General features: G+C 39.2%; 1 protein-coding gene across 2 annotated transcripts; it reads left to right on the top strand.

The window, feature by feature from the left end:
* Positions 1-2,654: 2,654 nt before the first annotated feature.
* On the top strand, positions 2,655-36,576 carry SLC25A36 (solute carrier family 25 member 36). 2 transcript variants are annotated; one of them, XM_030028058.2, is made up of 7 exons: positions 2,655-2,832; positions 13,173-13,343; positions 18,011-18,088; positions 20,837-20,937; positions 28,746-28,812; positions 31,343-31,632; positions 32,367-36,576. In XM_030028058.2, the coding sequence occupies exons 1-7, from the start codon at positions 2,792-2,794 to the stop codon at positions 32,558-32,560; spliced, it is 942 nt and encodes a 313-aa protein (XP_029883918.1). In that variant the 5' UTR covers positions 2,655-2,791; the 3' UTR covers positions 32,561-36,576. The 2 variants fall into 2 exon arrangements, with proteins under 2 accessions (XP_029883918.1, XP_040982487.1); XM_041126553.1 differs by lacking the exon at positions 2,655-2,832 and adding an exon at positions 3,606-3,704.
* The last annotated feature ends 19,600 nt before the right edge of the window (positions 36,577-56,176 follow it).

Here is a 56,176-nt window from a genome sequence, read left to right on the forward strand (position 1 = left end):
ATGGAGAATAGAAAAAAAAGTATTCTTAAAGACAGTTCTCAAGAAATGCTGCAAATCATTTTGAATCAGAGTGCTTCAGACTCCTAATAAAAATTGAAAATATTTCAGTTCAGGCCTTTTAAATGTTTCAATGGAATATCTAAAGTTTCTATAAAAAGATATTTTTTTTTAAATTACAAAGCTTCTAATAATATAAATACAATATTTCAATAGCTCTACTTATTCTTACTATTCAATAAGCATTCATAAAAATCATCACATCACATTTTTTCATTTGTCACAGTGCAAGCCATAAGTGTCAGATCAAGTTAGTAGCTCCCTGATTAGGAGGTCCCCTACACAGAGACAGAATAAAGCAGAGTCTTTGTCTGGTATTTAATATTCTTTTGAGTTTACCGGGACATGTGCTCACTGGATGGCATCACATGGCCTGCAGAAAACACATCTTCTGTTCCCTCTTAAGCTCCTGAGGGAACTGGAAAAAATTTGGACTCATGACCTCAAACAAAGTATTTGGCATATGACCCTTTATCTTTCATGCAGCATTTAATAAAATCACTGGTAGAGTTTTCCAGTGCGCTCAGAATCATTTATCTGTTTTAATTAACCTGACTATATTTACTCTTTCCCATGTGACACCTTGTGCCAAGCTGCACATGATCCTTTCTCACTTTTTGAATCTTAAGTTTAACATGTCTTATGTACATATACTACAGACTTCTGAAAGTCTTGCCTGGCTTTCTATTTTGGAACAATTCTCACTCATTTGTTCACTAGTTTCAACTACATGCTGTGTGGAGTAGCAATGCAGAACACCCTGCAAAATCATTGTCCTACTTTTACTTGTTTCAGTTCAATGTAACCACTTTTTCCCCCAGCACCTCCACATCTCGCATTTCTCCAACCCTTCTCCCACCCAACCTCCCCCTCAACTCCCACCACTCTTGCAAAATTTCGTATTACATTTCTAGCTTACTTGTGTCTTCCACATCAGCTCATCTTCTCAGAAGAGGCTTTCTTGTTTTAAGAAATGACTGCTTCAAAATGCATGCTTGTTTTATTAATACAGAGAATAAAAACTGTTGTGCTATTATGAAATAGCTCCTTATATTTTGGAAGAATTTTGTATTTATTACGTGGACATTCATGACAATTTAACTAGTCACTTATTTGTTTTTAGGTGCTTGGATTTTCAAAACATTGACTTGGACAAGGTTTATACATGTGATGTTAAGAATTTTCTTGCGTTGCAGTATTTATTTTCCCTTACCCACCTATTTTTGAAAAAACACAAGACAAAAGTCATCCAGTGAGTCATGATACTCACATCAGAAACACTCCCAAGGAGTTAACGTTTGGGTGCCTCTTTGGGTAGATGCATGGCTTCAGTGGCTGAGTGTGAGAAATGCACTCACACTGAATTTCATGAATTTTACAAGTTTATTATAGAACAAAGGCAAACAGCGCTGGGCGCATGGTCAAAACCAGAGGCGCGCCGGTTATACCCAAACTCGCCTTTTTATACACTGTGTTCGTGGCGTTTCCAAGGGGTTATTTTAATATTTCAGGTATCTATTAACATAACTCCACCCCACACCACCCCTACTTGTGTGTGTCTCTTGTGGTTCGGAAGGGCCTTCGGGGATCTGCAAGGGATGAAGTCGGTAGTCTTCCTCTGGCTGCACTTTTCACGCTGTCATTTTCCTCCAGTCGCACTTTTCAGTATTTTCACATTAAACTTCTATTTTTCCTTTGTTCTTCTCATATCTTTCATGTCAAATAATCTTTGACCCCCAAAATGCTGTTCTCATGCTAACAAATCACTCCTTATCTTCTTACTTGTGTTCTCAGTTTCACTCGTCCTTGAGTCCATATGTCTGTTTTTCTGTGTTTTCACAAATCTATCTACACATCCTTTAATTACTTGAGTTACAGGAGGTCTTATCAGAAGAAACTATATATTCTGCTTGTGCCCGTTTATTGCCTACAAACTATAAAATACAATTGATGTCTGGAATATATCAACTACATATTTTCCGCGTTAAGGCCTAATTCAGTGGCAGTGAGGCAAACATCCTTTTGGGACATAGCTTATGCAGTAGTCCAGCAAATTTCAGCGTTCTTGTTTTGCGAAAGCCAATATACATTTCACGCTGAGGATATGACCTACAATGCAAAAACTAAGGCCGCTGCACGCCTTGCTGGCGCCACTGCTTTCGGGCGCTGAAGGGCCGGGGTCGTTTTTCACGTCCCTCTTTCCCTGTTTTCCGCAGCTGCTGCACGTGACCTTCCCTGAGGGCCAGCCCGCGCCTCAGGAGGGGAGCCCGCGGCCGTGGCGGGCTGTGGGCCCGCCGGAGGGGAAGGAAAAAGGAGCGGAGACCCCCAAAAGAGGCGCTTACAGCAGGGACCCCGCAGGGCCCGGCCCCTTACAGCCACCCCACGCGCGCCCAGCCGCCGCCTCGAGACAGCCGCTAACGGCCTCCGCGCTCAGCTTATGAGGCGGAGCGCGGCGGTGACGTCGCACCCCTCCAGCCAATGGCGGACTCTGCTTACCTCGGGGGGGGGGGGCCCTCGTTGCATATTCATGAGGAAGGCCCCCACGCCCAGCGGCTGCTGCAGCGGCTCCGAGCGGGAGGCGGAGCGAGGCCGCCTGCCTGCCCCCCCCCCCCCCCGCAGGAAGCCGCGCGGCCACGGTGCGTATTTATGCTGAGCCCTGCAAGGAGCGGCTCGGTCGAGCGCGGGGCGGAAGCGCCCGGCAGCCCTCCCTCCCGCCCGGGCGCAGGCGACGAGAATGAGCCAGAGAGATACCCTGGTGCATCTCTTCGCCGGCGGGTAGGTGAAGCCGCCGTCCGGCTGGGGAGCGGGCGCGGTACCGATCCTGGTCCTTCCGCGCTGGCTGTCAGGTGGGGCCGGCCGCCCACCCTCCCCTTCCTCACAGGCTCCGCCGCCCCAACAGAGCGGGACGTGTGGTGGGCGCCGCCCTGCGCCCCATCCCCCGGAAATGGCTCCTGCGGGGTTTTCCCGGACCCCCTCCCAGCGGCTGTGGGGCTCCTGCCCCGCTGCTGAGCCCGCCGGCCCCGGCCTGGCGTAGGAGGTGGGCGGGCGCGCTGGTGCGGCGGCCGGGGGCTCGGCCGCGGCCTGGAGCGGCTGCCCGGTGGCGTCGCGGGGGCCCCGCGGGGGGGGCGGGAGCGCTGCGCAGGCGCCCCCGGAGCGCTGCGGGGCGCTGCCGCCCCTCCTCTGTGCCTGGCGGGGGGGGGGTCCCCGCCGTGGGGAGGGGGCCGCAGAGGCGGGGGGCGGTAGGCCGCGCCGAGGCGCTCCCAGCGCGCCGCTTCCCGGCCGGCGCCCTGAGGCCGTTCCCGGGCCTGCCCCGGGCCGGTTGCGCGCGTTTGGGCCCAGGCCTGTGCGGGGCTCCGGCCGCCCGGGCAGGCGGCACTGGCCCTCGCTGGGAGCCTGGGCGCGCCGCCGGCGTGTGGTGCCTGCCAGGCCCGGCCCCCGGTGTTGCGTTTTGTCACGGGGAACGTGCGGGTGGTTGGTGGGCCCTTGGGGGAAGCGGGGTTGAAGGTTTCCCCTAAAAAATAACCCCTTTCCTCTGATCGCCATTCCAGGAGTTTGTCCGTTATCTGGCGTTTCCACGGAGAAACACGCTGAGCCCCCTCTGCGTGGGCTCCCCCACTGCATTGGAGAGGCTGCCCAAACATGCCGCCGTGCGTGTTGCTTGAATGCATTTCAACGCTCTGGTGTGTACTGCTTTTAGGTGTGGGGCTTGACGTGGTCATGCAGCTTTCTGCCCACGAAGAAGAAAACGGAGGGACGAATATAGCTAGACGTGAAGATGTGGCCCATGTAGCCTTGGTTAGGTTTGAGGTAACTCTTGTTCTGTTGCAGGTGTTAGTCTCTCTTCATCTTTTTAAGCCTTGTAATGCTCGGGATGTATGCGGTTACACAGCCTGTGGCCCCTCCAGGGATAGAGTGGGAGGAGCACCTAGCTTAAAAGAGAAAGTTGGAGATCCTGTTTGGCTGGGTGGTGAGCATGGCTGTGCCAAAGTGGGAGAAGTGGCAGAGTGAGAACATGCTTTGCATCCCATGAGAGAGCTTGAAGCTTAGATTTCCATTTGTGTTCCTTCTTGACAAAATTAATTCACTGCCTCTGGACTGAGGTGTTTGAGGTGGAAGAATAATACAGTGTTTCCTTTGAGCAGGTCTGGGTGAGTTTGCAGTGTTACGCACCTGACTTAGAGTTTATGTGGGTGCTTCTTCACCCCCCTAATTTTTGGCACTCTGTTTAAGAGGAGAGTGATTGTGCAGCTGGAGGCCCAAGATGTAGTAGTGTGTACTCTTCCTTCAGACTTCACATCCTTGTAAACGTTCAGAAAAGCAGTAGGAGGAGTGCTGCCTTATTGTAGTGCTTTAACTCGATAGCTCTGCACAGGGGAGTTTACTGTGCAGAATCATGTGTAATGGTAGAGAAGGTTTATAAACTTGAAACTTAAGACTGGATGAAGATTGCTCAGCTCAACTTGTTCATTCCTATTTTTTGCAGAGAAGTCTGGTCTACAGTTAGCTGCTGGCCAGTTGGGTCAAGGGTTATACTGTGAGGAAAAGGCTGAATGACGTTCCCTCATGTGCCAGCCACACGTTTCCTATAACCTTAGTTCAGCAAAGCTATTGGTGTATATTTGTCACATTTAGCAGTAAAGTTATTTAGGGTCATCTCAAGACTTCTTTGTGAGCATGGTGAACTACAGATCACCTGAGTGATCTTTAATCTTCAGTGAAACTTTAAGAAAAAGGAAGGAAGCTTTTTCCTGTAGTTTTCACTAGAGACTATATGGAAATAACAGGACTATCTCGATCTGCTGGCCTTTTTTTGTAATGTCTAAGTTCAGTCTTCAATTTCTGCTTTCTGTAATGAAATTGTAACTGATGACATTGCTGTTTTAGTAAAGTAGGTGGGGCCATCCTGGGGTTTTTTGTAGCTGCCTAGGTTGTTTCATGACCAATTCAACAACTGTCTGCAATGCTTCTGGGCCATTACAGGTTTATGTTGGAAGTTAGTTTTATATTTATAATAATTTTTTCCCCTCATTCCTTTTTTTCTATCTCTGCATCCTTATCCCTTTCCAACAGGTTTGATAGACTCTTAGCAGTGCTGGCCACTGGGGCAGTGATGGTGAGGGAATTACTCAGCAGTTACTACTTGCTTTGTTTTTTCTAAAGTAATTCTTAGTCAAGTAGTTCCATTTTTAAGAATCCCATCTGTGTTTAATAACTGCATGTTAATTGTAAATACAACCAATATTTTGTCACAGAAATACTAAGTCTAAGTCTAAAAAGAAACAATTTAGTACTCATTTTGGAATAGCTTTAATGTAGTTTCTCGCACCATCACTGAATTCAAGTGGTGCATTTTTTTTCTAGAAAAGAAAGCTCATTGAATGATTTTGCTGGATTAGTTCATGCATTAGCCAATATAACAGCAAAGTACTACTTCATTTACATGAAACCCCTCCCTGCACATACTACTTGGACTTCCTTGACTTTTTGTAAATAGGATATTCTCTGAAGTTCTATATGTAAAAATAACAGCAGTTGCATTTAGAAGCAGAAAATGCATAGCATGAGAAGAGCATCACACTTACAGGAAATGAGGTAGAAAAAGAAAGAATTCCTTTTTAATAAAAAAAAAAAGTTACTAACTTTTAAGAACACATTCCTTAAAGTAAAGTAGTTTTAACTGATAGAATTTGTAAGCAATTGGTTCTATGCAGTATCTTTGCTGTCCTAAGCGTAGTTTTCTAGGCTGTATTCAAAACTGCCACTGTGCACTCTATACTGAAGAGTAAGTGCAGAGAGCATACCTGAATGGATTGATAGTGTACCTGGAGTTTAGTTTCATGCTGTGACACATTTGAAATCACTTACTTAGCTCATATTTTGTCATGATACCCCTATTTGTTAGGTTCTCTTTCCACAAACCATAGTTACCACAGCTCCATTTGCTAGTAGTATCTTGTCCTTGTGGGAGCAGGATCTAGCTGGACACCTGTAGTGTTGGATCATGATACAAAATTGTGTTTCAGGTGAAACTCTTGGGGGTTTTTTTGGTTTTGTTTTTTTTTTTTTTTCTTCTGAGCTACTTGGTTGCATTGCTCAGGACTCCTCTGTTTCAGGAATCAAGCTGTAGATTTTTTTGCATATCTTCTGTTATTCCATCTCCTACTCAAATAGCAGCTGTTGTCACTGTAGACAGCATGTTGGTAGTATAAACTTGGGTGCTTTTATTCCAAACCAAGAAGAAATCAATTGAACATTCTGCATCCTTAAATTACAAAGTCTTGTGATTGAAATGTAGACTTTAGATGAACATTTTAGTTCAAGTATGTAAATTACACACTTACATGCTTTTCTAGTTAATGGACTGCTTAAAACAACAAAAAAGTAATAGAAAGACCTTAATGTTTTGCTTTATAGGGAAGATTAATATGTTGTGGGCATACCTGCTTGCAATCATAATTGGTACATTGAATGAAAATTCAGGTGTTGGCTACAAAAATAATTTCTAGGTTTTCATGATTTATTCTTCATTTCTAGAAAGCTTATGACAGTAATTCTGTACCATACAAACTTCCATTAGGGCATGGGAACTTGCCTGGGCTTTGGTCCCTCAGCAGAGGAGGGACTGTTTTGGGTTAGGAGATGGACAGCTGCTTTTCTGAGTTCATGGTTGGACGGTCTCAGGTTTACTTCTTAATTCTTTCTGTACTCTTGGTGTTTCTTGCAGAAAGTTGGCTGTTCTCTAATATGTGAAGGAGTCCAGGGGAGAGTCTCTTGTTTCTTTGTCCTGATTATAGAACTGTCTCAAACTGATCTGTAACGTAAATCACTCTGACAGAGGTTCTTAGCAAATCCCTGCAGTGGCTGAAATAGTTCAGATTCAGAAAATATATGTAAGATAAATGTTTGAATTCTTCAGAAAGATTGGATACTGTTGAAATGTATGAAGTAAAGGTGAAAGACCCTTGGATTTTTTTGATTTAAGAAGATATTAATGAATAATGTAGCAGGTAGTTGGGTGACAGGGACTTTTTTTACTCGTTTTCAGAAAATAGCCACTTGAGCCATAACTGAGCTGCCAAGCTCTTGGACTCCCCTCTACCCTAAAATACATTCCTGCCATAACCCTGGATGTCTTTCAGAATGAGTTCTTCCTGTTGTAAGGCATAGAAGAAGGTTAGTTTCCATTCCAAACTTCAGGTTATTTTTGTGTTCAGATACTCTTCTATGCAGAATAAGACAGTGTTTGTTTAAAGCACTGAGTAGCTTGGGTTTTGCTCCACGAGGTTACCAAATTGCATGAAAACTGCTGTCAGTACTTGAGAAACTGTGAAGCTGGTGTGTTCCTCATATTTCCTTCTAGATGACTGATGTTTTCAGCTGTTTTTACTTAACACAAATGTTGTTGTAAATATTTATTTACCCTGGTTCTTAATAGAAGCTACATGGTACATGTTGATGATTGTTTTGGACAATGGGACCCAGTGATGCTTGTTCCCCTTGTGGTGTTTTTCCTGTTTTCACTTGTGCTGACATACAGAAATCTACATCAGGGGAATTTTATTTTTATGCTGTTAATTAGAAATAGCAAGTTTGATTAGTATTTTTAGTTTAAGGATGTTAGCTTAATTTACGCTTCCTAAGTTTTGGCAACAAACCCATAATTGGTGAATAAGGGGTTTAGGGCTTTCTGGTGGCCAGTACTCGTAGTCATCATATTAATGCTAAAGATGGAAAGGTGTATAATGTACAAGTTTAGCAGTGTAATAACAGGAGAACCCTGAAAATTCAGGATTAATGAGACACATTCTTGCTATTTCTGAAAGTTGTACTTGCTAAAGCCCTTAAATGCCCTCAAAAGAGGGATATGGTAAACTTCATATCCGAACTTGTAACTTCATCTGTTGATATGGAAGTTACTCATGTGTTAGAAGACAGCTTTATGAAATTTTTGATACATTTGGCACCTGAATTTGCAGTAAGTGATGAAGAGATTAGAAGGAGTTCTGTTTGGGTTGGGTTTTGTTTCTTTTGACAGAATTTTGAGCTCAATTTTCTTGCTGTTTCTCTTGGCAGCCAGTATTTGCATGGAACTTTCATTTTCATACAGGAAAGAGAAACAGCTGGTAAAATACATGAATGAATGAATGTAGACCCAAGATAACAGGGTCAAGGGTTATCTTTGAGTCTTTGAGGCTGTGGTTACAAATACTGTGAAAGGTGAATCTGAGGCTAGCGCTATGTGGCCTCATCTTTTATTTTTATAAATTACATAATTATCTGAAGGAATAAAAAAAATTCTTCCACTGACAGTTTCAATGCTAGGTCAGCTGATGCCAGTTTTGGGAATATTAATGTGCTTTGGTGCATTTATAGACAGTCCAGTGGCTGAAGTTGAGACTCTAACCCATGCTGGAGCTGTCTTTGCTTTTACTCACAGGGATGTAAGGTAACAGTAGAAGATAGTCAACTACTCTGGACAAAGGCAGTGATTCCTTAGCAGATACCCTCAACTTGTAATAACAGAAGAAGGCTTTCTTGTTCAACCATCTCTGGAAATAGACCCTGGGATTTGAATGCCAAACAGGATTAGGTTTTTGAAGCATGTGCATATTTCTTTCCTTGCAGTGTCTCACAAATAATACGGGTTTATCTGGAGAAAATAGTTGTCAATAGTGTGTCTGTGTTGCTAGCAGAGTTTAAAGGCCAAATAGTTCCAGGTTTGTTTCTATTAATCTGGTAAGGTGATGGATTTCTAAATGCATGTTAGGGATCAAATTAAATGTTTGTTGTTTTTTTTAATGGGTGCTCTCTGGAATAAGCTGCAGTTTAGGAGAGCATTGCCATCTTCCTATATTCTTCTGTCCGACAGATGTCAAAGGGACAACTGTTCTTAGTTTTGCTGTTGTTTTAAGTTTGTCACAATCCTGCAAGTTAGACAATAACTGCTTGTCTCTGTATCTGTTTCACTGAGTGCAATGTCTCCTGTGCCGCCTTGTACAGTTTAAGCTACAGATTTAATTCTCTGACTTGACTGTGTTAATAGTAGTGGGATTTTAATCTTCCTTTTTTACCTGTGTATTTATTTTTGTGGATTTACCTACTGAACTTTGCTCTTCTGCCCTTCAGATTACTTGGGACCTACAGGTGGATTCTCATGCCCTTGTATGATGTGGTGTTTCTGATGAAAGTCAGCTTTGCAAGTTTTTCTTATACTTACTTGGCAAAGCTGAAAAATGCTTGTAGTAAACATTGATTAGAGGCAAATGTCAGATTTAGGATAGGTAAGATGAGCAAGTGGTCTTCTGAACAGCATTCATTAGAAACTGCTGTAAATGTTCAGACAGACGAGTGTCTCGGGTTTTGCCCTTCTTCCAATTTATACTCTGTCAGCAGGAGTGTATTTGCTTACCTACTTGTTCTCACAAGTCACAGTTGGAGCCTAGTATATGACTGGGGATGCTGAAGCCCAGTGTGGTTTTAGGTAGTAGAAATTTCTTAAGTAGTTTACAAAATCCCACCTATGTTACTGAGGAGAAGAAATCTAATGATTTTCTAACTCTTAAAAAATATTTTTTGAAACTGTGCTACTGCCTAATTGTCTTAAACCACAAACTAAAAAAAACTCCCCTTAATTTGAGCTGGTGAGGAGGGTAGCAGGAAGGGTGGCAGCAGTCTAGAACACTTTTGCTAAGCTGGAGCTGGTGACTGGCTGTTAATGGCCTGCCAGGACTTGGAGCACAAAGAAGTAGCTGTTTCTTTCACAGTATTTCTAGTGTGTTAAATAAACAAGGCCGGAAATATTTCTAAGTAAAATACACTGTCATTGATGCTGGTGACAGAAGAGCTGGCATGCTGCTTAGAAGTTGCTTATTTGTACAGGGTGCATAGTTATTGAATTCATTTAGTGGTTCAGTTCAAACTCAGTGGATCTTGTGACTACTGAGCAGGGTCTGTTTCCTCAACATTTGGGGACTTTCTTCCACTCTTTAATTCCAGATGCTTTCTTTATTATATGGAGCTTTTTGAGGGCTGGGAGAGTAAGGTATTACATTTTGACAGAAGTAGAAATTGGGGATTTTGCAAAGACTTGTTTGTAAGCAATACAGAACCACATAGCACTATAAAACTCTTCTGCTTTCCTCACTTATAAGTAGCAATTTGAGATCTTGAAGATAGGGGACAGAGGAGAATTTTAATCCAAACTATCAATAGTTAGCAGCAGACATTCAGAATATTCTCAGGTTCAGTTGAGACATCTTAAACTGTTTAAAGAAGAAGAAAAAAAAAAACCAACAAAAAAACCAAAACAACCACCCAACAACACAACAGTAAGAAACTGCCAAGAGCTGATTATTTGAAATGACTTGAATGACAGAATGTGGTGCAGGTAAAGGATGCACAGTTCTTAAAGGGAGGCAGGTGATCTGCTACTTCCTTATGATGCATGTAAAAATAGTGCTGGCTGCTGTTACATCAGCTGGTTATCACTGAACAGTGCTTGATGTAGGCAGACTTAAAAAGAACGAGCATTGAGTAGCTGTATGTCTGCCCTCTTCCCTAGTAGTCTAGTAATCCATTGCTGAATGAAGTATTTCTAACCCATCCACAGTGAATGTCTGACAGCAGTGTTGTTGCAGTCAGGCATCCCTTGTGGTGATTTGGGTGTGGTGCAGGGGAGCATGCAGGATACAAGCTCCAGGTCAGTGTTAATCTTCAACTTTGGAAAGTTTTTCCAGTGTGATGTAGCTGTGGAGCCAGTAGTGTTAAAGGTTCAAAATTCCAAGCCCTGTTGAAGAATGCAGCCCAGGTTTTTTCCTCCTCCTTTCTTCCCCCTTCCATAGTATTTATCTCATTAATATAAACCATACCACGTGCTTTCTCTTGCGATTACTGTTGCTTGAAAACAAGTCCTCATGTGACCTGTCCAAAATCAAATGCAGAAAGATCTTAAAGGGAGTAGGCTTGAGGGGATCAGAAACAGAGGGCTTGCAAGAAAGGAAATAAACTCTAAAGCTGAATTGCTATATTGCCTGCACAGTCACATTACCATACAGCAGTATCTGCTCTTGAACTGCAGGAAGCACAGTAACTTGCTGACTGTCTTGAAGATGCTCAAGCTCTAAAGCTCCATGTCAAGTTCGTTTTCAGGGCTGGCCTACCTGTGGTTCTCATGCATTCATATCATGAACCTTAACATGTTACAGGCTCCTACTGCTTCCAATGCTGGCTAAAATAAATATTAGTGCATCTAGTCTGTCTCTTCATGCAACTCTTATTTTAAAAAGTCTATTTATAGCTTACCATTAGAAGAGTAAACATGCTACTCTAAAAGCAGTATCAGTCTGTTACTGCATGTGTGCAGTGCACACCAGAAGACCGTCTTCCGTCTGCTGTGAGAACATGTTTTTCCAGACTGACAAAGAAACTTGATTTCTTTCCTCAGTTAAAACTTGGAAGAGAGTAGACTTCAGTCTAATGTTGGAGTTAGGGGTGGGACAAGATGCCATTAGGCTTAGTAATAGGATACCTCTAGGTCACTAGGTTTAAATGGAACATTAAGTGAACATCATCAAACATTATCCTACTTTGCAGGTGTTTGGTATTGTCAGTTCAATTCAGACAAACAGGTTAGTTTTTTTATGATGCAGTGCTGTGCTGACAACTACCATTATTTCTGGTGTTCTCTGCGGTAGAAGAGTGAACAGACTAAAAACTCCCTTCCGATGAAAGCTTATAGGAGATCTTGAGTCTTAGCTATTATTCCTAATTTGTACTGAAAACTCTCCTTTGCATTTTGGAAGACATTATTTAAAAAATACTACTAAACAAGTCTTACAGGTTTTTAAAGGTTTCAGGGGTGTTTGAGCCTCTCATGTTACAACAAAACAGCTGGTAACTATCTTGTCAGAATCAAACACTAGTTATTGCATCAGAGAAGTGAATGCTGGGCCCTTTGAATTTAGTACCAATTGTATTTGTGTGTTAGTGGGTTTCAGACTGAGTTGTTAATAGCATTAATTAACACCCTAATTTAAATCTAGGTTTGGTTTTTTTGGTGTTTGTTCTTCTTTTTTTTTTAAAGGGGCATATAGTGTCTTGGTCATAGTTTTAAGAAGGGTATTTTGCAAAGTTAAGAATACTGATCTCAGAAAAGGTTCAAGGGAAGCACTTTTTTTGTAATGGTAATGTCAAGGAATTTGGGGTTGTCTTTGGAATCAATTTGTGGATTTGATATTTTTTGCTCAGAGGCTGTATATGATCGTAGTTAAACAGATAAGAGTGTAGATATTAAGTGGATTATGAACAAGCACCAGAAGAATCCTCTGAGCAGAGATGCTAAAAGGTGGTGTGTTCTTGGCTTTGTCCTGCTCTAGCAGAATGGGAGTAACTCCAGTGTCAGCACAAGTTATGCACAGCTTGCCTTGGCTTGCTCACAGAAACGAGTGGCAGACTGAAGCAAAATCTGCTAGTCTTCACCTGGTTAGCCACTTAAAGCTCTTTTGTCTTCCCAGGTTCTACTCTACAGTATTCTGTACTCAGAATCTAGTCTGTCTTGCTGTAATGGGCAGAACTCAGGAAACACTCGGAATTGTTGCTTTCATGGTACAATACCCAAAATACAAATGGAGTTCTGAAGATGTCTTCATAAGTATTTTAATTTTATTAAATTGCCACACCGCAGGTTTTACATGTAGCCCTGTGTGCATAGTGCATAAATCTTTTCTACCCTTAAGGATTTTTGGCACCTTGTTTGTGGTCAGGAGCGCACTAAACATTCAAAAAGTTAAAATTTACCATAAGAAGTTAAACATTTCAGATACTGAGCTGATTTCCAGAACTGATTTGAACAGCATGTACTGAAGACTGTACACCTTTGCTACTTTGGGAAACTATATTTTTGTCTGTTTAAATTTTTTCTCCCAAGTTGTGGGGTTAAACTGATTTAACAGTTTGCTTGCCTTAAAAGGCAAATAACTGCAGCATTGTCACACATGTTCCAGTTGTTTCTTCACCTTTTGCAATTTGACTGTGTTGAGTATAATGTTAATTATATGTGAATGTATCCTTCAGTTTCTTTGCAGTTAAGAATGTGATGATCCTATTTCTTTTTGCAGATGTGGAGGTACTGTTGGTGCAATTCTGACATGCCCACTGGAAGTTGTGAAAACACGATTGCAGTCCTCCTCTGTGACTCTCTACATCTCTGAAGTCCATCTCAATGCTGTGAATGGTGCTAGCATCAATCGAGTAACTAGAATTTCTCCTGGACCTCTCCATTGTTTGAAGTGAGTGCACATGTTACCAGGTTTTTCATTCATTTGGGGGAGGGCGGAAGAGAGGTGTGTTGGATGAATCTGTATGAAGGATTCAGGCTCTTATGTCTGTCATGATGCTACCATGAAATGACTTCCTATATTTTGCCTTTTAACTGTAATTAAGTTTTACATTCCACTTTTCCAAATGTCCTTCATACTTGAGTTTGTACCTTGAATTAGCCAGAGCATGTATACTCTGCACAATTCACAGCTCCAAACTGCGTCCACAAAACTCACTTGGAGCACTCTAACACTTAAGTGCCAGACTCTATTTTCATCCTAAAAAAGTGTTAGTATAAGACTCTTTAAACTGTTTAGTGTCCAAATTGTAGATGTTGCTGAATATGGAGGCAAGAAGCCCTATGAAAATTAACTCAGTTTCTGTTAGTCTCTCTCAACTTTCACCACTCCATACCCTTCCTACCTTTTGGTATCTTCTGTTGGATGTGTGACTAGTAACACTTTTTTAGAGCTAGTAAGAGATAGGTAAGGCCAGATTTTGCCATGATCTGGGATGTTTTGACTGTGTAGTCCCCATTCAGTGAGGTGCTGCCTTTCCTCTCCTTGCCACCAGTGCTTGTGATGTTCAGTAGCCAGCAGGAAAGTTGTATGGCCACAGTTAGACTGCTAGTAAAGACCACAGGCAGGGTTCACTTCACTCTGGGAGACTCAAGCTAGCCAGTTACGGGGAGGCACTTTCAGTATTTGGGTATGAGTGGGGTTTTCCTCCAGAAAGAGCCTGCTACTGCTTCTTGCATTAGAAAGAATTTGATAAGACTCAGACCAGCTATCTTCTATCCCCACTTAATCAGTGAGAAGTAGTTTGTAGAGAGCCCCTTCTGGCAGTTGCAGTGTAGGATTTAGGCTTAATCTGGTTAGTGGATAGGATTTGCGTAAATGGAGGTTGTACCCAAATAGCTCCTTGAATGGAATATAGTTCTTACTGTGGAAGTTCTGATTCAGAGCCTTTTTACATATAAGAGTTTGATGGGTGAACGTGTTTGGAACAGGTATGTGGGAAGGAAGGGCTCAGACTGTGACAAGGAAGGAGACCTCCATCCAAAACACTTGCCTTATTGGCTTCTCTTGATGGAAGTTGAGTGCTTCAGCTTCTTCCCTGAATGTTAGGTTATGAATTTATCTTCTGTTTAGAAATGTATCTGAATGAATACCAGGATGAACAGATGTGTTTCACGCCCCTCTGCTAGAAGCCTGCTATGCTTTAAACCCATCCCTAAAACCTAAAATAACTTGGTCTTCTCAGGAAGCAAATTCAGACTGAGGTAGAGGGTAGTCCATGATGAACCTCATTGGTAGGGCTTGTTTGGTTTTGTTTTTTTTAAATCTGCTTCTTAGACCTGTTGTTTGTTTATCTGTGATACAAGAATGTGTATCTTCTGCTGCTTTTGTTCTTTGCTTAGAGGTGTTTTCTTCCAGGTTAGTATCAAACAACTGAGATGCCAAGTAACTTTTCTGGGTTTCAAGGTCTTTAAATACAGTAAATATAAAAAAATCCCGAATGACATGGCAATGGATTGTGACAATAAAAATATGTAGGTGTAGGACATAATCATTCTTGGTTAAGGGACTAGGGCTGTTTAATGGGGAAATCAAACTGGATCCCTCTTGTCACTCTCATGCTTTTACTGTCACTTGATATTTTCTGACTCGTAGGTGTCAGGGTTTGGTTGTCTCTTCTCATATCAAACCCAGTGCAGTGTTCCAAGGGTTACAATACTCAGTCTAAAAGCAGGGTGAATCAGGCAAATGATGGCAGAATTTCAGTTAACTGACAGTTGTGAAATCACTTCTGCATCTTAAGCATCAACAGAGGTGATTTCAAAGGCATCTCTGTAAGGAAACAAACTCAGAACTGGGGTACAGGTGACTGCATTCTCTGGCAACAAAAGCGAATTCCCTTATTCTTAAATATCTGTGGTGTATATCATATTGCAAATGCCTCTCATAACTATCTTGTTGAGTTTAAACCTGAGGTCTTGATGATGGAAATCTGACTGGCCTCCCAATGCAGGCTTCCCCATGTGACATAAGCAGGTCAGCTAAGGCCATGTGGAGCATTTGTGTTGCTTTTCCAACCATGGATTTGCCATTTAGTGCTTTCAATAAACAGTGCAGGCACTGGGATCTGCTCTTCAATGCAAAAAGTTTGTGTCTTATTTTCAGTGTAGGCTCTGGAACTCCTGCAGCTGGTGTCAGTGAATGCACAAGAGCATCAGTAACTACCACCATTATAATCCTGTCTGCTGCAACTTTTCTGTAACTCTTTGTTGCTCTGTCAAGTCTTGGGACACTGTAGATCCAGAAGAAACAAATAGACCTGATACACTTCACTCCTAAGTTTCTCTTAAGACACTGAGGTTCCTGCTGCTTTGTATACATGCATGTGTTATATGTGCAACACACGATGTTGTGGTGGTAGTGATTTTTAACCCATGTTTGAAGTGGATGCAGATCATGTTAATTGTGTTCAGCTTTGCTGTAATCTGACGCTGTGCCCATGCTGAGCTCTGGAATATGGTAAGACTTTTTAATAATTTCTTCTGTAAGTGTTAGAAATGCTTTTAGGATGAGACATGTCTAAGTAATTTGTGTTTCCAAAGTGCTTTTGAGTATGTGTTCAATACTCCAATTATTGCTGTGGAGCAATGCTACCCACATAGTGAAATCATATCTAATTGTTATGGACGCAAAGCTAAGATGTTGCTGGACACGTTATATGCCAGCATTCCTAAATAGTGATGGTAGCTGTGCAAAACCACCATTTTATTTTTGCTTACTGGAAAAAAAATGCAAACTTCCCGTTTGATTTAGCAGCAGAACTGTGGTGAATCAGCTGCTGGAAATCAGAATAGGTTTGGAATCTCCTTCAGTGCTATAGATGGTGTTTGTGTGTTTGGATAGTAAATTCCAAACAAAATAACCATTTATACAAGGGTAGTTTGCTTTGAGTAACTGACTTGTTAACCTGTGTGTTTCTCTGAAGAAGAAATATACAGAACAATTTGTATGTATTGGCTGGTGTTTCTAAATCAATAAGCACAGTGTTCTGTTCTGCAACATCTAGTGAAGTAGTTAATTCTTAACTTTAAATCTGCTTCTGAAGCAATTGCTAGAGCAATTTGCAGTGATGGGATGCATAGTCCTTGTTTCTCCTCCCATGTCCTACCATACTTTTTAAAATACCATGTCTGATTAGCATCTAGATTGTTGGACAGATTGATTTTACTAAAACTGAATATTTATTAGTGGATATCCTCTTACTGTGCCAGTGTACCTTGCTGCATAATGCTTTTCCACTCTTTCTAAAAACCACAGTTACATGGGATAGGTATTCCAAACACTTAAGTGCTAGTAGTGCCTCTTTTTGAGGTCTCAATTCACTGCTCATATCCCTGTGTTTCTCTGTAAATCCCACAGAGATGGAAGGTGACACCCCCCTGCCACCCAAGGAGTCTTTCCAGAGTTGTGTTTATAGTGGACCTGTTACCACAAGATGTTAGGGCTGTGCTGTGGCTGTGACTCTTTGCACAGATTACACTCCTTTTTCAGTTAATCTCAAACTTAAGTGAGTTACCTTGCGTGGGAAGGTAAGGATTGTCTTTTCTAGAATGAGTTGAAGAGGAGAAGCCACTGGCTCCACAGCCCAGCAGCAGTGCTTGGGTAGGAGCACACAGGCAACACTTCAGAACTGGTATCCCTGCCAGCCTCAAGGAAGGGCAACTTTCTCCCATTGGAGGTTTCCATTTCCTTTTACTGTAGGCAAAATAATCACTGTATCATACAAAAATAATAAAGCTGAGAATGGGTTCCTAGTTGAATGCTTAGTGAATTTAAATCATTTATGGGGATGGGGAAGGCAGGACTTTGTATCTGAAAGGCTGCTTTCCTCTAACTCCTGGCTGTAACTTCATGTAGCATACTGTTAGGAGTCTTGTAGAATCAAAGCAGGGTAGCACATGCAAAGCCATGTTGCAGTGTCTGTCATTTTAAGAAGAGTAGATAATAGGTTGTGAAAGATGTCCCTGGCTGGGCATGATAAGCAGTAGAGCTAACATCTTCCTGAGCTGCTCTCAGAAGGCATACAACTTGCTGTAACTGAACTTTCATAAGTCTCTCTCCTCTCTTCCTCTCTTGTCCTTCACCCCCTGTCCCTCCCACCTAAAAAAGTTTCCAAACATTGGGAGCTAAAGGATGATGAAAGGAATGTAGAATAGAATCAAATATTTTTGTCACCTGAACAATCTACAACCTACAGGAATGTGAACATTTGCATGCTTAGTATTTTCTCCCTGATAAAAGGACACTTTCTTTAACTTCATAATGACAGATAACTCCATGTATGTATGTGTTTCTATCTTTGAGGAAAGTCTGTACTGACATCATAAGGCTTTACTTCTGCATTTAGTTCCTGGATTCCTACGGCATGTCAAGCAATAATAGAATTTTATTTTATGCTGATTCTAGGAAATGACTAATCTTTTGTGGTCAGGATTGCATTGTCAGTTATTGTGCAAGTTTTACACAGAGTAAAGCTTAAAATGATGTAGTTATGATAGTCAGTGCATTCCTTCATTTTGATGTGAATGTTATAGTATTGTCACTTTTTTGTTTTCTAGGATGATCTTGCAAAAGGAAGGTCCTCGTTCTCTGTTTAGAGGGCTGGGTCCTAATTTAGTAGGCGTTGCTCCTTCCAGGTAAGTGCAAACATGTATGGTAAATGAAATAATTTTGATGAAACTTAGGTTGCTGTACATTAAGGGATTTAAGGTTCATTTGAAGTGAATTTTGCATCTGCAGCTGTTAATACTTAATAGCGAATAACCTTTGGTTCCTGGGGTAATATAGTTGTCTAAGAAATTGAGCCACTTGTGTATGCCACAGCTCCAGTCCCACATCACTGCACCAACTGTCTCAGCACTTACTATCCTATATACTACTATAATGTTTACTATTGTGTACTATCCCTTATGCAGAGCTATGTCCAGTTAAGAAGGAAGATGCTTAAGTGAGTTGCTTATATAAACAGGAAGTTTGTACCTTTGAAAATACAAAGGTAGATTTAGCTGTCAGTTAATCCCATCTTTTTCAGGAAGCAGTTGTGTGATTGTAGCCTCAAAGCACTGGATCTTTTTTCCTGAATTCTGATGAAACAGACTACTGTCCCCTTGCAGTAGGAAGCCTGTTCTGAAACTTCAAAAAGGGCAAGACTTGGTAGGATGACACACTTACCAGTTGTCCCAGAGAAAGCAGATCCAGCAGTGGGCTGGACTCCAAAGGGTACTGGGGCAGTGTCAGAGAGTGCAGTGGACAAGGATGTAAATTTGATCTAATTGGCAGTGGTATTGCTGCTGTCAGTTGCTCTGCATCAGCACAAGTGCTCTAGCTATTCGGCTGGTGCTGGCAGTCAGAGCGAGGTGCAGATTATGCCAGAGTTTCAACTGATCCTTACATACAAGTGTTAGCCTAAGTTCAGTCCAAAAATAGGAGAATATATAAGGAAGAGTATGGAAACAAAGCTGTGTAAGACTAATAACTACTTAATTCTGGATGAAGCTGTGGTTGTTTTCTGGCCCGTTTTTACTCTATTCTGTTTGAGAAGAGTCTTTATGCAGAGGGAATGTATTCCACAAAGGTTTTATTCTTGCCTTGACTTAGTGCCCTGCTTTCCTTTTTTTTTTTTTCTTTCATTTTGGTCTGAAGAGGAGACATTCCTGTCTCCTGGACACCCAGCTGGAAAGTATCTTAACTTTTCTAGTTTAAGGTCTTTAGATGCTTCTGGAAAATTTTATTAGATTGGGCTTTCCATTCAGCATTGATCTATCTTCTATGTAGATCTGAAAGATGAGGTGTTCTGTAGATCCTCTGCATGAATAAGAGAAAAACATAATTCAGGAATTGGACTACTGTTATTTTAGCACATTTTTTTAAAGAATTAGGAATACCTGGGGTATTTTCTGATCACTAACTTAGCATTGTTATTTGGAGAAGCTGAAGTAAGTCCAGTAGCTTTCTTTGTCTTGACATGTGTGGAGGAGTATCAGCACTTCCTAATCTGAAGAGCCTGTACTTTTGTTTGATGGTCCAGTCTGGTCTGAATGTTCAACATTGCTGTTAAAAAAGTAATATCAATTTTAATACAGCAATGGATTCCATTTTATGTGTGACTATCCTCAATGGAAAGTATCCTCAATTGTAAGTCAATTTTATGTTACATTTTCTAATTCCCTTCCCTTCTTCCCCCAGGTGAAATACTTTGCTTGTTCCCCACCCCCAGATGTCAACTTGATAAAATGTGTGAAGTCTTATAAATAAGCACATCCTCATTCCCCCTGAGCAGACTCTGTCTTCATCCAGTACTTCATTTCAATTAAGCATTAGCTAAGTGGATTTAACAGCAGCTCTTTGTTTAAACAAGCTGTAGAGAAGTGTGTTTCATAACACATCCAGTATACTTAACTGAGTTCAGATTCTGTTTTAGAAGTTACACCCATGAAGCAAGCACTTCATCTTTTTTGTAATAAAGAAAAACATGTTTGCACAGCTAATGAGGTTAATGTTCTGTTCCTGAAAACGTGCATGTTCATTTTTTTCTCTTGTAGAGGGGTGTCTAAGTCTAAAAAAAAAAACTGAGCTACAACCTTAAATGTGAGTTTTAGATATGCTTAAAGTAAGTTTCTTAGCTTTAATGAGTGAAAACAAGCATTTTCCATAATATATTGCATTGGCATGCTGACTTTTATGTCTAGCTTTGTTTTGATACCATCCCAGTCTTGACTGTAGTACAAGTTTTCAAATTTTTTTGTAGTTCATTCAAAGAAAAAAAATCTGTGTCTATTCTAAATACAGAACTAAAGAAACAAAATGTGGATCCCAGCTTCGCAGCTGTTCTAGCATTTAAAATATAAATACTTGTAGTTATAAGTTATTAATACTGACATCTTAAATGCTAGAATAATATTATAAATATTTAAGTCTGCTGTTTGTTTTTTTAAAAAGATACATACTTGCTAGTTCTCTTGAAATTGTAATGCTGTTGAAATGAGTTTAGGTCAATTAGAACAAATTTGATCTGTTAAAGAAATAGAGAATACTGTAACTTCAGTTCTCAGTTCAGCAGTAATTTGCTTCTGAGGCTAAACTTCCTAGAGTCACAAAAATCACTGCCATATTTCTAATTATCTATCTTTCTCCTCACTAGTTATTAATTGGAGCTGTTGTGGAAGAAAAAAGTTGTAAAGTATGATATTTTTTTTTGTTGTTGTTGTTCTTTTCCATTCCTAGAATAGTCCCACTACTTTGCAAGAGTTACTCCTTGAGTAGTTTTTTACTGAGGAAGTAAGACTTGAACCAAGATCCTCTTAAGTTAGTGAAGTTAATGGCACTGCTCATAAGGGTATCAACACAGAAAATGTAACATAACTTGGATTTTGTTCTAATTTTAGAGCGATATATTTTGCTGCTTACTCAAACTGCAAGGAAAAGTTGAACAGTATTTTCAATCCAGATTCTACCCAGGTACACATGATTTCAGCTGGTGTGGCAGGTAAGGATCTGTAACTTTTTAGCTTAATTCTAGAGTCATATCTACACATGAGAGGTGGCAATAAATGTGGAAAAACAAAACCAAAACAGAAAATGTTCAGTGGTTGAATGATCTTTTTTTTGTAGTGGTTACCTTCTTTGGCTTCTCATTAAACAAGCAATCTGGAGAATATGTGCATAAAACTTTGCACTTACTGTTAATAAAGATCTTTGTGTGTGCGTGAATAGTCTTTTCTAGGAAAACTTGCATGCCTGCTTTTTCAATTGTAAATTTGTGAAATGTAAAATGAATACTTTCAAAACAGTAACTTTTTGCTCTGCAAGCTATAAACATCGTTTGCACTGAACTCTGGTTTAATGCTTTTTAATGTGTTTTTTTTACCATTACTTTCTGTTACAGCTTTGTATATCTGACTTATTTTTGTCTTTTTTAAATATACCTACAGGTATTTGTATAAATTATATGTAACAGTCTCTCTTCCTTTGTTCAATACCAGTCTGTGTGAAGTTTGCTCTACCACTAAAGTGATGTAGAAGAGCGGATTTCCATATTTTTCATATATTTTCATCTCTGGAAATAAATTCCTATTTTGAATCGGCAGTGTAACTTTGGTATATTTTAGCAGCTACCAATATTTGTTGCTTGATTTGTATGTTCTGTGCTTTGGGATCATTAACAAGGAGAGTTAAAGGCAACTGAGCTGAGTTATGGTCATGGACTTGTACTGGGGAAATCAAAACTTGGGCTGGCAACACTTTACCTATTGTTGCCTGTGTCCTTCCTACACAAAAACTAATTTTAAAAAGTTTGTTTTTCTGTATAGGTCATAGACACTTCACAGATGAATTCTGACAATTTTATGGTAGCCTGTTGAGGTTTCTAATTCCTGTCAAATTTTACAACCAGTGCATATAATGTGAATACTAGCAATCTGGAATGGACTACCAAAGGTGATGTCAGAATAGTGAATAGGATTGGTTTTCTATTTAATACTTGCTAATAATCGATACAAAGGAATTGTTACATAGCATAGAAAATTTAAGTGATATTAGCTTTATACTTAAATGACACACTAATGCTCATCTCTAGCGCATGAGAAATGCGATGGCAGTTTTTAATCTCCTTAGAGATCTACGGAGAGCTGTCTTATCTTAAATGGGCAAAATAAAGTTCAGATGATGCAGTATTTTTTTTATCACCTGGAAATGCGTGTTTTGTTTGTAGGTGAACAGCATGGGATGGAAGGGGATTTCATGAAAAGTTCATCCTGATCAGTCAGTTAATCCAGGAAAAATGAATTGTCTTCAGCTCTTTGTCAAGGGGATAAAATGTGTCTTTAAATATGTGGTGGGGTGTGTGTGTGTGAAGTATAGGCAATAGAAACAAGTCTATCCTCAGTTGAAGACAAGTAGTGTAACTCATGCAGTGCTGCAGACAAACCAAGGTTCAGAGTGTTCCTTATCTTTGGAAGTTACTGCCTTCATTCTGTAATGAAAAGAACATTTATGGAGATGTGCTGTAGTGACTTTTCCCAAGCGCTTGCAGACACAGACCATAGTTTGTCAAGGAGTTCTGTATCTGCTTAGCTTGCTTCCCTTCAGAAGGTTGCTATTTATGCATTTGTACTTAGGACTGCAGGAGACTGGGGTAAATGGACTTGAGCCTTAATTGCTGTTCACCTTTTTTACATTTGTATACAAGTTTTAATATTGAACAACTTCTGTGGTTGTTATCTTTCTCACACTTACCTAGGTCTGCAGTTGTATTTCTAAACCATATAGCCAATGAAACTGAATGCCTAGTGCAGGTTCAACACTACAGGTCAAGCCTTTTTTCTTTCTTGAAATGTCTTGGCATTGTATACTACAGACATTCTTTGGAAGACCTTTAAAAGAAGGTTCTTTGACAAACAATTTCTTGATATTCAGTACTGGTGGTATTCTGATTTATATGAAAAGGACTGTAGTTAAAATTAACAGTGCTTTCTTGGGAACGTGCTAACCTTGTTTTTGTAATTCTAATAGATTTCAGAAAATGCACTTAAACCAGCTATTAACAGTTTTACCTGCAAGGTTTGTATTGCTGTATGATGCAAATCAGCTTAAGGAAATGGCAAAATAACAGGGACAAGATTGAATGTGAGCTCTTAATTGGTTGACTTAAACAGGTTAACACAGAAGATCACTGTAATATTTGCTTTGGAACTTAAGATTTCAAAATTGACCAGGTGGATAAACACTTCTAACAATTAGCAAAAAATAATAAGTATTGGTTTTTTCTTTTGCAGCTGCCATTGGTTTCAGTAAGGAATTGAGTAACTCAGTCTTAAATGAGGAGTGTTGTTTGTTTTTTTTTTTTATATGACCTCTCTGTTACATAAAGGCTTCTAATACCTAATGAGCATGAGGTGGTGTTTGCACTTATAAAACTTTTCCTGTAGGTTGCAAAATACAATAATGATGCAAAAATACAATTTTAAAAAAAAATCTGTAACTGTTTTATGAAAGTACTGTAAGTAATTAACTTTAGTCAACTTTAAATACTGTTTAGTTGTCTCATGTTAATACATAAGTATCTCAGGCTAGACTGATGTCATTGTTAAATAAGGATTGTTTTATGCACATGGCATTTTTGGGTGTGAGAAGCTGAGGTATGGTATTTTAAGCATTTTTTGTTTTAGGCCTGATTCTTCCTTCTCAAGATAAAACATACATTTTTTATTTTTATTAAGATTCTTTTAGTGAGTCTGTTTTATCCCAAGGAGGATGAATTGTGCTACATATTAGTAACTGATGCCTTATGCAATTAGAAATGAATGTTTTTCTCTTGCTGTGTGCTAGCTTCCAGCATATAATTCACGTCACCTTCATACCTAAAATATCTGTGTATTGACATGAAGTACTTGGCGATCTTTTTTTTTTTGCTTACTACTTGGCATATCACATGGTTCTCTTTTTGCAAACTTGGACAGTGAATATATATGAAGCATTAGAGCTTTTGCTTGTGTGAAGATAGTTTATCTCTGTAAATTTCAAAGTTAGGCTAAATTCTCAGATTCACTATAAACTCTGTCTTCTCATTGTGCTTACTCAACCTCTTTTGTCACAGAGAATAAAAACTGAATGAGATACTTGATTCCTATATGGCTTTCTGATTTGCCTTTTTAAAGATTCATAGCCTCATTCAGACAACATGGTTGAAATCTGCAAAACAGCTTTGCCTTGTATGCTACTGCTGTTCTTTCTAGAACTCTACTGGCAAACCAACCCAAATATAGATTTTATTAAAAAAAAAAAAATTGGGACCACTTTGTTACTTCCAGAGATACCATACTTTTGTAACTTTTTAGTAGTATGTACGCAGTTACTTAATACCAAATAAAATGCGTATTTAGTTTATTGATTACTGATATTAGAAAGTTTGATTTCATAAGGCATCTATCTTGCTTTTTCAGTCGTAAGACAAGGCTAGCTTTTTTGAATGATATTTTGGAGGGAGTGGGGAGGGAGGAGGGTTTACTTGTACATTTGATATATAGGTAAGTATTTGGAGAGATAAAATTGAACTGCTGCAAATGAGCAGAAATTTCAGTACTCAGTGCATTTTACACAACTATTTTAGTATCTGTGGCCTGTTCTGATTATTTTTTCTTTCTTTTTTTCCTAAACTTTTACCTGAAGACAGTTAGATCTCACAATAACTAATTCACAAATCCTTCCAATGGGATTCAATTTGTACACATGTGTCTGATGAGGTCACTGCTTGTTGTTATGATACAGAAAAGCCTGTGTCTATTTTAGGCATTTACTGTACATTTCTCCCGTGAAAAGAGTGAGATCGTGTCATCTCATGCTCCCCATCCGCAGGTCACTTCCTGCAGAAATATGGACTAACTTAAACCTCGTGAGTACTGAACTGAGCGTCTCTTGCAGCCTCTAGTGTAAGAACCACACATTGGGTTTGTAATATCTATTAAATAAACAAAATAAGGGGAATTCACTTTCATTATCTTGAACTCAGATGATGTGCATTGTGCAAAGACATCACTTCTCCTTAACTCTGTTAAGAGTTATTTTTTCTGTGCAGTTCAGGGAAAGGTGGAAAATACCTTTCACTGATAGCTGCTACTTTACTTAGCTCTGGCTAGTTGAAAGTCCCTACTGGGTTAAACAAGGCCTCTTGGGTTTTTTTTTCCAGTATCCCAGAGCTGCCTTTAAAATGCTGCAGCTGATACTCTGTGTTGTCACATTATTTCAAAGACCTCTTTTCTTTTTCTTTTTTAATATGTATATAATCTCCTTTCTGTCTCTTTCTGTTTTCTCTTTTGGTTTGTTTTTATTTTACTACTTTGGATTTTTAATTCAGCATTCCATATTCACATGCGTCTTTTATCAATTACATTGGCTTATAGATTAAAAAAAACCAAAAACAACCCCCTAACCTTTGAAATATGATGCATAATAGGAATACCTGGGATCTTACCTGTCAGTAGCTGGTATAGCTGAAAAAGTAGATTGAGGTAATTCTTTCCATCTGCAACCGGGATATGATTTCATAGAAAATAAAACCTAGGAAAGTACAGAAGTTTCTGGTATTGCCAAATTGATCTACACTTCTAATGAATCTGGAATCATTCTTGAGGATACAACACATTATAATGCTTTACAATGCTTATCAAAGTTCACTGAGACTTCGAAAAAGAAAAAAAGAAAAAGGAAACAATTGATAGAGCTTCATAGTAGTTGTTGAAAGCCCCCTACCTTTATTTTTTTAACAAGTACTTTTGCTACAGATTTTCTGTATTTAAAAACAAAAGGTTATCTTACCAAAGATTCCAAATGCTATATTTCATATTTTGGAGTGCTTTCCTTGGTGTCAGCATCACTCAACTCTTAATTTATTTTTCTTCTTCCACCAACTGTATTTACTACATTACCTATAAGAATTGAGCTGTAGTTGTTTCATCTTGAAACCTGAATTACGGAAGGCTCTTTGATTTGAAAGCTTTGGTTCAGTTTTAAACTGAAAGAGGGTAGATTTACATTAGATATTAGGAAGAAATTCCTCTACTGTGGGGTTGGTGAGACAATGGAACAGGTTGCCCAGAGAAGTTGTGGATGCCTCATCCCTGGAAGTGTTCAAGGCCAGGTTGAATGGGGCTTTGAGCAACGTGGTCTAGTGGAAGATGTCCCTGCCCATGGGAGGGGGCTTGGAGCTAGATGATCTTTAAGGTCCCTTCCAACCTAGACCATTCTGTGATTCTATGAACTGTCATGCAATTTAGGCTTATGATAGCCCTAGGGAAAAAAACTGGCTATGCTGCTAAGCGTCTGACCCTACTGTTATGGGTGCTATGCTTAATGTTCAGAGCAACCCAGGGAGTACAAGTTTGGACAGAGTAGGCTGTGTCCTGTGCCAACCACCCTTCACTGGCAATTTCCAATATACTCTTCCCAGCCTGCCTCGAAGTATCAGGCTGCTGCTGTGGGTGAATACAGTCACTACTGCCACTCAGACACTGCCTCTGATCTCACCTAGGTGTTTCCTGTTCTAGATCTAGGATCTACAGAGACTGGGTCTTTGGGGTTGAATAGGAAGGAGAAAGGGCTGAGTGGATAATGCTCTAACATACAGTCTAGCAGTAACAAAATTCCAAAGCATGCAACTTAAATAGGAGCACAAAAGATTTTTTTGGTCTTGTTCAGTTACAATTAAGAACTAATTTTGTTTTTTAGACAGAAGTCTTTCCTGGAAAATGTGTTGGTAGGGGAAGTTAGTAATTTTTCCCCACCTTATTTCAAAGCTTTTGTTGCAGTCCTGTGCATTCCTAGTGCCCTTCACTGCACTACAGATGTGGAAAGATTCTCATTTGAAGTAAAAGAAAATTAAAGCTTTCTTAGTGCTAGTATAAAGAAGTAAAAAATGCAAGAACAATGTTTCCATTCAGTCTAGTTCAGCCCAGGGTCAAGTGCTGTTGGAATCAGTGGAGTTCCTATGGCATTAAGTGACAGATCAGAAGGGCTCTGGCTAGTTGACCTACAGAACCTTTTTTGCAGATGCAGTATGTTTTAAAAACATCCCATGCCTTGTTATGGCAGAGTAGTTCCCTGATGCTTTGAGTTTTTACGTAATTATTTACCTACAAGAAATGCAGATATAAAACACTTTTGGCTTATTAGGATTTCACCCCGTTGTATGAAGGGCTGTATATGTACCCAGACAGAGAAGAACATGAGTAATGTGTCAGAAAAAAAGCCAACCCCAAACCTTTAGTACCTACCCCAGGAAGTTACTCAGTTAAGAGGTTTGAGTCAGTTTAAAAATCTATTTAATTAAAAGATTAAACTGAAGTCTCTAACATGTTTTTTTTATTTTGGTACAGAAATATAGCTAAATCTTAGTAGCTGCTAAACCTTGTAGTTTGTCTTAAACTGTAACTGAAACTCATACTGACCTATTTAAGATTTGGGGGTGGGGATAGAAGAAACCTTAAAACAGTTAAGATCCCCTGGCATTTCTCTGAGAATTGCAGTCATTTGTGTGCAATGTAAACCTAGATTGTGATTGAACAGAAGTAACATGTATGCAAGCAGTTCTGCTAAATATATATACATAAGCTGTTAATGATCTCGATAAACAAGCTAATCGATAGCCTGTTTGTTGTATAAGTATCGTGCACCAAATATGCACTGAACAAGGTAACTCTTTGTTGCTTTCCCACAGCCCCAGTCCATTCCCTTGCAGGAGGGCAGCATGTCTTTGTAGTAATATACAAGTGGTGTGTGTCACTTAGAAAGCAAGTGTCTAAATTTATCATCTCTTGCCTGGCCATGTTCCAGCTCTTCCCTTTTTCTCTTCTCTCCTGCAGACATGACACCTCATTAATGGTGCATGTGTGGTTTTACAACTCTAGATAGTTTTTTTTATTTTACTTTTTTTCAGAGCTGCCTTTCACTCTGCTCTTTTCCTCTCCACAGTTGTGCAGAAGTAAGAGTGATTCTTACTTCTTTTTTTTTTTTTTTTAGATTTGTTTCCTTTTCTCTTTTTCTTCCTTTTCTTTTTCTTTAGTGGACTGAAAATCAAAGCTTTAACCCTTAGCCCTTATGCAAGCCTGAAGAGTTGCTGTCTGTCTGGGTAGTTAGAAGTCATACTGTTTACTTTAACAATTTAAACACTCATGCTTGTAAAAGTATTCCTAGGCCAACCAACAATCTCTGCTTTGAATACTAAATAAAACATTAGCACTCAGATTTAACTGTTCTTTATAGTTCAGTATTAAAAGGTCTCTTAACTTACAGTAATACATACCTTTTAACTGCACCAAAAGTAGTATTTATTCAGTCTGCATGCTTTTAAACTCGGATTGTATTTCAGGTAGCAAATTAAATTGACACAATGTTTTATACTATCTCAAATTGCTACAGCTGTATCTGCAGTGCATTGTTATTGACATGTTTGCTAAATTGGCTAGTATTAGTCTAGCTAGCTTTGCTGTTCTGTAGTGTCAAAACAGGGTTGGTATGATTAGATAGGCAGAGAAATGTACACAATTTGGCTTATTTTAAATGGGGTGTCTCTTGCTAAGAATTAAATTTATTCAATATTAATGTAAAATTAAAAAATAAGCTAAATGTTTATTGGCTGTATGGATTCATAAAATATCAGTAAAGGGCCACAGTGGGTACTTTCTAAAAATCAGTATAGTCCGAGTTTTTGCATCCACTATACCTTACTGTGTGCATTTCAAACTTAGATGCAGTTGCTCCTGTGATACTATCACATCTAACTTTTCTTTTTAAATATTTTAGGTTTTACTGCGATCACAACAACTAATCCCATTTGGCTAGTAAAGACACGATTACAGCTTGATGCAAGGTATAGTGACAATGGGAAATATCACTGCTGTGATAAGATTTCACTTAAATGTTGTGAATCTGTTCAGCATCCCAGAATGGAATGATTCTTTAAATATCTAACATCTCAAATTAGAAAGTTGATGCTGATCTGTCTACAAGTTACACTATCACTTTTCTCTATTTTAATCTCTGTGTTCTGAGGCATGCTTGAGGCACTAAAGTAGACTGGCCAGCAGATTTGGAATTAATTACAAGGTTAACAGTCTCATTAAAATAATTTTCTACCAACCATATGCTTGTATTTTCCTTCAGTAATACATTCTCTTTGGTTTTGGCTGTTGAACTAAACATTCCTGAAATAAGATTTTTTTGGGTTTTTTTTACATAAAATGAGCGCTAGCCTATAAATAGAGGAAGACTGCTTTCATGAATCAGAACACAGGAATTGACCTAATGGGGAATAGTCAATACAGGTTGTTTGGACTACAGAATCGATTACAGAAACTGTTTATTGTTACAAAACTTGTAATGAAGTAGAATTTTATGCAAATAGGGAGTAAGAAAGACCTTTATATTCCTGTCTATTTAAAACTGTAGGGAGAGACTGATATGGTGCAAGTGCCTCAATGCAACTGTCTTGTTTGCTTTGTAGGCTTTCTTACTGAAAACTTAGACTGCAATAGAATGGCTTTCTTCAGCCATCCTATATACATTAATGAGCCACATATTCCTATTTTGGAGATCTGTTGGACTTTATGTATTAAGTGCACATTAGCATTTTTCCTCTTAGCAGGCATATTGTCAGCTGCAAGGTGACCATAGTAAATATATCCAAGAACTAGTTTTACTATGAAATCTTTTGTGATGCTATCATATGATTGGGGTGATAATTCCATGACTAATTCCAGGGGGTTCTTGGTCCTATGTGCAACATGTTGGCATCTTGTGCCTCTGCTTGTTTTTTACTGATTAATAAGTTAAATTGCTTAAACTATAGGGCTTTAAGGATATTAGGGAAAATTATGATTTTCCTGTGTACATTATTTCTGTACATTATTCATGTGGGATACCTAAAGAAGGATCTTCCAACTTTGTGTAAGACACTGCAATTACATAGGCTAGTCTAGCACATAACTGCATTCTTGTCTCTTCTAATTCAGTTTTTATTAGAGGCATAAAAAACACTTGGCCTGTGGGATTATCCTGGCCTGATCTTGTTTCTGTTGAAGTTCTCAAATACCTCTGATCCCAGTAAGAGCTGGTGAAGGCATGTGTTTTGTCTCCAAAGTGAAATTGCTTTGGCCTTCAAGACAATGTCGTGCATCTTGGGCATCAGAAGAACAAACTCTTACAGTAGTCTGCCAGGGCACCTGTCCAGGTGTACCAGGGACATATGGAGACTGAGATGCCCCTGGAGCTATAGCTGTAGGTCCAGCTGCTCTTCTCACCAGTTGTTCTTTGACTCTTTTCTGTTGCCTGTCAGCAAATCAGTGCCAGCCCCCCAGTTTTCTGCAGCATCTGCCACCTAGCTTGCTCACGATCTGATTTGCATCTATGTGTGCCCACTCTTTCGTAATTGTGCTTGGTACCTTGTTTCGTTGCTGTCTGACATTGCAGTTCAAACCATCAGGACTTAAATTCTGCCAGAGTGATGCCTCATACTACTTACGTAATAGCTGCTGCCACTGTCTTGCTTTGACAGTATGTATGTGAGTTACCATTACTTCTTACAAGGTTATTTGCTGTTTTATTCTGTGACTTGCTTGCTCAGGAGACATCTGCTGGCAGAATCCATGTGCTTCAAGTGCCTCCACTCGCTGCTGCAATGAAGCATATTTTATGCAGTGTTGTAATGGTTTTGCATAGCTGTATGTGGTATGCTAAGTATTTCAGTATGCACAATTCAGTAAGCAAGCTAAAAATAGGAATAAGATTTTATTTACCAAATACTGCTTGATACAGTCATGTCTAATGAGCATTTTCCTTGACATCCACAGTAGCTTAATTGAATCAAATAATAGCTACCTGTGTTGTATTGGTTGGTATGCTCCCTATGCTCCCTTTCATATGCTAGTTGTTTGCTGATAGCTGTGATGCTGCAAGGCCTGCTGTAATTATCATGCTATGGAGCTGTTTGAGGCAAAATTGAGGGGAAATCCACTGTCGAGATGAAGAAAATGAGCGTTTTGTTCATGAGTCACTGACATTGACAGCTCATTTGGGAGTCTGTTTTCAAGCAATTTAGTTCTTTTTTCTGTAAGACTTGGGGAGGCTTATAGCTGTTCAACTTGCGATGTGATACTTTTTCTTTAGTCACCATATGAAGTTTGGCTTGGATTCAGTATAATGCTTTACCTGTGTTTAGTGCTGAAGGCCTTTGAGACTTTTACTTCAAGTTCTATGTGTTCTTAAATGTATCTGAATTGGAGCCCCTCAGCATCAGTGTGAGATATTCCCTAAGTCCTCTTGTCACTCAAGCAAAACTGTTTAATTATTTTCCAGTCTCAAGTTGCACCAGCTTCATGTCTCTCTTGTTCTCTCCTTTTTAGGAATCGTGGAGAAAAGCGAATGAGTGCTTTTGAATGTGTCCAAAAAGTTTATCGATCAGATGGTATTAAAGGCTTTTACAGAGGAATGTCAGCATCCTATGCAGGCATATCTGAGACTGTTATTCATTTTGTTATTTATGAGAGTATTAAGAGAAAACTACTGGAGTATAAGACTGCTTCTGCCATGGACAATGAGGATGAATCAGCAAAAGAAGCTTCGGACTTTGTTGGCATGATGATGGCTGCTGCCACTTCCAAAACTTGTGCAACATCAATAGCATATCCCCATGGTAAGTGGGGCATGTACAGCTGAGAACCTGAATCAAATTGATCAAAGGGGAGTCTTTTCAGTGATATTTGTAGCAGACTTTGGCTCACTAGCTCAAGAACTATTTCTTTGTCAAACTTTTCACATCAGATTCAGCGAGTCAACATAAGTATAGTATTCAGAAATGGAAGTATTTTTGAGTAGATATCTAGCATGGCGTCTTCTTAGGCAATGCTTATTTTTCCAAAAGATTTGCCAGGGCATAGCCTAAAGTACTTAAGGAGAAGGTCCTTTTTCACTTGGAATCTCTCTATATACTCAGCAATTTCACATAACTTGCCAGCAAGTTCTTGTCCCTCTTCTAGGAACACAGGCTGTCTAGTTTGGTTTTCAGTTGCACTCAATTTTCCTACAAAGTAGTTGTGTATACATTAAGTTTGTTAATGGATTGACTACTTCATTAGTGGCAATTTCCAAGCTAAAACATAAGCCCAAACAAGAGTTCTCTTCTGGATTTTAACTAAACAAATAAACTTTTCTTACTTAGTTAGATATCTAATACTGCCAAAAAACTAACTTGTTTTCCTCTTGCACATACATGGTTTGCAACTTCCTCCTCCTTTTTTAAAGAGTTCTTTTAATATTGAGAACTTGGGGAGTGGGAAAGATTTCATTTTAGTGTAAAATCACTAATTGGTTTCTGGGAAAGATAATGAGAAGCGGTGAACATAACTGCATGTGGTTTTCTTTGTACAGAGGTTGTACGAACAAGACTAAGAGAAGAGGGAACAAAATACAGATCTTTCTTCCAGACGCTATCTTTGCTTGTGCGAGAAGAAGGGTATGGATCCCTCTACCGAGGTTTAACTACGCACCTGATCAGACAGATTCCAAACACGGCTATCATGATGTCAACCTATGAAGTGGTAGTCTACTTGCTTGATGGATAGCAGTGTGATAAGGCTTCCTAGAAGAAGGTGGAAGATGGAAAGACTGGAGTGGACCACTGAATGTCAATTCAAAGGAAAGTTGTATCAGGAACATGCAGCTATGGACAAAACAGAAGGTTGATTGTGGGCAACTATGAATAATTTTGCTGCCTTATTGTGTGGTCTCTTGGCAATGTGACAACTGGGAACTTCCCCTTAGGGAATGCCTTTATACATCTTTGAATTCAAAATTGTTACTTTTTTTATCTGTTAATCTAGACAAGGCCATTCAGTCATCTTCAGAGACCTGATGGGTGAGGGAGGGGCCATAAAATATATTCTTGGGCAGCCTTATTCACTTTCCTTAGTAATTGCTCTCAACTACATCCTTTTTGTTCTGTTTTACTGCACAGTAACCTGTTGGAAGAGTGGAGAAGACAGTACTTTCATACCTTTCCATACCTGAAACTTCCATTCAGTTACTCTGAAGATACATAAAGAGACTGAGGTAGCAGTCAGTGTGTAAAGTTTTCCATGTTGCTACCTCAAGATAAAATATGGCACAGGGACCCAGAACAGCATAATTTCTTCACTACAGAAGGTGATACTTGCTTTTGGGTTTTTTTCTGTTTTAAGTTTGAGCAGTGTTGTAGGTTAGTGAGAGAGGATCTGATTGGTGAACTCTTCAGGTTATCAATCTGTTAACATTGGTGTATGTGGATTTCTAGTTCTGCTGCATCATCCTTTTCTGGAACTTCCTTAAGTAAGAGACACCTATGAAGTGTTCTCCTATATCATCAGTTTTCCTTGCCAGCCTGTCAGGTCACTCACACAGCTAAAAGAATTTGCTGAATGCTATTTCATAGCCCTTTTAAGGATTCTTAATGTGATGAGAAATCTCAACTAGTCCAGCCTACCATTTGTGAATACAGGATTCAATCAAATGGTTTCATGCTACCTAAGAATGAGCTGTATTATCCTAAAATGTCTGGCAAATCCTGACTTGAATTATTAGTATCTATATGGGAATACAGGGGGAGAACACATATCACCGTGGCTAAGGCGACCAGAAAGCAGAAAACAGTTGACATTGTGGTAGATCTTTTCAGTGCAGACAGCCTCTGTGCAGAATGATGGAGAAAATTGTAATTGAGATTTTCTTGTTAGCATTTCCCTTGATAATTGCTGTGTCACTTCTTCCAACTTGAGCCTGTATACTGAACTGCAGCTGACAGTATAGCCTTGTCCTCCAAATTGTCTGAATATTCAGGCATTGTTTTGTTCTATAAGCCAATTGCAAAACAATGCTTTGCATTCAGCAGTGAGGCTTAGCTAGTTTATTCTGTCATAATTTACAGGGTTTTCCAAAATCATATAGCTGGAGTGTCAAAATCAGAAGCTTAATGTTCCAAGAACTTGTACAGCTTTCCAAACATGTATCTTTTATCTGCACCTTGAGTACTTCTCAGTCTGTGTCCATGATCCTTATGAGGAAGGTGATCATTATAAGTTGGGGGCAATAGCTTTCTGCATATAAATGCTGCTGCACTGGTGTGGACAGAACTGTGCTATCAACTCTTCCAGTGTGGTACTTCAGTACACTTAAACTGTGCATTGTGTGCAATGGCTTTATTTTATGAATGACTCCTTATGCACTTTGTGGCCTTCTTATGGGTTATAACTTTTCTTCTTACTGGTTATCTGTAGTCAAACTGTGTTCAAACCATGCACTTCGGTTTTAAACAAAGCATGTGGTTTGATCTCCATGTAAGCTGTGCAGGATAAAACATTTTATGCTGTAGATCCATAGTATCTCTGTTGCAGAACAATCAGTCTGGGTTTTTTTCATTTGCTTTCCTTTATTTTGACCCTTGTCATGTTTTCCACACAGTGTCAAAGTATTTGAATATTTCATTTAATTCTCTGTACTAATTGCTCATCCTTCTAAAAGCCACCTATAATATGTACAGTGACCTTGCAGTGGAGGCTTAGCTGCATTGACTTCCTTCTCCTTGGAAAACGTTATCTTACCTTTTAGGGACAGATAGCGTGGTCTGTGATGTGACCAAAGGTGAACTTGATAGTTTAGAAGTGAGGGGAGTGCTTAAATGTGTGTTCTAAAGTGGTCTTTTTCTAGTGATCTCTCTAGGAAAGGTCTGGAGTAATCATGACTCTGACCTAAGTCTTGCTGTGATGCCATTGTTGAGATAACTAAGTGCAGGAATAGCTACTTGCTGTAATTTTTGTTGTGTAGAAAGTGGATTACTCTTCAGGCTATCCAGATTATTCAGGCATAGGCAAAATTTAAATTGGCGAAGACAATATTCAGCTTTGGAGTTCATGAATACAGTTAACACTTGGATTAGTGTAGGCTTCATGAGAGTTACTCTCCTCTTGTTTATTGGATATGTTCTCCCTTGGTTACATGTTCATCTCCCATTAATTCACCGGGTACCATGTGTGTGCCTTGTCTGGGTGAGAACAGACCCCCTGGAGTTAAGTAGAAAAAATGTTAACAAGGATAATTGAATATGGGAGACAATAGCTAAAAATAGACAATCAGCTTATTATTCTACCTTTTTAAGGGGTGTTTTAAGCAATGTTTTAAACTTCAGGGGTGATCTTTTTGGCTTGCTTTACATAACAAAACATAAACCCAAAGTTTCTTGGGATTTTTGTTATTTTTAAACTACCAGTACATACAAAGTTACCTCTGAAGTATTTCCCAAAGATATTTGAATTATTTATATAGTTTTCTTGATATTTATTATAAAAACTCAAAAGGAGTAAGAAGATGCTACATTCATTAATGTCTTTAACTACAGAACTGAAAGGAGTGCATTTAAACTTTCTTATAACTTAGATGGGCATCTTGATTTGAATGTAGTTTATTTATGTCACACTTTTCTGTGCTAGAGGAAAAGGTCTTGGACTTCAATTAGTTTACTCATATTTCCCTTGCCTAGATGAAACTTAAATGTTATTACAAGCTGTTAATTTTGACTCGGTTACCAGTTAACAGATTTGGGAAATGCTGTAAGACTGCAGTTTCCTAAACCAGTCAAAAGATGGCACTGGAGCATGTGTTCATTAGAGGTAAAAGAAGCTCCTCTGCCAGGGCCTGCCTAGCTCGGTGTTACAGTGCACTGGTTGTCACTGAGTGTCTGTGGCGTACTGGGGGGATGTGGCAAGGTGGCCCGAGTTTGGAAGGCCATAAAAAAAATAATTTCAGTGAATGCAGTCACATTTCTCAGCCCCTCTATTATCCATTCAGTCCCTGTAAAGCTGTGTGAAAACAGGTGAGTTGTGGTATGTTGCAGAGGGCTGAGCCCAGCCTTTAAACTGACTGATAGATCTGCTGTTTCTGTCTGAATTTCTGATCTGCTAGCGTATGTTGTTTTAAGTAGATTTACGCTAGGGATTTATGGAGTTTTTTGGTTATGTTAATTGTAACTGAAACATCAACCTGTCCACTTGTATATTGACATTGCACCTGCCTAGTTCGCTGTTTACATAATACACTCCATATATTCCTTTCTGATTGAGATGTTTGTTAGTGACAGTTTCTGCTATTCTGTTTTTGTTCTTATAGTGACATTTGTAACATTCCTCAGACTGTAGCATTTTAAAATAATGCTTCCAGAGACAAAAGATTGGAGAGCCTTTATAAATGTTGCTTCCTGTTTAAACTGTTTAAATTTGGAAAACAGGCTGGACACTGAAGTGTGCCTGGGTAAATGTACTACTTTTTTCAACTTTCTGTTAAGACTCAGTTATGTAAGTTTTCAGTTCTTCTATTTAAGAGAGTCTGCCTACCGTGCATATGTGAACATAATTATGCCCTTGGAGTCATAGCTAAACACTCACAAAGGACAGTTTGAGAATACTTCAGTGCTCATGTGAGGTTTGCTATTATTCTTGCATACATGTAGTTGGCTGTAAACTATGTGCATTTATTCTGTATTTATATCGTTAACTTTTTTGTTTGGATTGCTTTAAACTTCAAAGCGAATTAAAATTATGTGCTTCTGTTCAAATGTTGCCTTTTGTGCTAAACTGTACACTATTTTTAACCTTTTAATTTTTCTATTATTGATAAATAGCAGCACCTGGACAGTTGTGATTAAAAATGAGCAATTTGTTAGGAGATTCCAGTGAATCATTTTATCTGGTGCCATTTTATAGTAGCAGAAAATAATGTATCTGTATTATAGCTATAATATGTTCTTTTTGGAGGAGTTAGTGGATGGCTCAAGTTGAATGTGTTCTTGCAGTTGGATTTGAATGCTGTTACCTCTGCAGAGCTAAGTGTTAACTGTCTGTCAACTGAGATTCAGTAAATAGTGATCAGAAAACTCATGTCCAATTAAAGTGCCAGCTAGCACAAACCACTGCTGACAAAAATTAAGGGCAGTAATTCCTTAATGTTCAGACTTAATTGCATGTGCAGTTACAACCAAGTCCTTGAATCTGTAACATTATTAGATATCGCTTCTCTTTACAGTGGGCATTTGATCTGAAGTCTGTCCTCAGAACTTCCTCGGAAATCATTCTGCAAATGTATATGTAGGTTTTGGTTGGTGATTGCATGCTGTGTCCGGTCCGTCCCCCCCCCCCCCCCCCCCGTGTGTTCTGGAACTGAATCCTTTGCAGCCTTTAATATGGAGCCAGGCTTGATGTCTCTGATTTGACTCTTTCAGCTGTTCAGAACTATTCAAAACTTGTGTTAAAACAGCACATCAGTGATAACTTTTTTCCTTTCTTTTTGTAGGCGTTAATGTGAATTGATGTACCTTGCTCTGCTTCTGAGACTTTCTAGCTTCCAGGTCAGCCAGGCTTAGAGGTGATCAGTCTTCTGGAATCAGTACAGGCAACCAGCATGCTTATCCCTGATGCATGTGAAATTATGCTTCTAACTGGCTTAATTGTAATTGTCTGTAATTAATCTTTCACTTTAACTCTCCTAAAGAGGCACATTGGCAGGGCAGAGCTCAAGTTAAATGTTTGGGGATGCTTTGACATTCGTGCTGCTTTACAACCCCTTCTGCTGGAGGGGTTGTATTAAGCTAGCCCTGGACAAAACGCATGTATATAAAATGAAGGTGTACTTAAAGTCCTGATTGAGTTATGACATTAATGCAGTCTGACTTAGATGCAACCTAAAAGCATGTGAGGTTTAACAGTGGTCTCTTTCACAAAAGAAACCCCTTGAATTTGATAATGCACTTAACACTAAAATAAAAAGGTACTTCCAAAGACAAATACTCCTCATCATCTATGCGCCATTGCCAGCCAGTGTGCTTTGTGCTGACTCAGAACATCATTATCTTGCACAGCTTCTGTCAAAGGCAGGAGATGCCAGGATAGGAATCTAGTTCTCATGAGCAAATTGATGCAAACAAAATGGTGTATTGAACTGTGGAAGATATATTGGAGAGGAGGAGCTTCTGGTTTTGTAGATGGAATATTTCAAGGGATGCTCTTAAGACTGGTTGCACTCATGCAGAGATACTTGTTAATGATATAATTGTGTGAAGTTAACTAGAAGCTCTCAAAGACAAGCTCCAGATGGTGAAACTTAGTGCTAATTCTGGGTAGATTTCTACCCAAGAGAGTGTTTCCTCCCTTAACTGTGGCTGTTTAGAAGTTGGTAGCTTTTCCTAGTCCTGCTCCTGCAGCAGACACTTGGGATGGGACTGAGGATGTAAATGTTGACATGGTCTGGAGCATAAACAAAACTCAAAGCAGTCTGTTCTGAGACTTGATCATTTGTCCAAAATTCTAAAAACGGATATGCAATGTTCAAGTGTGACAGAAGATATTTTAAGGATTCTGTTAATTTAGGACTGTCGCTATATAATTAGAGACTAGATAATGTAGAACCAGTATTTAAAATGGAAAACAATTAAATGAGGAAACTACAGGCTCATGTGTCTGTAGCAAGAAGAGCTCTAAGTACATCCCTCTTCTGCAAAGTATGTTATAGATATAGAGGTAACTGGACAGTAAGCAAGAGTTGATGTTAAAATAAGCTGATAATTATTTGTGATCATCTGTATTTTTAGATGAAGTAAAGGCAGGAGATCCAATCCATATGGTTTTTGGTGGAACTATGTGATGTGGAGCCATAAAGGAAATCTCTAGATTATTCCAACATGCGTAAGGTCTTAGCTAAAGAGAAAGTGTTTTGGAATGGGAACTGTTGGATTGGTGGCTAATACTACAAGTACTCAATCACCTCTGAAGATGACTTTTGCAAGAACTGGTCTTGGTATTGTATTTAGTATGTCTGTCAATTGTTTTGGCAGAAAGACTTGGGCTACATTAGTGTGATTTGTGAATGACCAATTTGAAACAATTTGCAGTACACTAAGTTTTGAATATGATTTAAAAAAAAATTGCTTTGACCAGCAAGGTAAGATTAAATAACAGTGCAAAATGCATATTCAATCAGTTACAAAATACTAATGAGATTTTTTGCTATAAGTCAGGAGTGTCACTTCCTCAGTTGGAATGGAGAGAAGAAAAAGACTGCAGGTATAGTCTGTCCAACAATGATCACTGTTACTCACCTATTAAAAAAAAAAAAAAATTAACAGTTCCAGGATGCTAAAGGGAAGCACAAACAGCACTGTATGTGCAAATCTTGAGCTGACCTAACTTGGGGTATGTGCACAGCTCTGGTTCATCACAGCTATGAAAAAGAGAAGGTTCTAAAAAATGATCAGGGAAAGAAGTGTGTCTCTCTTGTCAGAGCATAAAACTGTAGCTTAACCTGATAGAATCTGAAAAGGGATATAGCGGTTTTACATAAGAAAAAACACAGAAGTACTATGGGTGAAAGTATTAAGATACAAGACTTGATGCTACAAAATGAAAAAGTATTTGCCGGCTGTTATTACATCTAGCCTGAATGTAAGAAAGCTTTTAATGATCAATGCAGAAGTCTTAGTGGTGAGAACAGGAAGGAAGAAGGCACTTCAGAATGCCTGAACAGCATGTGAAAGGGATGCCATGATCTGGTGGCCTGGGATAGCAGAGACCTAAATGATCTCTTCTGTGTGTTTAATGGGGATTAGGCCCTCTGTTTATGATGGAGTTAATCACCCTGTGCTTGGGGGGCGGGGGGTGGTGTGGCTTGTTTCAGCAGGATTTATAGAAAAGATGAACTAGGGCTCATCTTATTTTCTTTTTTTGTTTGTTTTTCCCCTCTCTCCTTCTTCCTTAAAATCAGCCAAATCCCAAGAACTTGTCTTTCCAACATCCCTCTTCATACATATATCTTTAAGCAGTTTATCACTTTAACTGAACAGTATCATATATTTTGTTGCTGAGCTGAATTTTTCCTGGTCTTCTGCCACATGTTGCTTTTCTGCAAGTGTTACATATTTGTCAGTGTCTGAGGAATGACACTGTTGTATGCTAAGATGTTAGGAAAGAATACATTACTCCCTCACGGAGCATGCAAGGAGTTGAGGAGATTCCTAGTGTAAATCTACTTCATTTGACCTAAACTGGGACTGAAGTTTGCCAATTCTTATGCTAATGTGAATAATTTTATCCTTGTTTGTTACTTTGTTCCTGCTACATCTAGTTGTATTGGTTCCTGGTCCCTACTGCAGTTTAATGAGTTCCTATGGTATGTTCCAAACTAATCAGTTAAATACAAATCACCTTCTGTTTCTCTTAATATTGATTACTGTTTTGACTTAGGATAAATGTTACAGGGAACATCCTTCTGGGCCGGTTCAACTTAATGTGTTCCTGTTGCATACAGTTGTTTTCCTCTAGTTTTCTAGGGAAAGGATTTTGTAGATTTAAAATGGATTGTGATAATGAACATGCCACATCCTCTTTAGAAACAGCCATCTCACGTCCATGAGGTCCAGCAAGACTCCCATGAAATCATTCTGTGCTCATTCAGGTTAGGCTTTGGCTAAAAGTAAAATGAGGGAGTATTGCAGCAACAGGTACAGAAGGAAAATCCAGCACTTCCAAGGTGACATCTAACTTGGCCTGTATGCAGTCTGTATATGTAGTGAGGGCAAGTTTCTCCATTAAGCAAGGATTTGGGAATATTGAATGGGGGGGAGGGGGGGGGGGGGCGGGGTGAGTGGAGGTGTAAAGGTTTCAAGGGAACTTATTGGTGAGAAGCTGTACTTTCCACGTTACAGATTAAGAATTTCTCTGGAAAGCATAAGAATCTGGAAGTTAGACACATCTGAGTTAGATCAAGAGTAAGTAGTGTCTTTGCCTTAACAAGAAGAAACATGTAAAAATAGACTGGAAGGAATGAGAAGGCAGTGTGATTGGGTTTATTTTCAATATTGTTTTCATGATCTAAGGTTAGATGTGTAACTATTTTAAAAGTAATTGAAAAAGTGGTCCCCTGTGCCAGCAGTTCCCAGGTAATGGAATAAAGCTTTCCAAGTACAGCTTTGCAGAATTTTTATCCCAATTTAGCTGTGCCAGATTCTTCCAGTGAGAAGATAATAGTATGAATACTTTTCAAGGCCGCATCTGGCTTTAGGCTGTCTCTGGTGCCTCATCTCCAGAAGAATGTCCAATAGAAATGTATCTGTGGACTCAGATTGCCTTCCTCTAAAGACAGAAGACCAGGTCTCATAGGGCTGTTCAATATTCACTCAGGGTAGACTGGCTAAAATGAGTATCAGTGAGAGCCTTGTGGATACAGATACTGAAGGGAGAGCACACCTCTTGAGAGAAAATTCTCCCTGTTTTTTCTACTTTATCCTTTGGATAGAAAAAGGAAGTGAATGCCAGAAAAAGAACAACTCTGTTCTTACTAAGAAACCCCTAGTAAGTGTGAATATCTTCCCAGAAGTGGGACATTCTGCAAGGAATTCTGTGGGATGTTGGAATGGATTTCCCTAGGCATTCCCTGTTTTCAGCCATATCCAGGAGCAGGGTCTTCAGAAGAAGGGGAAGAAATTGCAGTTTCCTTCCTCATACTCTGGAAATAGCTGAAGACATATATCTTGTTATTACTCCTTTCACTGCCCACAAATACTGTTTACTACAGAAAATTCTTACTGATGTGCAAATAACCTTTTTTTTTTTCTGCTGGCTGCTAAAGGCAGGCAAGCAGAATTTGTTGCTAAGCTGGCAAATTTTCATTATAGTTCTCAGGTGCTTTCATTCTGTCATTCCTTGAGGTATTTGTTTTCCTTATGTGTCTTCTGAAATGTGGCTATCTGTAAAAGTTTACAGAGTTCATATTATCTTGCTCTGCCACTACAAATGTTTCCTGGCCTTTGCAGTGCTTGAATGACTTGCAAGTTGCTTTGGGGAGCTCCAGCTGGATTTGGGCTGGATATGTTTAAAGACTTGGGAATATGGTTTGAATTAATTGAAACAAGAATGATCTATTATCATTGACACATTTTTCCCGAAGAGACTAGTTGAGGGAAAATACTGAAAAATGACAACCATCTAGCTATACTTGTAGGGTGGTCCAATATTATTCCCTAAATCATACAGGCAGTAGACAAAGAATTAAAGCACCTTTTTTTGCAATACTAAAAAAAAAAAATCATAAAACCAATATAAAAAATATTGACCTTTCCCCATTAGAGAGAAGAATATCTGCCCTAGTCCCTTACTGTTATAAACCAAGGGGACTGTTGCCAAAACTTTATAGCTTGGATGTAAATGGAATATTACCTCTTGAGCAACAGCAGCTTAGAGCTGTTAAACCCACACATACAGAAATGCCTTAACCACACAGGGGTGTGAAGCAGTTTGAGCTTTCAGTTCCTCATTGCTCAGTTCAGCTAGAACTATACATCCTTCTCATCACCTTCTTTCCCAGGGTAAAAAATTGTTTCTTTATGGCAGGGCAGGAACACTGGAGTGGTCCTCAGACACAATAGGATATTTCTGTGGGACAGCATTCTGATAATTCTCAGGATCTGAGTTTTTTACTTGGGCTGTCACTTATCTCACCCTTCCACCCTCCCTGAAAAGGTGTGCAGAATTAATTTGGGAGGGATGGGATTTTTAGAGGTGACAGACATGAAAAGATACTGAAAGATAAGTCAAGTAGGAGGGTTTTGGCTTGCTGGAAAAGACCGAAAGACATAACCACCCCCCCTTCCCAAATATCTCAGAGATAAATCTTTGAGAAACAGAGCTTTATTCCTCCCTAGCTATGACAAGACACCTCTCATTATTCAAATGGAGAGTTGGCAACATGTGGTGGCAGTATCTGCCAGGCTTTCTGTTCCTTCCTAAAGATGAAACAACATTGGGATTCAGTGCTGTAAATCCCTTCCTAAAGGATACAGGCAAAGAGACAATATGTGGAGAAAACAGGGAGTTGCTGTGGTTTTGAACTGCTTATTTGAGTCCTTGGGATGAATGAGGCTTTGAACTGAAATCTCTACTCAGTGTTACATACTATATGCAACTTACTCGGTTATTGCAGTCTTTCTAGTTTGCATGTTCTGGGGAATGAGTAGAGGAACTTTCCTATTATCTGGTTTCTCTTCAGCCTTGTGTCCAAATACAACTTTGAAGGGAGATGGAATAAAGCTGCAGCAATTCTTAGGCCTGTTTGTGCACTCAGTGTTGCCCCTCTGCTCAAGCCAGATACAAAAGTAAGTTGGAGAAGGGGGTGGGTTTAAACTGTTAACAAGGAACAAAGAAACTGCCTAGCTCTCCTCCTGATTTGACTTTGCATCTATTTACTAGATGCTTATTTCCTTGTGTGTGGATGGATATACACTTTTTCTTTGAGTTGCAGACTTCTGTTGTTAAAATGGATGGAGAAAGCAAGATTATCTGCCTAAGTACATCAGTTTTTCTACAAGAAAACTAAAGTCAGCATTGCAAAAAAAGTTTCTAAGAGCAACATCCTGAGCTGACAGACTAAACGGCATTCTTGGGATTGAGCAAGAAGCCTGGTAGTCTCTGCTAAAGGTGGGGTAAAAGCAGAGTGTCAGCAGTCACCCTGAAAAAAATGAGGCGGGCTATATGTAAGAGAAGGCTGAATGATTTTCATACTGAACCTGGCTAATTCACTCTCCTACATGAAATTAAGACCAAGAAAAAAGGAAAGAAAATTGAGGTATTAGTGAAGCTTTGCGTAAAGAAAAACGAACTATCTCCCAGCTCACTCCAGAGCAGGGAATAGCCTAACAGTAGTGTTTTCGAAGTGGCTTATTATGCCTAAGTAGGTTTAGGGATGAAGTTGTGTGTTGTTTATTTGGAAGTCAAAGAGCAAACTTGCACTGAAATGAGAATATTGCTGTATGCAGTAGACCCTAGCATGTAGACCAGAGCTTTTTCACATGCAGAGTGTCAATATTAGCTGTCTACTGGAGTGTTTGGATGAAGGCAACACTGAACAGACTGATTAATGTTGCAGTTTTTCTTGAGCTGTGATGGATGATTGCATTCAGGCTTCAGCATGTAACAAACTTGGAGCATTTTTTTACCAAAAACTACTTGGTGATACTGCAGCATAATGTGAAGACACAGCATTAAGTCCTCATGGTACCATGTCTTTTTCATGGAATACTGCAAATGAGAAACTTGAGTCACGCTCTTCTTCTCCCCATGTCTGAAGTTGCCTGTACTATATCAAAATGTTAGATTAAATTGCAGCTTCTAATGCTTGATTTAAGAAGAATCCTTTCTTTTTATATCAAAATGAAGAGTTTGGTTAATTTAGCTTTGTGTAATTTGCATGCCCAGATTCCCTTGTACTTGATGGAACAAGGCGCAGAAGATGGAGGAGCCTTGCCTTGCTATTCTGATACCTTTGGAAAGAGCTTGTTTCTCAAAGGAGCATGTCAGCCTTAAGTAACTTGGAAACTGGAGAGCTTCCTTTGTAGCATAAGCATTGAAGCTGAGAAATTTCCAGGCATTACAGACCAGAGAGAAGGTAGTTATACAAAAGTATAAGCCTTTGTAGTTGATGGATTTCAGATGGCTAAATGCCCAGTGCTGTAACCAAAGCTGAAACCTTACTGACAAACACTGTTGTGAAAAATCTTATGTACTCTACAAGTTGTTGCTATCAGCACATCATTCAACATGAGTAGAAAGTACCATAACAGTGCAGTTGTGCAAAACCGGAGATACCTCCTTATGATGCAGCACAGGTAAAATCTACAGTTAACCCCCCTTCTACTTAATCTTAAAATTTAAGAATTGAAGAGGACCTATCTGGATGTGATGCTATAGACTAAATATAGCACTATATAGACTGTGCTATATAGACTAAAAAGCACTTGGGTGTATAAAGTGAGACTTAAACACTTAGTTTTGCCAAAGACCCCTTGCTGCTTCATCTTGAAGGTAGATGAACTGCTGAAATTCTCAAGCATTTTATTTTGCCAAACATCTGGAAATTATTCTCTGCTTATATCCACAAGTGCCTTAGTGGGACAGGAACATGCAGCTCAGTCCTGAGCTCAACTGAGATCCTGAAACTTACCATTCCTTTTTTCATGTTCCGTAAGGAGCTTGGCCTGGAAATAGCAGTCATCCCTTGCATTTTATTTCATACCTGCTTTCCTTACTGATAGGGCTGGTGTCATTCTACTTGAGTGGGGTTGGTTTTTTTTCTTTACAAAAATAAAATAAGTGTAAGAGTGCTTATAGAAGACAGAAGAGACCTAGATTCAAATTCCTTCTCTGTCTAGAAGCTTGTTGCCTTTCAAAAGTGTGTGACAGGCTGTTCCTGGTTCAGAGGAACCTTTCCTGCTTCTCTTTCCAGCAAGCATCACAGCTGTAAAGAATTCAGGAAACTTGGAGAAAAGAAAGGAGGGAGAGACAGGTATTATGCTGGCTGGTTCTAGCCTCTTTTCTCAAGTCACTGGCAAAAATAGAGAACAAAACAAAATCATGGCTTTGCTCCCAAAGAGTGATTTGTCTTTTGCCATGAAGTTTCTTCCTTCTTATGCACGCTTTTTGACTTCCCTTCTCAAAAGATTTTTTTGTTTTCTGCACAGCAACTCCACTTTAGCATTGGAAGTTGAGACTATCTCTCCCAAGATAGATGAGTTTATATGCATTTCAGTTTCCTCTAGTGAAGGAGAGACTTTGATTTGCTGTGCCACTTTCCATGGCAGAAAGCAGTCTGCCTTGCCTGGGGTTCTTTGAAGGGAAGTGCATCTACTCTCCCAGGTGAGTTCTTGGCTGTTTTGATGACTGGACAGACAGTGCTCTGTATCAATGGTTTCCTAAGGTTTGGAGGTTAAGGCCTTGCCTCATTATTTGCTCTTCCTTTGCTCTATACAGATATATGTGAATATGCAGAATGTTGATGGTTTTAGTCTGTTTGGATTGTGAGATGTCCATACCTGTGTGGTGACTACACAGGCGGTCAGGAACTTCACTTTGAATTCATGGTCCTTACTCAGGACAGGAAACCAGCAAAGCAGAGACTACCTTACCAATGCTTAAGTCCTTTACTGTGCCTGATACAAGCAGTTTGTCCTTCTGTTAGCTTTGGTCAATAGTAATATTCTGTCAAGCAGAGTTTCAGATTGCGATACTGCTACGTTTGTCTGACTCCTTATACTGTGGTCATAACTACTTTTGCAGGTATAGGATGTGATAAACTTCAACTAGTGTGTGTGAAAACACCAACTAAAGGGGACTCCAAACAGAGGAAATACTACATTGCAGTGGGAAAACACCAGCACTTAGTTCAGCTCTATTCTGCTAGAGCACTCTGTCAGCATATATTAAGATTGTGCTGAACTGCTTAAAGCTAGTACACAACAGAAGAAAATAAGTAAGGGCAGGGAGGGTATGGTAAGAATGCTACATGTATACATGTGTTTTTACCTTATGCAAACCTTCATTTACTGTCTTCCTGGCATTTTTGATTGATTCTGTAGGTAGAAATTGCTGCAGCATGCAGAGGTGCAGCTGCATCTCTGTCAGCCTCTATAAAGAAATAATTACTTGCTATCCCCAATTCAAAAAGCCCCAAGCTGCCACTGGTAAAAAAACCATGAAGATATTGCTGTAGTTCAAGAACACAACTGTCGGTCTAATAGTTAACGCTTTCAGATGAGCACAAATCAAACTAAAACAAACAAAAAAAAATGAGAGCCTTATGGGGAGGCTTGCTGGAGTGAATGTTGGTGGTTCAGCTCCATATTACTATTTTTTTTTTCTGTTTTGTTTCTACAAAAAGGACTGATGAGGTGACCATATTATGAGATAATTTAAAAACTCACTAAGTCAGCTAGAGTCTCTTACTGAATTCTGTGGAGGGAATTTGGATTATGATGAATATTATTTTCCTGACATTGAGGAGTGTTAGTCATGGATTGGGACCTCTTTGTGTAAGCCAAAGATGCACACCTTTTGAGAGTAATGTCAGTTGCCTTATAAGCAGGCCCCAATTAATGCAGAATATTTGGAGTTCCTACTAATAGATGCAAATTAATTTTCTACAAACTAAGTTAGGTAAATGGTGTAGTCAAACTAATTCTTGGTTTAGCTGCTTCTTCATTTAGTTTTTGAAGATTTAGGAGTCTTTGTGGGAAGAAAAGCACTTCCACCTGTAATATCTGATTTTATTTAACAGAGCTGTTATTTAGCCTGTTAATTTGAAGTGTTACAAACTGGTTCATTGTGAAAAAGTGGTGTAACTCCAGGAGACCTAGAGGGACTAGTGAAAAGATGCCTATTTTTGTAGAAGGTGATTCTGAACTTTTGACTCTGAAAGTGGGGGCTTGTTCTTGACCTTGGGATTTCTGGTCCCTGGACTGATGGTGATTGAGAATATTGAAAACAGAGCTATAGAAAACTACCAATTTTCACTTAATATGAAAACTGATGGTTTTGCAAGTATGTGAAAATTTGATCTAGTGTACAGTTTGCTTTCTCTGCCAGCCAACACTCCTATTCATGGTGTAAATGACTGAATTTCTCCCTCTGGGTGAAATGGTGAATTTGTTCAGGCGCAAATATGTCTTATGATGAAATTTTATTCTCCCTTCTATCAAAAGCAGCTTTTTATACAGAAACACTGTTTTCTCAATGTTTTTCTAGTCATAAGAATGTCTGTACAGAAACAGTGGTATGGTGTTAAGGGAATTGCATACCAGCTAAAGCAATTCCAGTCATTGTTCTCTAACCAGTATTTCCACCCCTCCATGCACCTCCACTTAAACTTTTCCAGGTTAGTCGGAAGTCAGTAAGATGAAGTTAATGGAAGCAAAATTACATGAATGCCTAAAAGATTAATTTAATCTGATTATTTTCTTGTTTACAGGCAATCAAATACCTCCTAACATGAATGTAAGGTATGTAACAGGATGAAAAGCCCAAGACTGTTTAAGAAAGCACTTTGAAGGTGAAAGACAACGGTAATATCATCTTACAGTCAAAACTACATGCAGCACAGGTAGTGTCACTGAACAGCAAACCATGAATGTGTCATAACACTTACAGAAGTACCAGATAAATTCACATTCATAAATAACATCTTTCCTGTCCCACAGAACTGAAAGTATGTTTGAGCTTTCTCATCTTTTCCTTGACTATGTGAAACATTATGGGAATTATTTCTTATTTAGGGTAACTAAGTGTAAAGAGGTACATATAAATCAGTAATTTCAAGCTCTTAGAGTTGGATTTTAACTTTTTATTGAGCTTTTTATGATGGAGGGTTCATTCTGTATTCATAGTTTGATTGCTGATTAGGTTGACATAATTAAAAAAAGCTTGACCCACACTACTTAAGGCGGGGGGGGAAAGCATTGTGGGTATTTGGCACTAAACAGCAAGTTTTATAACTAACAAATCAAGTGAACTATCTACTTCCTGTTGAATTGATTTGCAGAGCTGTCTGTCTGAAATGTCCCTGGTCGCCAGAGATAAGGGCATAAGACTCTAGAAAGAGATGAAGTTGTTTAATGTAACTATTCAATATGCAAGCATCATTCAGACGGGGAATTCTAACAAAAGGCAACAAAGCCAAAAGGCAGGTCTCAGTGGAGCTGAGGTATCAACGGAGTATGGTATTATACATTGGCTTGAATAGCCTGCATAGAGCTTGAATACATCAGTGTATAAAGATGTTAGTGCTTTCTTTTTTTTTTTTAAATGACTGATAAACATTTGGAAGTGGATGTATGAGCTGGAAGAGAAAATCCCTAGTAGGAACCTTGTTATAGGTGCAGAAGAAAAGAATTTGTATTTTTTTTTGTCATGCTTTAGTAAAGTTTCATTGTTGATATTTTGCTACAGGTTGATGTTAAGGAGAACTTTTGTAGGTGGTAAACCTACTAGATTCTAATAAGTCAGTAAGTTGCTTATGAGGTGAACCATCTAACACCTTGTCATATTGTCCTATGGCACTGCTGTTCTTATAGATCATAATAAGTCTCCCAAGGATTTCCAAAACTTTCAGAAACGGGACCTTAATGTGTAGGTGTAGTATTACTACCAAGAAACAGTGTGATTCGCAGGCGTTTTATGGTTTAAAAGTGGCCTGGGAATGGTGACAGTAGACTACCTAGTAAAAGCTTAGAAAAGAATATTGAAAAGGTAAATAATATCAGAAAGAAATATCATCACCCAGCTCTCCAGAAGGGGCTTGCTACTCTGTTAGCCTGGTGTAAACCTGCATTATTACTGTTTTCTGTGACTTTAGTGGAAGGGCTGAGTAGTAGCCATGGTACCTACAGGCACAAAACAAGAAATTAGTCCCCACTTACTTAGCAATGCAGGACCAAAAGGGGATTCTTGTGTGATTAAATCCAGGTCCTTGTGATGGGAACTTGTGGCCCATGATGCCATTCATAAATCTACCAGGCTTCATCTTTAAACTAATTAGGTTACTTGTTCTGCTGGGAGGTTGCCTCAAAACCTGACTTACTTACGTTGAAACTGTGCTCTAGCAATAGTCCATATAAGTTGATATAATGGGTAACAGACAGTTACAGTGTTACAGTTAAAGTAACAAGTGCAGTTAAAGTGCAGACAGCCCTCTAAATAGTCACTTTTGTTATATGCTGTTTATATTTGAGACAAGCAGTTTCCTTGATTTCTTTTTTTTTTTACTAGGTTTCTTTTGCTTTTGAGTAGCATGGGGAAGTATCTTACATATGGAAAAGTGACTTAGGTTGCCTTGTTCTTTGATTTGCATAGTAATAATGCTGTCTTTATTATTATTTTAAAATAGTTCATCATATTTCTACCAACAATCTCAATAATCAGCCAGCTATTGCATCTTGTAGTTAACGAATAGCACAGCTGGCTCAGCTTTTGTGCATCCACAGCAATTTGTTCAGATTGACTCTCTTGGATTGTTTTTTGCTGTATCTTCTTTCTAAATTGCTGGTTTGCAGCAGTGACGCATACATTTTGTAGAAGTTTTTTTTATTACTGTATAGATGCTGAATTTCCTTTTGGTTATACATGAAGCTATAATACCATTGAGATACAACCTTGTAATCATTTTACTTGCATCCTTCTGTGGGCCTCATTCTGCTATCCTAACTTGCCTGAGTAATCTTAGTCATTTGATCCCATTTGATTGAGGAACACCACTGGGTCAGGTGCTCATGCTAGGCTGTCATTGCAGCATCATCCTTGGCTTTTGCAGTGACACAGTATAGGGCTATCGTGAAGTGAGTGCCAAACACCCCAGTGTTTTCTAGCTCTCCTTCCTCATTGCTCTATGCTTATAACTGCTCCTGTCATGTTGGGGAAAACTTGTTGTGCTAATGTTATTGCATAGTGTGTGTCTGACCTTCAAGACTACAAAGTACTTCAGTGGTTCAGTTGTTTAAAAGTCATAAGAGTCAGCACTTCCATTCCTGACTGTGCAGCTGTGCCCCATACATCAGCGTGCCTAGTAAATCATGTTGTCATCTCTGTAGAAATCAGCCATATACTGACAGGCAGCAGATATAAATAACAATATATGTGTAATGTAAGGTGAATTCAACTGATCTGTCTGATAATAAGAGTTCAGTGGCAGCTGGTCTTTATTACAAATTTCATCATTGTTACTGAAAAAGCTAGCTTTTTTCCTCCCATTTTTTCTGAGAAAGTTTTCACTTTCCCATTACTTGCTGCTGGGAACTCTATCATTCATAAAACAGGTGACTGCACTGTTGAGGTTAATGCCAATAGAAAAAGACTCTTTTGGGGGGTGGAAGAAAGCACTTCCTGTAGGGAGTTAAATTACTGATTCTTATTTAAAAAAAAAAAATAGATGCACAATCTGTCTTTATTTGCACTGTTCTTGATGCTGAAGAGAAATATTTGCATATATTTTAGTGAATTGTGTAAAAAGCTGTCTCTTCCCTTTGACAGGAATAGCTTTCTACTAATTTCAGAAGGGCCTTCTGTAGACACTGTACTTTTGTTTCTAAACTTAGACTGGTTTCCTGGACTCACCTAGATGAGAATTTGTTAAATTCAGAAGGGATTGTATGTCTTGGGCTCAAAAAGCCTTTAAATTAGAGCCACCTAAGTATAACTTAACTTATGCCAGCTTCCTTTTTCCCTCAGGCTATTGTCTTGTGACCTGGCGTAGGATACTTTTGCCCAACTGTAAAACCTAACACTGATAAAAGAAAGAAAGCAAACGTGAAGGCTCTGCAGTTAACTGTTCTTGAGCTCTTTATTGAGGCTGCATCCTCCTTACTGACACTCCTAATGGCTACATGCTCTGCTGAGGTTTCTCCCCGCTGCACCACAGAAAATGGTTGGGACCACTCTCCTGCACCTGCTTGTATATGCTGTGAATGAAATGGAGAGCTGAGCAATGGGTATCCTTTCATGTGGCCAACAGGAATGCTGATGTGCCTCACCTTTTAGGGAAACAGAAAATGCAGTGGCTGCTCCTGCCACTGTCCGTGTCAGGTGGGGACTATACAGAAGATGTATTGAAGGGATTTGCTGTGGTGCTTGGTGGGAGCAGCTTGGGGCTCTACCGTGAACACTTTGAGCAAGTGGCTTGAGCTGGGAGGTTTGAGCTTGGCCAGAACTTATCTCTTCCTCTCCTTTCATCATATAGTTGACTTTCTAGATCTGCTTTAGACACTCTTCAACCTTCTCAATATAAGCTGCTTATTCCCTTATTTTTCATGCTAGTTTTTAACATTTTATTAGGGAGGATATGCTGCCTTTGACAAAATAGTAGTAGAATAGGCATAAAGGATGCAGAAATCCAATTATGATCTCTGAAATCTCCAAGTGATGTGCTCAAAATAACTTGCATCTCTTCTGTCTTGCAGAAGTGAAACCATTAAACTATCATGACCCAATGGGGAAAATATTACAGATGCATAGCAGTCAAATTATAGACTTAAATGAACCCAATCATAGTTAATTTTCCTTTTTATTATTACAATTTTGTTTGGATTATCTTTGGGATTTGGGGAATCTTATGAAACTGAGGTGAATCATTTGACGTTTAACAGTTTATGAACACTTTCACTGTCAAAACTAATTGCCGTAGTATTGAGTTTATTTTGTGTTCATGATATGAAGTTAGTTTATCATTGGAAGAGTACAAAAAACAAATAAATGACAGGTTCTGTGATGCTAGTGCTGGACTGCTTTCAGTAAAGACTTTTCTGTAATTCAGTTGAGAATTTGCAGATGAAAGCCTTTTGCATTTTTGCCCCTATTCTGAGACAAAGACAGAGGGATATTTTGATATAGCCAAGAATTGCTTCAGGGCCTGTGATAAGTGAGTACTTTGTTTTCTCAAGGCAGTACATCTCAGAATAGGGCTGGCTTTTGTCTCCAGCAATACATGGCATCAGCTCTCAGCACACTTCCCTGTTATGTTTCTCTAGGTCAGACACTATTTCATGGACATGTCCTGTGCAGGAAGATGAATTGGTATATGGTTGAGGTATTTGAAAGAAGCAATCAGAAATATTTGAAAGACTTCATGCCTCGTCTTGAGATAGGACAACTTGGCATCTTCATGGGATGGACTTCCAGGGATAAGGGGAACAGCTGAATTTATTAGTATTTAAACCATTTATAGGCTTGCTTCCAAATCTTAGTTGGAAGCCTGGCTTTCTTCCTAAATCTTAGTGAAGCTATCTGATCAGCTGTATTGTAAGGATTTTTATTAATAGAACTTTTGGAAAGATTTTTGGTTTCTTGTGTCAAAATCTAAAGAACTGTCACCACAATGTAAAATGAAAAGCAGCCTTTTTTAAAATCACCACACAAATATCAAATGGTTCTGAAATAAAAATATAAGTAGACCCAGATAACAAGTACAAAAAACCCATAAATTTTGTTGCATCAAGCATGCTGTTCTGAAAGGGAGTTGTGAATTCAGATTTGAATTTTGTCTTGGCATAGGGGTGGTTGTGCCCTTCACTGTAATGAAGGGGTATGAACTGTAGGCTGAAGGGAACGGGGATTTTTTTTTTTCTCTTGCACGAGTGTCTCAAGTTCTCTCTCTCTCTCTCTGGTTTTCAGACTTGGAGGCTGTGTTTGACCATTCTGCACATAGCTCTGACTGCTCTGGAAGAGATATTCCTGGAGCTGACTGTTCCCCTAGCCTGGAAGCAGCTGTGCAGAAATAAAGCTCTATTTGGGTGTGCTTCTTCCTGTGCCAGCTTGAGAGATTATTTTCCAGCATGGTCCATCTGCTTGTTACCATTCCCTGTTGGAGGCAATCTTCCTCTTAGGTGTGCTAGCATGGGCATCTAGATGAAGCTGCTTTCTAACACAAATAATTCAGAATAATCTGAACTATGTTTTTATTATAGTTGGGTTTTTTTAATTGATCATTTTGTCAGGAAAACATTAGACGATGGTTATATGTGGTGTCATGCTGCAGCAAAAGCAAGGGTTGGGGCAAGCAGCTGAGAAGGGATTTGGAGTAATAATGTGTTTCAGTGGTCCAGACAGAACAGTCTGACCATCTCCTGAGGTGCACAGCAAGAGCTACCACACTTGCAGGACGGTATCTTTTAGCTGTATTTTACTGTACATGTTACACTTCCTTTCTCCTACATAAATAGTAATTAAATACTTGGTTGCCATTGAAAATCATGCTGAAAGTCAGGAGCTGGATGTTTAACTTCCATTTGTCTTTGAAAATCTCCCCTTTTATTTTGCCAGTGTGCAACAGCATTAAAGTCCAGCAGGCCCAGCTAATTTTGAGATACTTAGCATAAGAAAAAAAAAATGTATGGTGTAAAAACACTGTTAAATTTTACAAACCTGCTTTGCAATGCAGAACTCATTCATAGCAAAGAAGTTGAATCAAAGGCTCACCGCTGCCAACTCATTATTTAATGTTCTCTAGCTAATGTTGTTAACACTGCCAAAAATGTGTACTCCCATCTCTTTTTCTTTTCTCATTAGGAGGATAAGCTGATAAATTATTTTTCTGCTTGAGTTGTTTGATTTGCACTAAATTTTCTTCTGTGAAACTAAATGTTTGTTCCCTCTCTTCATCAGCAAATTTGGAAAAATGGCATATCATCTCTTTGCTGCTGAATCTAGAAGTAAATGCATTTTTAATTGGGTTTTATCACACTTTTCAAACAAAATATATTAAAAAAACCTAATATACAAGAATCCAGAAACCAAAATGAATGTGTTACTCCTTGTCTCTGCAAAACTTTGAATACAGTGATGCAAAATAAGAGGGTTGTTAGGTTGCTTGCCAAAGATTTGAGAGATTTGCCTTCAGTTCACTGCTGTTGTAAACCATTACAGTCCTGTAAGATTCCTGGCAAGTAGTTTTATCTTTGACCATCATCTGTAAAAGGCTTTTCATAAACAAGTGTCAAGAGGAAGAACACGCTGGAATTCAGGTGCAGTTCAAAGGTGTTCAGATATCAGGGTAAAGCAGGTAGTTTAAAAACCTAACATAGAGCAACCCACAATACCATGCCCCACCAACTCAGTGTGATTTTCTATATACTGTTACTAAACAAAGATTGGCATTCTGTCATTTAAGTCAGTGGGAAACTTGCTGTTGATGTGAGTGCACATAGGATCCCCTGCATAATTCTTCAGTTTGATCATAATGTAAATTCACACAAAATATTTATGTCTCCGTGTTTGAATATCCAAAAATAAGCATTTTTTTAATACAAGTTTATTTTTTGGCTACAGCAGCTCATAGCTATCTCATCTGGAGCTATGATTTCATCAGCTCTTGCAAACAAATCATATTTTGCTTTGGTCTGGTTCAGAGGCTGAGTGGGAAAGCCCAGGATGTTAGTGTTTTGATTTAGTAAATAATACTATCCTTCTGTTGCAGGGTTAACTTGTGCTTCCTTCAAAATGGGCAGAATATTTGTTGGATTAAATAGCATTAGAGACTTTGGTTTCCTGGCTGTATATATTCCCATGCAATCACTTGCGTTGAGATCTTGATGGGATCCATGACTGACAGGTACCCCACAAGGCACTGTGGTGAAGCTTGCCAGCCAAGCCGTTCTGTGCAAGAATTCAAGAAACCCTTGCTGACCGGATTCCCAGCCTTAATTATCACTGTATGCTGGATTTGTCCTCTGAGTCTTGCATCCAGATACTGACTAGCCCCTGTGTTAAGCTTATAGGCTCTCTGGACATCACAGGTGAGAAGAATCCATTTGTAAGGTGTATGTGTTTACAGGCTTCTTGTGCAGTATTTAAGCGGCAACAGGGCACAACAGTGCAATGGTTGTAAACAAAGGCACATCACCTGGGGGAAGATGGGAGAAATTTCAGTTTTCATCAAAACAGGTAGTCATCTCTTACATACACTTAGTGCAGAGAGAGCTTGCAGTTATCATTTGAAAGTGATACTGCCGTTCAGCTAAAGCAAACCTGAATTTACTGAAACAGAGCTGCTTCCACAAATATGAAGGTTTTTTTGGGGGTTTTTTTTGGGTTTTTTTTTTTTTTTTTTGTGGAGAAGTAAAGCTAGCAGGAGGGAGGTTCCTTTGGGCTTAGAGTCAAGTTCTGAGATCTTCAAACTGAGGCATTTCTAAAAATGTGTAAATAATCTGTCAGATTTTTGGCAGAGCTTTTGCTTGTGTCTCCATAGTGATTCTGACAGTTTTAGTGCATGGAACTGGTCAGTCAGAGAAGTAATTGAGGCATTAAACTACTGTACCCCAAGATATCTCAAATCTCTCATGGCTGTGTTCTTATTGGTTAAATTTAGTGGAATAAAGGCTATGGAAATAAATTTCTTTAAAACCATCCTGGAAAATGGAACCAAGAGAGGGAAAGTTGGGGGGGTTTGGTGGTGGTTAAAGAATTTGAAAGCAGAAGCTGGCAAAGATGTATAAGAAGCTTGGATTTAGCAGATATATTTCAGCAAATGGATGTGTGAGTCCACTAAATGCTGAATTTCATTAGGGATAGGGGAGAAAAGAGGCGACTTAATGCTGAATTTCTGTAGACAGGGAGGTGCCTTCAGGCCTCAGCTGACTTCACACATTGTAGTGATCCAGTGGCAGTCTAAAGCGTGTCAGGGAATATCAGATTATGAGCTAAATCCCAATCCTAATGAAGGCAAGAGTAAGAGTTTTTTGGTTGGCTTCACTGGGTTTGGGATTTACCTCTGTTTTATGGCTTCTGAACAATTTATTTACACCATATGTTTGACCTCACACTATGTAGAATTTGTAAATCATGTTCCTAAGAGTCCTTGGC

Source organism: Aquila chrysaetos, chromosome 10 (assembly GCF_900496995.4).
Source record: "Aquila chrysaetos chrysaetos chromosome 10, bAquChr1.4, whole genome shotgun sequence".
NCBI lineage: Eukaryota > Metazoa > Chordata > Aves > Accipitriformes > Accipitridae > Aquila > Aquila chrysaetos.

Coding starts and splice junctions, on each gene's coding strand:
- SLC25A36 (XM_030028058.2), top strand. CDS start 2,792: ATGAGCCAGAGAGATACCCTGGTGCATCTCTTCGCCGGCGG. Junction 2,833..13,172: donor GTGCATCTCTTCGCCGGCGG/GTAGGTGAAGCC, acceptor TTCTTTTTGCAG/ATGTGGAGGTACTGTTGGTG. Junction 13,344..18,010: donor GGACCTCTCCATTGTTTGAA/GTGAGTGCACAT, acceptor TTTGTTTTCTAG/GATGATCTTGCAAAAGGAAG.